This window comes from Cryptomeria japonica, chromosome 5, assembly GCF_030272615.1.
Source record: "Cryptomeria japonica chromosome 5, Sugi_1.0, whole genome shotgun sequence".
NCBI classification, from domain to species: Eukaryota; Viridiplantae; Streptophyta; class Pinopsida; order Cupressales; family Cupressaceae; genus Cryptomeria; species Cryptomeria japonica.
The window spans coordinates 566,214,612-566,286,700 of record NC_081409.1 but is presented as its reverse complement, the minus strand read 5'-3'; the positions used below and the strand labels follow the sequence as shown (position 1 = coordinate 566,286,700).

Genomic DNA, 72,089 nt, shown 5'->3' with positions numbered 1-72,089 from the left:
GGAGAGACATGTGTGAGAGTTACAAAGCTCATTTGTAACAAGGGTATTACTTTTATATTGTTATATGACATTGTAATCAATGAGTTGGAGCTCGGTGCATGGGTTGGTGCTCCTTGGGTTGGTGCCCTAAATCAGGGGTTGGTGCCCTAAATCAGGGGTTGGTGCTCCTTGGGTTGGTGCCCTAAAGCAGGGGTGGTTCTCCTTGGGTTGTAGCCCTAAATGTTGTAACCATTATATTCCTGTGAAGTTGGATTGGAGCAATAGACTCCAGCAGCATTTCTCACCGAGGTTTTTCCCATGATGAGTTTTCCTCGGGCATCTGGTGTTATGTGATGTTCCTTTTGTGTGTGGTTGCATTTATGTCATCCTCCTATCTCATCGGTTTGTTTACTTTGTTTTAGATCTATTGATCGGTATACACACACTTAGGATTAAAAGGTTAAAGTTTGGAAACCACTTATTCACCCCCCCCCCCACTCTTAGTGACATCTTGTTTTTAACATTCATATGAGCATTAAATGGTGTGAAATTATCCCCAAAGCTTCTGGTTGGCTAGATAATCATTTCGGTAAAGTTTCGTCGCAAGATCATAGCTAGTTTTGAAGATATGAAAGTTTCCATTTAGAAGGGGTGCGATGAAAGGTTTAAATTTAATTTTGAGGACTTTAGAGGATCCAAAACACCCTAAAGTGGGTGTAAATGGTGTAGCATTTTACAAGGTGATAGAGTACTTCGCGAGCTTTTCGGCGCTCCAAACGGTTCTTCAATCAGACACATGGTTCAAAAGTTATGGCCTTCGAAAGTTTATACTCCTGAAATAGGAAATATAAAATGTATCGAACACATAAATGAGTTGTAAAAGGGAGGGACACGTGTTGATGTGTGTTTTGACACATCATAGGGAATCTAGATAGGAGATAAGGTTGGCTCCACTTTATTGGCTGGTTTTAGCCCATGGTTTTGTAATATCATTTGACAATTTCTTGTTTTGTATCTCCTATATATATGAGGTGCATTAGATAGAGGTTGTGTGAAAGAGTCTTATGGCTATTGAGTTACCTTTGAATCTTTGGTTAGTGGTACTCATGTAAAGAGATTTCTCTGCAAGTGGGAAAAAGCATGGAGTTGTGTCGCACTTTGGGTCAACTAAGGGTTGTTCAGTCGGACCCAAGTCCGGCCAGACTCAATCTGGTTAAACTATCCTCGGGTTGCATGGCGCCACGTGTTGCCTACATGGCACCGAAATGGCACCGAAAGTCTGACCGAACTGAGTTCAGTCGAACTCAGTTCAGCCAGACTCCCTTATTCAAATGATTCCATTAAAAAAAAATCATTTTTTTATTATTATTAAGACAAAGGTTAGTCCAGCCGAACTGAGTTCGGTCGGACTCAGTCCGACCGGACTAGCCTATGTGTCATGTGATGTGACACAAAAAAGGTGAAAAACTCTGTATTTCTGAAACTTTTCACTTTTGCTCAATTTTTCTTCAAGCAAAATATTTTTTTACAAAAATCAAAAAATACCCTTTTGTAGAGCTCGAAGTCACGAATCTAGACATTTTTTTTTTATGTAATTTGATTCATTTTAATATTTTTTATTAATTAAACATTGCGACTAGCTTTTTAAAGTTGAAAAAGAGGCTGATTAGAAATTAAAAAATATACATTATATGATATTAAAAAAAAAATTAAAAATATTTTTCACTAGACGAGATAATCTTCTTGATTTTTTTTGGTTAATGATAAATTTAGTAGTCAAAAGGTGACGTCGAATGAAAACTGTCAAATTTAGTTATCTTGGACTTCAAAATATTATAACGAGAAAAATATACATCAAAATTAATTTATTTATTTTTAACACTGCATATATATGTTCTCTATTTGGAAAAAAAATTAAATCCGTTTTCTTTTTTTTTGGTGACACCGACTAGAACCTCTGATTTTCAACATTTTTCCGCAATGAAAAATCTGTCTTTGAATTTATGAAAAAAAATATTAATTTTTTTTCAAAAAAAAAATAAAAAATAACAGACCTAAATTTCATTAATATTTCTACATTTGATCAAATTACATCATTTCAAAATTCAATTTAGAAATGCCACTTTTATGCAGACGAAGTTAAATAGTTTTAGTTGTGTTGGTTGGTTCCTTTATAAAAGTGTGACACAGATTTGTGCTTTTACCCAAGTATATATTGGGTGACTTTTGGAGTGTGGGGTTTTTCTCCCAAAAGGGTTTTCCCCACGTAAATCACTGTGTTGTGGTATGCATGTTGTATCTATTTATGTTAACTTTTTGTAACTGTTGTAACAATCTATAAACTTTTTTGCATTACCCTCCTCTCAAGGGTAGTGTAGGAAGTTGTTCGGCTACTTAACTTCCTTACACCTAGCCCCCATTGAGAGCCACTCCCCCTAAGTTGCATCTAGACACCACTAACCTAGAGTTTCATATCAAGGAATGATAGGCATCAACGTTATATATCTTTCAAATAAATAATACATTAAACATAGTTTTCAAACTAAATCAAATTCACACATTATGCCATCCTATTCTTTTCCAATCAGATACACCAATGAAGGTACTTCGAATGCAGTGAAAATTGAACATACGTGCAATCAAGCATAGGGGAAACATATACAAACATAAATGAACTCAAAACATGCCTTACAGACCCCCAAACACAGATGCAACAAAAAACAACCTCATAACATGCCTTTGGAAACCTCCCAAACAATCGAATTGAGAAACCAAAACAAAACAAACCCCAAACCTAACACCTATGCAATTGGCCTACCAAATGCACAGTTGGCACCTCAATTTTCATATTTTGGGCCTCAATCCACATAGTTGAGGGCTTCTATTGCATAGTTGAGCCCTGTAACTATGCAATTAAGCCCATCCCTGTGCAATTGCAAAGGGTCCAGTTGGGGAGCCAAATTGGGCAATCTACAGGCCCTGAAAATGAAAACAGGTGAAGACTCATTTGAGAAGGGTATGTTTGTATTCTATAAAGTCAATAAATTGGTCCTAAAAGGGGTTAAAAGGCTCGAAAATCAAAAAATAAGCCCTTAAAAAGTTTATTTGGAGAGGGCTTTTCAACTCGGAACATAAATAACCAAAACCATAAATCTAATATCCATTCATTCATCATAGAAATAAATTGAATACACCATTTATCCCAAAATGAGATTAAAAAAACAAGGTTCTTTCATAATGACTTTAAAACCCTTAAACAATCCAAGCCATCTCTACACATACTTGCCCAGCAAACAAAACAATTTCAAATAACAATCAAATGTACTAAAACATATCATTTTTCCTTTTTCAAAACAAAGACATAACATTCAACAAACAATGGGATTTCAAACCCTACCTCATGTCTTGCAGAGACAACAAAGATGAAGAAAAATGGAGATGAAAGATGTATGAATGCAATCCACAAGTAACCAGAAGAATCCAACCAAAAAGCAATCCAATAACAGCAACCAAAACTCCAACCAATTCTCTGAGTAACAAAGCAAACATTCTCCAAGATATCCCTCTCAAAATTGTTGAAAGAAGAATGGAAGATCCTCTCCCAAAAACCTCACAAATCCACTCCAAATTCCAAAACCAAAATCTCAAAAAAAATTCTGCACAAAAACTCTAGCAATAACCATCAATGAACATCCTTTCTTCTCCAAGAATAACACCTGAAATAATGAAAATTACCTCACAAAAAAATGTACGGGAAAACTCAACCAACTCCCAAAAATAATCTTGTAACATAATTCATAAACCAAGATTAATTCATGAAAAATACAAAACCAACTCTCACCAATCCAATATAACATAAAATTATCAAAATCAAAGTATAAAATCATCCCACTCAAAACAAATATACACAATTAAAATTTAATATTAATTATTATTTCCCATAAAATAGAGTTCAAATAATAATAGTCTCATAAATTACATGGTGGGAACAGATATTTAATGTTAATATAAGTAATCAATATGATATAATTAAATAATAATAATACTAATAATTATAAATACTTATAGTTAAATTTAAAAATCCAACTCAAAATATAATTAAAGATACCTCACATGAATACTTATGATGTAGCCAAAATAGAAACAACATTCACCACATGACCAAAGTGATTGACTCAAGGATAAAAACATTGTCTTTAGGGAAATTCGAATAGGTAACCACAAGACTAAAAATGGTTGTCCTAATATGGGACAATGGTTAGGGCTAAGTCAACTTGGGTCTTTATGTTATCTCCTTTACCACCATCAGGGATTGTTAGGCATACTCAAACCTATGAAGCCAAGTGGAGTCGATGTATGGTTTTCGCAACAAAACAAAACACAAAACACAAAACACCTACACACATACGCATCCATATATATACATCTACCAAATAGGATTAGTAAGCATGGTAAATCCCCAATAAAAATATCCATACATATGTTAAATATGTCATAAACATACATCATCTAACAAATAGCCATCATGAGATCATAAATAAAACCCTAATATCCTCAAGAGAATAAAGCACCATAAAAATCAAACCCAAATAAAATCAGTATAATATCATAAGCATAAACTATCATGATCAACAACACGTCTTGAAACATAGAATGTCATGAGAAATCCAACAACATAAATTAAATAGATATGTCCACAGACTGATCCGAAAATAACCACAGACACATTATATACACCAAGAGTCCAACAAAAGCAAGATAAATGACAAATATGGAAGGGGTATTACAAGCTTGGATCTATGTGTTGGAATAGAAGGAATCCAAGAACACTAAGAGGGGGGGTGAATCAGTGTTCTGTCGGTGATATAAGATTTTACCTTATTATAACATACACATATAAATCAATAAATGAAGAAACATATAACATGAAGTAAATAAACCATCCACATGAATGAGCACCATAACACACTGAATTTTATACGTGGAAAACCTCAAAGAGGAAAAACCACGGTTTTATTTTTGACCTACAATATCAATTCACTGGCCATATGAAAGATATTACATAGCATGGGGGCCTGCACATGTAGGAAGGCACACTGCTCAACACAAAAGAGTCTCACTGACTACAGGATTCTTTTGAGATAAAACAATAATGGTGAACTCACAAAATGCATCTGCAATGCCAAAAAGAGTTCCAGTTATAGCTTTGTTCTATACTAGTTCATAAACCCTAAACCCTTTTACCGGTAACTCCCTTACTCTAAGAAAGCTTTACCAACTGTTTACTAACCATTGCATGATATTAATTTCGCATACAAATGATCTACATACATATCCTTCGCATCACTTTTCTTCTCCACATTCGTTGTATTCATTGTCCAATATCAAAATGACCTAATAAACTGACTTATATACCCTTTACAAACAATATGCCTTATGTCAGCTTACAACATGTTACAAAAGATATTCAATGTCGGCTCTATACAATAATTACAAAATAATTTTACAAATAAAATCTTTTCTTGGATCCCAGACTGATGTTGGCTTCACTGAAGTGTTGAAGGTCGGTGTCGGTGCCGGTATCGGTATCTGTCGGTATCTATCGGTGTATGCTTTCTACAGAATCATGTTGCCATCAATGACAACATACGAATCCAATGAGTGTCAATTGCCAACAATCTCCCCCTTTGGCATTGATGGCAACACTCATGTGAAAAATGGATTCCCTATCGATTCAACTGAGCTGAAACATGCCCCCCCTGAGCTGATTGACCACTTTGATTCATATACTCTCTGTCTGATATCCTCCCCCTAGGATTATATATATACTTTCCTTTTCATTTCATTTTTCACATACATATACTCCCCCTTTGGCATAAATGCCAAAGACCGGTGAAAGAATTGAAAGAATTGTTAGGAATTTGTGCAAAAGAATGAATAATTACATATTACTTACTAGAGCTTGACCAATTTCAAGATTTTCGGATAAGATTTCTCTAGTAACTGTATATAAGTATCCCAGTCGGTTTTGAATGTTTCGGATATTGATACAAGTCCACTTAGTAAATGTGCAAGTGATTCTTTCTCAGTGACTTATGTCGGTGTGGGCTTCCAAAGCATATCCATGCATTCCCTCTTATGTACACCAAGTGAGTCCAATCTTGGACTCACCAAACCTCTAAGACTTCTGGCTCTCTGAATGATCTCATCTCTTTCCTTTTCAAAAGCAAAAATTTGGTTCTCCAAAGTCAAAATTTGTCCATCAATAGATGGTGTAAGTGAAGTTAGTCCATCAAAAGGATTAGCAATATTAGCAATCTTTTCTTGTAACTCCTTTATCCTCTTATCTACATTTTTTGTAAGAATCTCTATATTACAACAGACCCTGAAAATGTTAGTACATTGTTTCAAAGAATTTTCAATAAGTATAAGCTTCTCTTCAATCTTCCTCTTTTTTGTCTCAATGATTTGATCAAAAGCGGCTTTCTTAGCCAAAGTAAATCTTTCAAGTGCTTGTCGCTCGGAAATCTATTGTAATGATTGAAAGTTTTAGAGATGTGATTTGTCAATGCCTTAAGCTTGCCAAAAGGGCTCACTTCATTTTCAATCATATATTCTGGAATCAATTTGTGCAAAACTATTATTGACTGATCTATTATCCCCTTGTCTGCAGATCTCTCCTTCATTAGTTTTTGATGGATTTCTTCTCAACTTGAGAAGTGTCAATTACCAAAAGTTTTGATGAGGAATCATCTGTCGGTTTGGTACTGGATGTTTGTGCAGTTTTACTCTTATCAGTCTCCTTTTCCTTTTCTTCCTTTCCCTTATCCTCTCCCGGTGTATCCCTTTTCTCATCCTCTTTTGCACCGGTGGCTTTGCCACTTGGTGCAGCATCTGTCACTGCAGGTGGATTATTATCCACAATATTATCTGTATCTTGTACATTATCCATTTTACCTTGCTCAAACTGTACATATGTTGTCTTTGTCGGTTTAGCCTATACACTCTTATTAATTTTTAGGTTGATCTGCCAGTGGAGCCTGTACACTCTTATCTGATTGAGAATTATCTACCAGTTCATTCAAAATTTGATTTGAGTTCCCCAAAATTTATTTTCCTTTTGATCTATCTGGAATAGTGGGAGTTGTTGCCTTAGCAAATTCTTCTTGGGAAGTAAGGAAATCGGGATTCTTTTGGAAAAATTTAGCCCATCCTTCTCTGGTCTCATTTATTATTTCATTGACTCTACCCATCATTAAGCTTATTTGTTGGGGTTTGCTGCTAAAGATTGTTCTATTTGCAACTTCTATACATCTTTTCAATTCTTCATTATTTATAGAACCACAAATGCCTAAAAGTTCAACTTCTTTAATCTCTATGTCCCTCTTGATTGCATCTAATCTCCTTGCATCCAACTTATTATACAAAGATAAAGGAATTTCCCTCAAAATCTCTACCAAAGCCTTCTTATATATGTCTAAATATAACAAAATTGCTTCTTCCATTACATTTTGCTCATTGTCATCTAAATGCTCATATAATTTGACACATTCTTCAAAATTCCATCTTTAGTTACCTCATCAATTAATTCTGAACAAGTCATATTACCGGATTCAATTGCTTCATCTATCTCACTCTTTTTCTTCTTCTTGTCGGGGGTTGTAGGAGTGGATGGAGTTGGCTTCCTCTTCTGGATAGGTTCCCTTACTGGAGGTGTGGATGATGTTGCCACCTTTCTTACTAGCTTCCTCCTAGGTTCCAACTTCTTCTCTTCTATTGGAGGCTTGTCAACTTTCTTCCTTTGTACCCTTCTGAACGCAAGAGGTTGATTATCCTTTGTATCAGAGTCAATAGATATGAAGGTTATTGGCCTCTTTATCTCTAGAGCACTTTTCACTTCAGTCATTGCCGATTGATCTATCGGTTTAGATCCAAAACCTAGTTCTGTATCTATCCTATGAATTACATTATGAACGAAAGCAGGCATTTTGTCTATTTTCTTTTCCCTCCTTTTCTTATTGAAACCAATTTTAACTTCAAGTGCCTTCTCCTCTGCAGTACCAAAGTGTTCAGTCTTATCATCCAAAGGAACATCAAGTAGCATTTTTGCATACAGTTCCAAAATGTTGTCATCAACTTCATATCCCAATTCAGTGACCCATATTGTTCTAGGTTCCACCACTTCCATGAGAGTCCCATTTGTTTTCACCATGAAGTAGATTTCAGTGAAGTATTTCTCGACATTGTGTTTGGAGATTCTCTCCCTCAGTCTCATGTTCTTTTTAATTATTTTGCCATATCTGGTGTCATTCCTTGATCTACATTGGTTAGCCAAATGTCCAAACTTTCCACATGCATGACACTTAAACATTCCTTCTGCAATCTTCTAACTTATGGCCATATTTCTTGCAATTTGTGCATTGACCGGGAATTGAATTTTAGTTTTGATTTTCTCTATTTCTACATTGTTTATCCATATGCCCAAATTTATTACAAACAAAGCATCTACCATTGAATTTGTAAGCATTAGATTGCCTTACCGGTTTCCTCTGGTCTGATGAGTTCTGCATACCGGTTGTCTGATCTTTATTTGCAGTACCAGAGCTTTCACCTTGTTCAAATCCAGGTCCTCTAGAATCTTCATTCTGCCTTTGTCTTTTCAATAGATCATCCAGTTGTGCAGTACTAATCCTAAATTTTTCTTTATACTCACTTGCAGTAGTCAGACCATTTCTTAGAGTTGTTATTTGTGCTCTTGTTCATTATTTTGGGATTGTACCAAATCAATTCGCAACATATCATTCTCATGGGCCAATCTACCACATTCTTCAAATTTGTTCTTCAGAGATGCAACAAGATTTTCTTCCTTCTTCTTTTTGTCCTCAATTTCTTTTGACATCCTCATAGCCAGGTCTTTCATTTCATTCTTCATGAGCATGTTTTGTTGACTCAGCTTCTGACATTATTCCTTAAGTGCATTTTTCTCTGCATCATCCTAGTTTTGCAAAAGTTCCTTCCTCCTAGCTTGAGCAGATGATAACCTTTCTTGCAGAACAAGAATGAATTCATTAGCAGAATTCAATTCATCTTGCAGCTTTAAGTTCTTCAACCTTTCAGCATCATAATCCTCAAGTGCCATCTCAAGTTGCTTCTCCATAGCCATATTCAATGATTCTGGTTTCAGGATCTTCCTCAAGTTGTTAAACTTCCTCTGAGGCACTAGGCTCTGATACCAATTGTTGGAATAGAAGGAATCCAAGAACACTGAGAGGGGGGGTGAATCAGTGTTCTGTCAGTGATATAAGATTTTACCTTATTATAACATACACATATAAATCGGTAAATGAAGAAACATATAACATGAAGTAAATAAACCAGCCGCATGAATGAACACCATAACAAACTGAATTTTATACGTTGAAAACCTCAAAGAGGAAAAACCACAGTGGGATTTGTGACCCACAATATCAATTCACTGGCCATATGAAAGATATTACATAGCATGGGGGCCTGCACATGCAGGAAGGTACACTGCCTAGAGCACACTGCTCAACACAAAAGAGTCTCACTGACTACAGGCTTCTGTTGAGATAAAACAATAATGGTGAACTCACAAAATGCATCTGCAATGCCAAAAAGAGTTCCGGTTATAGCTCTGTTCTGTACCGGTTCATAAACCCTAAACCCCTTTACTGGTAACTCCCTTACTCTAAGAAAGCTTTACCAGTTGTTTACTGACCATTGCATGATATTACTTTCGCATACAAATGATCTACATACATATCCTTCGCATCAGTTTTCTTCTCTACATTCGTTGTATTCATTGTCCTATATCAAAATGACCTAATAAACTGACTTATATACCCTTTACAAACAATATGCCTTATGTCGGCTTACAAAACATTACAAAAGATATTCAATGTCGGCTCTATACAATAATTACAAAAAAAAACTACAAATAAAATTTTCCCGGATCCCAGACTGATGTCGGCTTCACTGAAGTGTTGAACGTCGATGTCAGTGCCGGTATCGGTATCTGTCGGTATCTGCTGGTGTATGCTTTCTACAGAATCCTATTGCCATCAATGACAACATATGAATCCAATGAGTGTCAATTGCCAACACTATGAACAATGTTTACGAAAGGACATATCCTTGGTGTCGAAGGTGTGTATCCTTGTTTATATTTGTCTTAAGACATCAACATAGGACTATATTGACGTCTTAAGGGGGGCATGCATATCGCCCTCTTTGTACTATATTTGGCATGTCTTATACAAGGTGTTCATTCTCGAAACCAGACAAGCAAGTCTTATATGAGGATTTTCATGCCCTAAACCAGACACAACCTTTTTATATGTCTTATACGGGGTATACATGCTCAAAACTAGACCAATAAGTATTATACAAGATGTTCCCAAAACTAGACATATTTGATATTCTTTCATTTCTTATACAGGTTGTTGCATGCTCGCAACCAGATCAACTAGTCTTATATGAGATGCTTAACTCCTGAAACCAGACTGCAACATATGCAACAAGATGAGTGGAACTAGCATAACACAAGTTGCTAGACTATTCTGACTCCTCCTTCCTACATGGATCACCTCGCATAACACAGCTTGTTAGCCTATGGAATCCATGTTCCTTCTTTCTCTCCCATCAACCCATAGCATAACACACTTTGCTAGTGTTAAATCATGGTTTATTGTGCTTTCAATTTGTGTATGTCTTAGTTCTTTCTATAAGTCCACTTGTGCTCTTGCAAGAACATGTCAAGAATGATCTTAGTGGTTGAGATATTTTAATTATCGAGGTCTCTTCAACTAGTTGACTTGGAACTTTATGTTTTAGTACTAACATTGTATGTTTTTATGTATATTTGAAGGTTACTTGCATGGATTGATAGGATCATATGCTTGGGGGCTTGATTATCCCTCAACATTATCCTATCCCTAGTTTGTCTTTCTCGTGTATGCTTTATCTCTTCAATTTTTCCTTATCGAGAGTACGATCGTAAGATCATACTCAGCTAAAGAGGTGGCTAAATGTAGCGTCGTAAATTTTACACCTTTATTAGTGTGTCCAATTTCACACTCTCCTAGCATCTATTTTAGTATTTCCCTTTCCTCTATGCAGTATAGGGCTTTTATTGTAATTAATTAATATTTAATTCAATATTATGGGTCTTATTCCACTTTATTACATCATCACACTCTTATTTGGGCCCTTAATTCTAAGTGTACCCTTTATTATTTTATCCTGATTTATCCTTAATCTTACCCCGATTTCAACTCTCAAAGCATATTTTGCATACTTGTACATTATGTTTTGATCCATCGATTTGGATTCCGCATTAGATTCTTGTTATCTCACATCCCTATAAATTTGGAAAAAAGTTGATAAGACTAGGTCGATGGGCTACGTAGTCCTGCACTTTTTTCCCCAAATTTTGGGTGGATAATTTGGCTATCTTATCTAATTCAAATCCCACTCCGTGTGAAAATATATTATAGGAGTTGAGGAAAAATCAACTCTACAACTCCCAAGGATCACCTGCATGCAAACCTATCACAGAAGGAGAGAAGCAAAAAAGCTATGGAGACCAGAATTCAAAGATCCAGAAAAGAGGAGTCATATAGATTGTGCAACAAGAATGCAATTCAATAATTATAATAGTTATGAAATTACAAAGAGAGAATCCTTATAAAAGGATACTCGAAACCCTAAACGTGAAAACCCTAAAGAATTAAAATATTCCTAGGTTTAGCTTAAGTGCAGAGTATAATAGACTAATAATTAAATAACTAATTATTAGCTAATAAAAGATAACTCTAGCACCCCCCCTTAAGATGAACTTAGGGAGTAGCTAAAAAAAAACTAAGGACTAAAAATGCATGAAAGTAACAATGAGTCTTGGCAACTAGGCCTAATGAGGTACCCAAGTACAAAAGAGTCTCTATAAGGCGGACAAATAGAGAAAACCACATGGGAAAAAAACTCTACTCCAAAAAGAGATGAAGACTAGTGAAAGATCTGAAGAAGCCTCCAAACAAGAGAATGTCCTAGAAAACAAGAACAAAGGATGATCATGAAGAACACAACTGAAGCATGAAGAAGTTGCAAACACTATCGAAGAGTAACTGTTGATCTGAACAACCTCCACTGAAATAGAAAATGACCAGGTAGAGAAGATTGTAATCTGCATGAGTGCCCTCAAATGACACTACTCGAATCAGATGGCAAACAAAGGCAAACAACTAAACTCGAAGATACAGATGGCATAAAACACCAAAGCCTGAAGAGTTGATCAATCGAACCAAGGAAGCATTAGAACAACGGGACAAACCCCCCCATAATGCTGACAAGGGAGAGATGACAGGTACACTAAAACCGAATGCCAACAAGAACTGCATGACGAAGAACCAAGAACATCGAAGGTGCAAAGAAAGTACATAGTGTCGTGGAAGGAACACTCACTTGACACAATCATGAGGTGAATGTCGTGGAAGGAACACTCACGTGACAAAGGTAGATAGAAAACAAAGGCAAACATCAACCCCCCCCCCAATGGCACTTTATAAGTAGTGCATGTACAATAAGGCACAAGATGTGCAAGATCCCAAGTATACAATGCATAGTGGCACTTTATCTTAGTGTGTTTGCATAAAGAAAAAGCTTACAAAAAAAGTCTACAATGATCAAAAGAGACATAAGGCTAGAAATATAGAAAGAACAGCCAAAGACAAGACATCGTACTCAAAGAAAGAGATCCCAGGACCTAAAACATTCAAGATATTTACCAGAGTGATGAAAAGCAAAAAAATGAATAAAATGTACCTGGAGAAGAATCTGGAAATAAAACTCATATGACTGGAAAGTGCACAGAACAAGCTTTCCAACGATATAAAGTTTTCGAAAAATTGGAGTTTGGATGCTCAAGTTATGTCTCCCGGAGTGAAAAAACGAAACTCTGGCTTTGACAGCAAAAAAAAAACATCAAAAAAGAAAAATCAAAAATTCAATCCTCCAGATCTGGATAGATCTCAGAAAGATCTTTCTGACGATATAAGGTTTGTATAAAAACGCCTCCATGTACCCAAGATATGGTTGTCACAGGTAAAAAAATAGTATGCCTATAAAAACTCGTCGGAAAAAGAAATGGTGCCTGCAAAAAAAATATGATCGCCGGAAAAGACAAGGGAGGGTCGGAAAACAAGTCGGCAGCTCCTAGGCGGCACGGGAGGGTTACAGGGGCAATGGAGGCGGAGGGCGGAGCAACGGTCAGACAGCGAGCGATTTCTGGGTGGCGACTTGGCGACGGACAAGCGTCAGCCTGGCGGCTGGCGATCAAGCGGTGTGTTGACTGCCTACGGTGGGAGCCAACGATTTAAAAACCGTCGGGCAGTGATCACCTGGGAGACTAGCGGTAACCGCCAAAGCGACCCCGACGGTTAAGTGACCGTCGGTGGTCTGCGTTAACCCCATCGGCCTGGGAAAGCCATTAAACTGCCCAAAAATATTATTTTTTAAAAAATATCGCCCTACGTCCATACATAGGGTCATACGACCCAAAAACCAAAATAAATTTGCCTTTGAGTACACCTTCACCAAAAGATATCAAATTTTATATCAAAATTCGTGGAATTGGCCTCCTGAATCCAATCGTGGGGTCCTTTTGAACCAAAAAGGTACCAAAAAAATAGCTACCCCCAGAAATGGAAAAAAGCAATTGCATAGACCCCCAAATACACAGATCTGAAGAACAAGGCCAAAAATCTCTCATAAAGAGAACAGGGGCATGCAGATTTGGAGCTCTGATACCATATAGGAGTTGAGTCAAAATCAACTCTACAGCTCCCAAGGATCACCTGCATGCAAACCTATCACAGAAGGAGAGAAGCAAAAAAGCTATGGAGGCCAGAATTCAAAGATCCAGAAAAGAGGAGTCATATTGATTGTGCAACAAAAATGCAATTCAATAATTACAATTGTTATTAAATTACAAAGAGAGAATCCTTATAAAAGGATACTCGAAACCCTAAAGGTGAAAACCCTAAAGAATTAAAAGATTCCTAAGTTTAGCTTAAGTATAGAGTATAATAGACGAATAATTAAATAAATAATTATTAGCTAATAAAAGATAACTCTAACATATATCAATTCTAAGTTGGCCTAATGGTGATTTTAATAATGAAATCACTATATAAGGCATCCCTCTCAATTAATTTTCATTATTACATCTTATGTTGACTTTATCATCAATTCAATCTAGCAATTTTGCTTCTTCAAGAGCAAATCTAATTCAAGGAGCAGCAAAATAAATCAATGCATCTTAAATTTATTTTTCAATTATGATTTCATGATGGATTTTATGTGATTTATCATGTTATTGCATCAACACATGGAGGACTTATCCTAAGAGCATTACATCACTTATTGAAGGTGTAATCATCTACATTCAAGCATTTTAGCCTTGCCCTCGAAAGGAAATATTTTCCAATTCAATTCAAGTTCAATTTCCATTTCAATTAGGGTTAATTCTAGACTCGGGGTTTGGCCTAAGGCAAACCCCTATCCCCCTATCCACAACACAATTTTCCTTATTTTGGTGTGCAAGTGAGATTCGAGAGTTGTGAAGGCAAAAAAGGACAAAGAAGACAAAAATAGCTTTTGCGGAAGTTCTAAAGACCTCTCAGGACCAGGGCAAATTTCACCCTAGTCCCAAGAATTTTCCTAGATATTTCACCAATGGACTCAGTGGGTCTTGCCATTCTCAGAAAGACCCAGCTTGCCTATGTTTAAAATTTAAGGACCAAGGCGCCCCACTACTCAGTCCTGACAATTTTCCCTGAATTTTCAAGTACAAATTCTGATCCTCTTCTACTTTCTAGATCTGTGACTGGCTCTATCTGATATCTTTAGCATCCTGTTTCCATCAATTTACTTCAAAATTTGCCTTAGATTCAAGTACTATACAATTTCAATTCCATTTTCAACACAAACAAAAGGAGAATGGAACACCAATCAACATTCAACTGTCTTCCTAATATGATTGAGGTTGGATTTATTGAATTCACCCTCCCTTTTAATGCGATGCATGTGAAAGTTAGGTCATTTCCTAGTTTACATAGCTAAGCTTGTGAAACCCTAATTTTTCATCGATTAAAAAAGTTCACAAAAATAACTATACTTATTTTGTTAGATTTTTCCTGTCATATTTTATGCAAGGCAACGCCTTTGTATTGAGATTCAACCTCTATGGAATGGAACTCAATAGCATTAGACACCAAATGCTTGTTAGATTATCTATATAGATTTTTTCTTCCAAACCTAACCTAGAAAATATATTAGACTAAGTCATACTTGTACTACAAAAGAAGCACCAATTGAAACTTTTTGATGAATCCATTTTCTATGCATACTCATGACTTCTTCAAATATGAACATCTGTTAATTTTCTTCCACAAGCTATATAGATGCAAATAAAACATAAAATTAGTTGTTATAACTCATACAAAACCCTAAGCCTACACCTAATGCTTTCAACAACACTTGTACCCTTTTTAAAAAAGAAAATCTCCCCATAAGGTGTATATGCTTTTTTAGAGGCTTTAAGGTTATTTAGAGATCTTGTGACAAGTTTAATTATTGACAAAGGAAATAACTTATTATTATTCCCTTGTAGTAGAATAGACCCTTTTGAAATTTTGATAGCTTCCTTCCCATACACGTGGCCTTTTTTTCAGAAATTCTAAAATAATTAGAAAGCTTAGAACCATAGAGTTAATCATTCATAAGAGAATATTACACATCTTTAATTCTTTGAAGGTTAAAGACTCAAATAATATGACTAAAATATTTCAAGGTGATCAAACATTCTGAAAGAATTCTACAAAAATTTATTTCCATGAAGTAAAATTAATGTGAAACTCGTGAATAAAGGAAGTTGATCATTGAATCTTCGTATTGAAACCCAATGTAAATCAATGATGGTCAAAAATTGCACATGTAAGTCTACCATGACAATAAAGTCAATGTTGATTATTTGTTATCATTAATTATTGATGACAATAGGTGAGGATTATGTTTGATTTTCACAAAAGGAGAAATCATTCTTTTATTTTTTGTGATCTTGAAATTGTCATTGATTAATTTAATGCATTTGTCAAATATGTTTGAGTCGTCCATGAGTGTACTAGGATGATTCATTTATATACAAAATCCTTGGATGCATATTTTTAACTTTTTGGTGTTAGCAATGGGTTACAATCAAATCATAATAATATTAGTTTTAGAAAGCAAAATTTAAAATTTGGAGACAAGGGGACACAGTTACACTCATGACTCTATTCCCTATTAGCTAATTTAAGATGTACAAACAAATAAAAACTATTTAAGTTTTGAAAAATGATCTACATATGAAAGTACTAGGTTCAATATGGGATCATTAAGAATATCATAAAAAATTCAATTATGTACTAAAACCTTGCATCAAAGATATCAACTCTAAATAGCATATCATAAGAGGGAAAAGTGTAGGATATGCACTCTCTTCTCTACAATAGGATAATATTGTCTAGAAGATGAATAATGCATTGGTATTACCATGGTTGGCCTCTTTTTCATTTTACTTTGTATGTTGAAATATTAATCTCCTTGCAAAAACTCATATTGACTTTTAAAAGCAACTAATTGTTCAACAATTTTGTGAGAATTATGAGCTTGTCATTTATGTTGACAAAATAAAGGTAGGTATAATTAAAATCTAGAAGTGGGTTATCCTTCCAAATTTAAATGATACCAGTATTATAGAAGAGTTGCAATCTTACAAATGCTTAAGAATTGACTACAATTGTCATTTAAATTGGAACCACATTGCTTAAAAGTGATTCACTAATGGTTTGAAATTATTTTGTGGTTTTGATAATATTTGTAGAAATGACTAAGTTTGAATTTGACATTTAAATCATTTTACTTACCCTACATAAATCTGAAATCTAAATTTGCAACATTTCCTATAAGATTTGGAATAACATTGCTTAAAAGTGATTCACTAATGGTTTGAAATTCTTTTGTGGTTTTGATAATATTTGTAGAAATGACTAAGTTTGAATTTGACACTTAAATCATTTTACTTACCCTACATAAATCTGAAATCTAAATTTGCAACATTTCCTATTAGATTTGGAATAGAAATGAACAAATCTGGAAATGTCCTATTACATGTTATTTTAACATAATACATCTTACTTTATGCCACATTATTTTCATTTATGTTTAGGAATCTAAAGCAATAATTAAATATCTAGAATATATTTACACAAGCCACTTAGATTAACTACATACTCATTGTTGTTGATTTTAATTAATTTAACAACCACCATAGACAAATAGACATATAAAAAAATAAAAAATAAAAAAAGACTAAAGATAGTGCAACTTAGATCAAATCATTAAATATTGAATATGATAACCTTATCAATAATATGCACATCATCAAATCTTGTCCTTGTAAAATTATTAAAAATTAAAACAATGAAATTGTTAAAGTAGTAGAAATTGAAATACTACAATGATTATATAAACCCTATGTTTAAGCGATTAAAAAAGATCTCTCAAAATTATATGTTTTAAAAAAAGAAAAGAGAACATTGCAAAAAAACCAAAAAAAAATATCTAATCCTCACAAATTCGATTGTAAAATTGACCATTAGAATGGCCTATCAAAATATATATCACATATAATATTCTATGGCCTAAAACAAGTTTGTATTAAGACAATCATATGGAAAGGAAAAATTATTGCAATACCTTGGCATTGTAGACTAGTGGATGGTATGGCAAAATTTTCATGGGCACAACCTTTGTCATTGAAAGATGTTTATTGTTGCTGTTTGTGGATTCGATTGAAACAATAAGAAAAATCTAAAAATCTTTATGGATTGTGGAAAACTGATGAACTTAATTGAAAGATGACATTTACACAGCCTCGATGAAAGAAACGGCTTTTTGACATACTATTCAAACATTCCTTACTCTCAAATCTCCAGAGTGGCAGAGGGATCAACCAGTACATATGGGGAGACTAGACCCATCGAACTTTGTGCAAATATTTTGATACCATTTTGTTGATTTAAATTTGGATCTAATGTAGAAATAAAAACACTTCTAATTGTTTGTATTTTTCCTCATTTTAATTATGAGCATATTATATTTACAATGCAAGCAAATTATTGCACTTATTCCCTAGAGTAAATAGAGTTTGAAGGCACGGAGTTTAGATTATAAAGGCAGAATAAAGTATAAATCTAACCCAATCTTCTTAATCTTTATGAAGGATCAACAAAAGTATATGCTTAAAGATCTCCATTTTTATTATTGGGAAACTAGGGCATTCTATCCCTCATATACACCTAAAGTTTATAGTCTAAATTATTGTAATTAATGTTCATGCAATTTCTTATATGGAGCATGACAAATCATAATCTTATTATGTTAGAATGGGGTGTCAAAACTCCCTCTGGTCATTGCACAATGAGGCTAAGCTTGTCAATAAGTGTTTGGCATTAGCCGTTCTCTAAGTTAAGGGGCCAACGAGATTATAGTTTATAAGCCCTTTATAAGGGATTGTAAATCCCAATTATTTCATGAAAATAAATCTCATGGTTTTATATATTTTAGGCGGAATCTAAGATCTAGTTACTGTACTCTCATATTTTATGCATGTTTAAGGAGGTTTAGATTTCAAATCAGAAAAGCATTCTTGTCAACAAAGACATGGACATATTCTTCCATTAGAAAAAAAAAATATATATATATAGCAAAGATAATAATTATGACCATTTAATGTTCTCATCCGCACATCAACTTTTCTAGGATCCATGCGCACACAATTACAGTCTACAAAACACAAAACACAAAACCAAAACTCTAAAAATGAATACAATTAATTTGCAAACCTGTAAATGTTCAATGAAAGATCAAATAACATTACAAAATATCAAATGAAATACAACAGAATCGCCCTTGCATAACTCGCACTCAATTGCTCAAGTGTTTACCGAAAATTAATAAATCAAATTTTACACTTGAAAAGGTTATAACTTACGACTCCTACTTGAACTGTGTAGCTCCGATTGAGGCAAGGCTGAAAAACCTTTGAAAAAAGGAGAAGGTAACGTGAATGGAGGAAGAACAGGAAATGGAATCTGTGGAAAACTGTTCTGTTCCTGTTCCAGAGACCTTGAAAGTGGAAGGGCAACAGCAACCTGTCGTTTGTTAAATTCCTCGAGGATAAAAGAAAAAGCACCAAAAGTGACACAACCCTGCAGAAGGGTTTGTGGTGTCCCTGCACGATAACAAAACCAATTTCATGATAATTTATACATTGCAGCCCATATAGACTATTAGAGAAATAAATTATCCGATGCTGATTTACTACAACCAACAGGTTTTGAGGCTCACCTGGTACACTGAGAGCAAGACCTGTGACACAACCTGCAATACCTGCATTTATGGCTACATACCCAACCAATCTCTTAGTTTAGAAGACAAACCTGCACCATAGAAACTTTCAAGGGAGCAAGTGGCATGATTCATGAAAAAGAAAAATAGAGTGAAACAAAGAGAAATGATGCAAAGAAACCAATAATCAGTAGAAATAAATTTGGAGGGGGAGCACTTAAAACGATTTTATCAGAAGTCAATGCCTAGTACTGTGCTTTCACATAGTGATGTTAAATATTTCACATCAAAGAAAAACCAGAACACAATGGAGAAACGAGAGAATAAATGATGACCATACCATCATCTTTGCCACGTAATTTCTTCAGGAAGCACGAAACAAAACTGTGAACTCCAGATAGAATGGCAAAGCTCTACACTCACAAAAGCTCATTCAAAGTTTCATGAAAGAAATACGTATACATGAACAAATGAATGACAATGTGCAAATCTACGAAAGATCTACATTCTATTTGATGAAAATATATATGAAACCATTTATCAACTCAAATTCTTGATAGCAAATATGTAGAGACAGCTAGAGCAGTCAACAAGTGTAACCAGTTCATGATAACAGAAGTTCATATAAAGAAGAAGAATGCCTAGATTGATCAAACCTAAGATCTCACCTTTGCAGATGATCCTGCCTCTCCAAGCGATTCTTTGAAACCTTTCCTTTTGACAAGCCCTGAACCTGGATTAACGAAAGGTTGAAAATAAGATTATTTAATTGAGAGCCCATACAGTACATAGAGACAGATTTTCTGTATCAACCATAGAGTATTATCAAATCTCTCCTCAAAAGAATATTACCACAAGCAATATATTCAGTGCAAGTGATGTATAACAGCACAAATAATACATAAAACATACTAAATAATGCATTCACATTCAACAGTCTCATAGTATTGGCCCTAAAATATCATGGAATAAACTCCCAAAACAATGGGACAAGTGTAAGAGTGAGATCATACATCAAAAATGGACCGAAGGGTTTGGAAACCAGCTAAATGACTAGGTGCTGAAAACCAGGGGAATGACTAGGCCTTTAGGTGTATTCAATGTTAACATATGTAAAACCTTATGAACCCCATTTTTTTATCCAACATTAGCATCCTCATCCAACATTACCCGACTCCTTGATCCATTTCAGTCCATCTCTACATTTTCAGTCAGGGATCTTTTATCTCTCCCAAATCTTTCTTAGACATTGATTTCACAGGACTATCATGCTTGATTAATTTCTCTACTAAAACAAAAATTGCAGTTTCCAGGCCTTTATTTGGAGGAATTGTCTATTTAAAGGCTAATCATTCATTGTACATTCAATAATGGGCACAAGTTAGTCACATACAACTCAGTCAACAAAGCAGCCCAGATCCTTCTTGGTGTGTACATGTATAAAACAGCTCTAATAGGGATGGGCAAACGACTTGTTCATCAAGTCTCTCTAGGTAAAAACAGCATGGATAATGTGCAGCATATATGGATTATGACAAAGTTATATTAAGAACTGATGCATTTCACAAGCATTTATAAATAAGAAATTTTTATTTTTATTTTTTGGTATACACGTGTGATGACCTCCAAAGATTATATTAATAACATCTTCCTTATTTATGTGGATAGTAATTACAAGGCACAAGAATCCATTAGTACACAAGCACCTCTATACATTTGTAAATGAAAGCAGACACAACAAATGTAATCCACTGCGAGAAAGTGAAAAAGATTAAAAAAAGGTGGACTACATTTCCTGTTATTGCCCCATTCTAACAAATAATTAGAAGTGCTTGTATGATAAGTGTGTCCCCTTGCCTTGTAATTACTACTAACCATAGAAGCAATAGTCTGCAAAAATCGCGATTATACCTAATTAATCCTAAATCCTGGAGCCAGCCGACTTATTCCTTGAAAAAAACATTGACCAATTGTCAATGATTTTTTGCATTTAAATAACATTAAAATCATGTTAAAAATCAAAAAAAAAAATGGCAAAAAAACAGAAAAAAATCATTGTAACAACTCGCAAATCCCTAGAAAAACTTGTGAAATTACTGAATTGCTCAGAAATAGGGTTGATCCAAGACAGAATCAAAATCAATGTGGAATCAACGTTGAAAATGTTTGTTATTTTGTCCCTTAGTTTTCTTTCCGACCTCTAAAAATCCCTAAATAAAGGAGTGGGAGGAGCAATGGTGGTCATCAACAGAATCTGAAAGGGCCTCAATCATCGAGGGGGGCATATGATAGTATCAAAGCAGCTGGCAAATCTGCTCTACATTGCGGCTTTGCTATGACTCAAGCTCTCTAGATACCCTACCCCATGGATTCTGATGCAAACAAGTATATAATTAATATTGTACACTAGCTTTAAAATTTATACTATTATGCACTATTATAGATGGCATTTTGACAGGGAAGGACGAACCCCTATATTATAGAGTATGAATATATATTAATAGTTATATAGTAAAATATAAATTAAAAATAATATAAAATTTATAATGTACATATTTAATTTCTTATATAATATATAATATGTATATTTTTTTGCAGGAAATTTGGGTTTTTAGCTTGGTTTGATCCCAGGGAGACCACTTACAGAGGATCTCTTCCCACGAGGCCATTTCCAGAAGGTCATCATTCCCCACACTTTACTTGTTCAAACCCACGAGCTCAACAGCCCAGCAAAGGCAGAAGGCCTACCAACTCAATGGGCCCAGCAGGGGTTTGAACCTTGGTGGCTGCCTCACCAACGGAGTGTTTCTATCACAACACTCAACATCTGAAGACACATATAATATATATAGATATAGATAAATGATTTTTAATTTATAATTAATAAAGTTAATTTTTGCTCAAAGAAAGGCATACAATTCATCATGTGAGCAATATATCCAAAGTGCTCCACGAAATAAATCTGAACGACAACAAACAAGCTTACATGTAATAAAACAGCCTCCAGCACAATCATTAAATTTTGTCTACCTAAAATAATAGTTGCAAGCTAGGTATTGCCAAAACCAGTGTCTTGCTAGTGTTTTACTTCAGCTAAACAAATGCCTTTTGTTGAATTCTACCCCATATAAAAGGCTTACCAATTGCCATCAGGAATATAAAGCATTGCAACTGTGGAATATGATTTGATAAGCTTTCTCAAATATTGAACTACCCCTAGAAAACTCCTTGCCTCAATCACCAAAATGGCTTCCACTTTTACTAAATTCCTAACAATAGCTGGATCGCTGTCTGATAAATTTTGATCTCAACTACTTCATAGACTTAAACAGCTATTTGGTGTATTTAGTGACTGCCCTTTTAAAAAGTTAACTAAATATTTGCTTATGTAATCAGCAATATGAATATAAACAACAAAAATCTATTTTCTACAATTCATTAGTTAAACTCTATTTTATTTACTCTCTATATCTCTAAGCTATGGAAATGCCCTTAAATTTAAAAAAAAAGGTAGTTTGTGTCTTTTTTTTACAATTTTTTAAAATCCAATTTTTTACCCATTTTTTCAAAAAATCTTATACTTTTGGTTTGCCAATTTTTTCCTCGAACAATTTTTGCTGCTATGATATGAAACATTGCAATTGTGGAATACGATTTGATAAGCTTTCTAAAATATTGAATTAACCCTACAAAACTCCTTGCCTCAATCACAATGGAATTCTTGGATCACTTCAAAATGGCTTCCACTTTCACTAAATTCCTTATAGTAGTTTTGATCTCGGTTACTTCATAGACTTGGCTAATATTTGATCTCAGACAGAGACAACTATTTGGTGCATAGATGCATTGCTCGTAGAAAACTTGGCGAGTTTTTAAATTCTCATGAATTTTTCTTTGCGGCAAAAAAATTACACCATTCACTCGCCGGCCGCCCAGGGCTATAAGCAGAAAATGTAAAAAAAGAGCCCATTTCCTCATTTTGTGTTTTTCTATTTTGCTGTTAAGGGGAAAACGCCCTCCCAAGCATTTTGCAAACTGATTTCCATCAATTGTTGTCAATTATAAGTGGATTTAAAGCAGATTTGAGGTGGTTTTTGAAGCAAAATCAGATTCCCAAGTAGGTTTTCTGATTTTTTTTCCCTATGTTTTTTTAAAACATTTTATTTATTTTTGGTTGCATCTAGATGAATAGAAAATCATTCCTAAGTAATCAAAAATGATTTAGAGTCATTGGAACAAGATTTAACACCATTTTTGACAATTTTTGTTGATTTTTTCACTGTTTTTTTAAGAATCTCTAGTTTTTCAAAAAAAATCAAACCCTAACAGTTTTTTTATTTTTTTTTTAACTTTCAATGATGTCTAATATTATTTAAACTAATTTAGATAGTTTGTTAAATGTTTTAACTAAAATATTTGTTAATTTTAATGATCAGATTAGGAGAAGGCAGATAGAAGATAATTCAAACAAATTTGCAGAGCATATACCCTGGGAAAACCCTCCAACATGAGGGAGAAAAACCCAGAGATAAACTTTCTTATATATATTGAAGTAATTGAATACAATATGACCAACACACAGCCAGTAATAGGACCACTAATATGGCCGATCTGCAACAATAGAAATAGTGCCAATTTATACTATGTATCGACTGCCTTGATGATGGTATAGAACTCCCTAAGTCTGAATCAGATTTGTGTCTATTCAATGTGCTGAAGATGTATGTTCGATCTGCTATAGATATTTGATCTGCTGAAGATATTCGATCTGCTTGTGGTGTGTAATTCGAATGCTAAGGAGAAGTCAATCTATCTTCCTTTATACACGTATAAGGTGACTCTCTATGAAGAGTCGGCTCCCTTAGTTTGAATCAAAACAAAGCAATGTATCCTTTCATTAAGGGTGGCGGACTTTCCCAAAAGTCGGCCCCCTTAATAAATGTATTTATTATATTTATTTTGCACATAGTTAAGAAATCGCACATCTTAGGTGATTATCGGGCAACATGAAATATTGTTTATATTTAATAAATTGATTCACATAAATGTCTAAGGCCGATAGGCCACTTAGAGATTTATGTCAGCTATGTCAACCTGAAGGAATCCGACCATAGCTACCTAACATTAATACTCCCTCTTAGCTAGGGAGGAATCCTTCTCGATGTCTGAGTCATGTAGTGATATCCACCATGGCTACTCCCAGAGTGTGGGTCCATCATGGCTACTCCCATGAATGGAAATGCAAATGAACACAAGTGTTCATCACGGAATCACTCAACGTGATGTCGTCATCTCATCATGATGTTCACCATGGCTACTCCCAAAGGGTGAATAAACACAAGTGCTAAGTCATGGAGTCTCTCAACATGACATCCACCATGGCTACTCCCAGAGGATGGAACAAGGGCTTTCACCTCAAACTTCTCTCTCACAGAGAAGAATGCATCAAAAAGGGCTTGCACCTCAAACTTCTCTCAATGCATTATAGTACATCTCAAGAAATCACTGATGCTAAGACTCCCTTCCCTCTCAACAAGTGCTTCATTCTCCACAACTCCAAGCTTGTCTCGAAAATGCACAAACTTCACTTTGGCAAGTGGTTTGGTGAGAATGTCAGTCATTTGTTCATAAGTGCTAATGTACCTTAACTGAATAGCATTTCTTTGCACCATATCTCTAATATGGCGATATTGGATCTCTACATGCTTTGTTTTGTCATGAAACACAAGATTGACAGAAAATTTCACACAGCTTTGGTTATCACAATGAATGATTGTAGGCTCCAATGATTGTCCAAACAAACCTGCAAGGAGCTTCTAAAGCCACACTGCTTTGCGAGCTGCCACACATGCTACAATGTATTCTGCCTTTGCGGTGCTCAGTGCCACTGAAGACTGCTTCCTGCTACACCAAGAAATCATAACAGATCCCAAACTGAAGCAACAACCAAAAGTGCTCTTTCGTTCAATAACACTCCCTACCCAATCAAAATCAAAATAGCCTTGCAGATTCAGGTCCACACTGGAAGAGTATCTCAAGCCATATCCAACTGTGCCACACAAGTATCTCAAGATATGCTTGGCTACAACTAGATGTATCTGTCTTGGTTCACACATGAACTAACTAAGTGCACTCACTGCATAGAAAATATTTGGTCTAGTGTTAACTAGATACATCAAGGATCCAATTAGCTGTCTGTACATAGTAGGATCCACAAGATATGAACTAGATACAAATTCACTCAACTTCTTCAAGTTAGTTTCCATCGATGTAGACATAGACTTGCAATCTAGAATCCCAAATCTCTTCAAGATGTCAATGGTGTATTTTCCTTGACTCAAGATGATCTCATTTGGCCTCTAACATACTTCCAAACCTAGAAAGAAATGAATTGAGTCCTAGGTCCTTCATCTCAAATTCTTAAGTCAACTCCTCCTTGCATCTAAAGATGAGATGTTCTTCCCCAGTAAGAAATAAGTCATCAACATATAGAACCAAGATTAAGGCTTCACCATTGATTACCTTGAAGTAAAGATTTGGATCAGCATCATTCTTGCAGAAACCCAAACTCACCAAGTATTTGTAAATCCTTTCACACCATGCACGGGAGCCTGCTTAAGACCATATAATGCTTTCTTCAATTTGCATACATGAGACTCTTTCCCATGAATTACGAAACCTTCAGGTTGCTCAATGTAGACCTCTTCTTCAATTACACCATTGAGAAAAGTTGTCTTCACATCCATCTGATGTAGCTTCCATCCCTTAGCTGATGCAATGGCAATGATGGTCCTGATGGAAGTATAGCGAGCAACTGGAGCGAATGTTTCTTCATAGTCTATTCCTTCTTTCTGAGAGAAACCAAGTGCCACAAATCTAGCCTTGTATTTATCAATGCTTCCATCAGCTGCATGCTTAATCTTGTATAGCCACTTGGAAGATACAACTGACTTTCCTTCAAGTCTAGGTACAATATCCCAAACATCATTCTTAATAATGGATTGATATTTTTCATCCATAGCATCTTTCCATACTTGCTGATTTGGGGCTTCCTCAACACTGGAAGGTTCAGTCTTAATAAGATTACACATCAATGCAACATAGCTAGAGAATCTTTGTGGTCTTCTACTTTCTCTGAATGTGCCTCTAGGCGCTGTGAACTTCTTTGCCTCCTGCATAGTGTTTCTTGCCCACAAAGGTCTTTTTCGATTCACGATAACATCTCTAGGCCCATCAGTAGGATCCAAAGGCTCAATTGGATCATTATTCACTTCAGGTTCTGTAGACTCCCTCTGAATCTCAGAAGTATGATCAATGTCCATGTCTTGAGAAGTCTCTTGAATTTCATCATCGATTTACATGCATGAACCTTTAGATTTTCTAAATGCAACATCTTCCTCAAATGTAACATCTCTGCTCACTTCTATCTGTTTCTGACCGGGAATGTAAATCTGGTAGGCTTTAGAGGTTTCACTGTAGCCCACAAATATTCCTCTCTTGCCAGAAGGTTCCAACTTGGTTCTTTTGTCTTTGGGTACATGGACATATACTGGACAACCAAAGATCCTCAAGTGACTGATGTCAGGCTTAATCCCTGAAAAGGCTTCTTCTAGAGTAAATATTCTGCAATATCCGATGAGGACATCTATTCTGAACATACATTGTTGTTCTAGAGGCCTCTGCCCAAAGAAAGGTTTGAAGGTCTTGATCATGGATTATGGCTTTTGCAGCTTCAACAATGGATCTGTTCTTTCTTTTTGCAACCCCATTTTGTTGTGGGTTGTAAGGGACACAAAACTCCCTCTTGATCCCGGCCTCAATATAGAAATCACGAAAGCTACCAAAGGTGTATTCACCTCCATTATTAGACCTTAAAACTTTAATTCTCTTTCTAGATAAGTTTTCTACTTGGGCCTTAAACTCTTTAAATCTACATAGGACTTCATCACACTCTTTAGACCTTAAAAAATAAACCCAACTCTTCCTAGAGTAGTCATCTATGAAAGTTACATAATACAAAAATCCACTTAGGAATGCCATTGACATTGGACCACATAAATCAAAATGTACAAGATCTAAAAAAAAATTGACCTACTTTCACTGCTATGAAATGGACTCTTAGTATTTTTACCCATAGCACAACCTTTAGAAGTACCATCGTGTACATGACTAAGTCTTCTATGCCATAGTTCGTTGGAATTGGAAGAGTCATGTAGAAGAGCTTGAACTGGATGAGTGGAAAGCTTGTACAAACTCTCATGACGATTCCTAATCACACATGCAGTCTTGATGTTAGAGTTCTTTGGCCATGCAAGAACTTTCCCTTCTGAAAATGCTACTTGATAACCTTTGTCCTCCAAGGCTGAAATAGACACAAGATTCCTCTTGATTCCTGGCATGAATAAGACATCACTTAGATGAAGAGAAGTTCCAGATTCTAGGTTGATTGATGTAGCACCAAATCCTTTTACTGAATAGCGTGCATCATCTCCAATGATCACTTGAAGATTAGACTCCCTTTCCACCAAATCTGAAAGATGTTCTCGATAGCCTGTGATGTGTCGAGAAGCTCCACTATCAATTAGCCAAGTGTCACTATTCGTGGGAACATTACTTGATAAGGCAGATATGGTGAGGAATCCATTAAAGTTGTCTTTTGCTTCCTTTTGAGTTGAGACTTCATTAATGTTTGTCTCTTGTTGCTTAGGCCTTGTCAAACAATCTCTTGAATAGTGACCAAACTTGTCACATCTAAAGCATTGAATGTGGGAGAGATAATTCTTCTTCTTCTTTGAATCAGGTGTAAGGTCTGATCTTTGATCTCTATTCCTCTTGAAATTGCCTTTTCTCCAATTTCTTCCTTTCTTCTTAGTAGATTGAGTGGTAAGGACATGAGAGTCTTCATTTTGAGAACCTTTGACAATTCCCCTTGCAGCCAATCTAGGAATTCTTGGATGCAATCAGCACGAAGACGATCAAACTTAGGCAATTTGGATCTCCCACTTATACTTTGAATAAATGGCTCCCAAGAATGAGGAAGGCCATTCAATGCCAACATGACAAGATCTTTATCTACCACTAGATCTCCAATAGCGCTTAGTTGATCCCTCAGTTCTGAGATCTTCATAAGAATGACATGACTGATTCTCCTTTCGCCATCTTGACTTGATGAAGTTGTTGCCTCAATGCAAGAGCCCTACTTGTGTTGTTGATCTCATTTAGACCTTCCAAGGTTTTGAACATGTCTTTTGCAGTTGTCATTTTGGAAATGAAAGGCACTAAGTGATCCTTGACGGAGTCAATCAAGATCTTCACTTTTATGGCATTCTTCTTGAATTGAAGTTTCTCCTCTTGATCTTCTGGCTCAGGTAAATCTTCTTTTTCCATAAACTGAAGAAGGTCATTTTCTTCAAGTGCAATAAGAACTCTAAACTTCCATGAAGTGAAGTTTGATGCGCCTTCAAGCCTATCCTCAATTTTAAGTCCATTCACCATTTTCGCTTGCTAAGAACTCCTCCTTAGAATAAGAATAAATCATTGCTTATCGAGAAATTTGATCACGATCTACTTCACAGTGGCTCTAATACCATGTTAATTTTAATGATCAGATTAGGAGAAGGCAGATAGAAGATAATTCAATCAAATTTGCACACGGCATACACCCTGGGAAAACCCTCCAACATGAGGGAGATAAACCCAGCTATAAAGTTTCTTATATATATTGAAGTAATTGAATACAATATGGCCAACACACAGCTAGTAATAGGACCACTAATATGGCCGATCTGCAACAATAGAAATAGTGTCGATTTATACTATGTATTGACTGCATTGATGAAGGTATAGAACTCGCCTAAGTCTGAATCAGATTTTTGTGTATTCAATGTGCTGAAGATGTTCAATCTGCTGTAGATATTCGATCTGCTTGCGGTGTGTAATTCGAATGCTAAGGAGAAGTCAATCTCTCTTCCTTTATACCCGTGCAAGGTGACTCTCTATGAAGAGTCGGCTCCCTTAGTTTGAATCCAAACAAAGCAATGTATCCTTTCATTAAGGGTGGCGGACTTTCCCAAAAGTCGGCCCCCTTAATAAATGTGTTTATTATATTTATTTTGCACATAGTTAAGAAATCACACATCTTAGGTGATTATCGGGCAACATGAAATATTGTTTATATTTAATAAATTGATTCACATAAATGTCTAAGGCCGATAGGCCACTTAGAGATTTATGTCAACTATGTCAGCCTGAAGGAATCCGACCATAGCTACCTAACATTAACAATATTAACTTTGTCTTTTCACTTTGTATGTGTAGGTTAACAGTTAACCATTAATTTATAATGGCAAATATAGGTGGTTGAGGTTAAACTTCAGCTTTAGCTTCAGGGTCTAACTGGCCAGTAGATGGATGCCCATCTAGATATGTAGGCACCTATCCTAAAGGTGCTAGAGATAGGGCTTGGAAGTATGTCTTTGAAGGACCGGAACTTAGGTCGGAGATATGCATTAAATGTGAAAGAATATTTCATGGATGCATAAACCGCCTCAAATACCACCTTGCAAGCATCAAGAAGCATGATGCTAAGGTATGCCTGGGGCCATAGAAGAAATAAAACGAGACATTAATGCCATACTTGCAACTGGGGAAGAGAAAAAGTTGCAAAGGGAGAGAGCAAAACTAGCCATGAGAGCAGCCATAGCTGAGTCTCAAGGTGCTTCAATTGACCTTGAAAAGGAAGAAAAAGCACTCCAGGGCATAGTGGGCTCTCGTCGTGGCCCATGTATCCGTAAACCTAGCACCACCTCGGCTACCACTTCTGCTTCTTCTAGTAGAGCACCTGCTGCATCACCATTAGTGGCACAATCTATAAGTAATTATTTTGTGCCCGGGAACACACCTAGAGCACAACCATCATTAGAGGCAACTGAATGGAATAGGGAGGTGCATGAGAAAACAAACATTGCATGAGAAAACAGACATTTCATGTGCCAATTTTTGGTACTTAAACAACATCCCATTCAATGTGGCCGACAATCCTTATTGGCTTAATTTGGTTACTACATTGACATTTTTATGAAAAGGATACAACACCCCTTCTTGCAGTGACTTGGGTGGGAGGTTAGTAAATAGTCCACTTGATTTCATTTTTAAATGTTTTTCATGTTTATTAAATCAAAATTGTGTACTAAGACCTAATTTCACATTGTTCTTGTAGGCTGCTCACAAATGTAGTTGATACGGCAAAAGAAGTGGTGGAGGACCAAAGAAAAAAATGGAGAAAATATAGCTGCACTATTTTTTTCGATAGGTGGACAGATGGCGAAAACTGCACCATAATTAATTTTTTGGTTGTTTGCAAGAACAATGTGGTGTTCTTGAAATCGGTAGATGCCTCCAACAAGGTGAAAAATGCTGAAACTTTGGCTCTAATGTTGGAGCAAATTGTCATGGAGGTGGCAGTTGAGAATATGGTGCAAATAATCACGGATAATGCAGCAGCATATGTGGCAGCAGATAAAATCCTCCAAGATAGGTACCCCACTCCTTTTTGGACACCTTGTGCAGCACATGTCCTTGACCTTCTTCTGGAGGACATAGGAAAACTTGATTGGGTGACTCCAGTTGTGGAAGATGCAAGGAGGATCACAAAATATATTTACAATCAACCTTGGGTTCTTCACTTGATGAGAGAACACACCCAAGGGAGAGATTTGATAAGAGCAGGGGTCACAAGGTTTGCAACGATTTTCTTGACATTGCAAAGCATTCTTGGTGCATTAACTTCTTTGAAACAAATATTTGTGAGTCAAACATGGCTAGAATCACCTTATTCAAAGAAGCCTAAAGGAGAGGGTGTTGCATGCACAGTCTTCGACCACCTATTTGCACAAAAGGCTGCAGAGATTGTTAAGGTAACTTCAAAACTTGAATATTTAATTATTCTTGATTCAAGTCTCTCATTATTAATTTGTAACTTCAATAATTATCTTTTTGTAATTTGTAATTTGTAATTTTCAATTGTAGGTGTCGAAGCCCTTGGTTAAAGTTCTTCGCTTGGTAGATGGGGATCAAACCCCAATGGGGTATGTTTATGAGGCCATGGATAAGGCCAAGGAGTCTATCAAAAATTACTACAAGGGGGATAGACTCAAATTTGATCCCATCTGGGAAATTATTGATGAAAGGTGGAACAATCAGCTCCACCAACCCATTCATGCAGCACGGTACTAGCTCAACCCTCGTCTTAAGTTAGAGGATTCTTACTCAGATCCTAATGGAGAGGTCATGGAGGGCCTCACTACATGCATTCAAAGGATGGTACCTGAGGTTGAGGCGAGAGACCTCGTTGTGGCCGAACTCCAAAATTATGAGGAGAGGAAGAACCATTCAAACCCCAGGTATAACATTTGCCATTTGGATTTTGGGGTCTAAAGTAATTGATAAATTGATAAAATATGTTTTCAATTTTCACTTTGCTTTCTAGCTTTTCAATATTTTATTTTGTAGAAGCTTGGTGGCAAAGTTGGGACAAAAATACCCCAAATCTCAAAAAATTTGCGCGCGGAATCTAATGTCAGCCTTGTAGTTCATCTAGTTGTAAGCGCAATTGGAGCTTGTTTGAGGACATCCACACAAAGAAGAGGAGCAAGTAAGCTCAAAAACTACTCAATGACCTTGTCTTTGTGCAATATAATCTTCGGTTGCGCATAAAGAAAGTAGAAGAAGCACCAACTGGTCAAATTGATTTGGATGATATGGATCCTTATAGTGATTGGACATCGCAAGAGCAGCCTCCATTGTTTAATGAGGATGACATCTATGATTTGGAGAGGCAAGCTATGGAGGAGGAGGGGGGTGGATTTGGTTTCACACTGGGTGACATTGAGGAGAATGAGGAGGATGAGGAGTCATTGCTAGGAGCAGCACGAGGCAGAGCTACATCCAAGATGGAGGTCAAGCCACAGCCTGAGTCAGTCATACCGAGCAAAGAGGGATAGCCACAATAGACTTCTAGGACTAGACCCTCTAGTTATACCTCTCCCCTAGTTTTTACTAGAGCTGGGAAGAGGAAGATGTAATTGTATTGATGTATTTACTTTCAGTTTTACAAAAACTATTTACTATTTTGCTTCCAACCATCAACATTCCTCGTGAGGATGCGATTTTGTACCCACTTTGCATTTAAACCAATTAAATATATCTAGACTTAACTTGTTTCTTTTGAGTTCTCATTTACTGACTCATTGGATGCATCTCCTCATTTAATTTTGCAAAAAAAATGCATTTCTAATTAAATTTAAGCAATTTTTTAAGTTCCCGAGTTTTTTGCCGAGTTTTTCCTGAGCTTTTTTTTCAAGCCTTGGCGAGTTTTTGGTTTTGGCAAGTAGTTCAACTATGATTTGGCGTATTTGGTGACTGCCCTCTTAAAAAGTTAACTGAATATTTGCCTATGTAATCAGCAATATGAATATAAACATCAAAAAAATATTTTCTACTATTCATGGGTTAAACTCTTTTATTTGCTCTCTATATCTCTACGCTATGGAAATGCCCTTAAGTTTGTTTTTTAAAATACTTTGTGTCTCTTTTTCTACAATTTTTTATTTATTTTTTTTAAATCCGATTTTTACCTATTTTTTCTCGATTTTTTCAAAAAATCTTATACTTTTGGTTGCCAATTTTTTCCTCAAACGATTTTTGATGCTATGATACTAACATATATTGAGAAAAAATGTACTTAATGCAAATGACTGCTCATGTAGCTTATCTTAAGATGACTTAAACACATAAGTCCCACAAAAGTAAAGCCCTAACAATACCGTTACACATAAGATAGCTTATCTTAGGATGACTTAAACACATAATTTAGGTCCCAAAATTTAAAGCTCTAAAGCTATTATAAGATTAAAGAAAAAACTATCACACAATCTAATCCAAAAGCAGTTTGACCAAACAATACCCTTCCACTCATTTTTCCTATCTGGAATATTTCCACACCATTAGCATGGGAAATATTTCCAGGTCCACTAAGTAGCATGGGCAAGAGAAGCAACATGACTAATTGACCATACGGCAAAAGAGGTGAAAACTCCCCCAAGGTGCTACTTAGGTTTTTGCTATCTTCTCAATGTTCTTGAACCCAATATACTCATGGAAAAGAAAGTAGGTTTGGAAAAATTTAATATGACATGACAGCCAAAAGCATTGATGTAGTGTCGTAAATTGTATGCCTTGTCAATTTCATACTCTATTTGGTACCTATTTTAGTGTAGTTTCCCCTAGATCATTTTGAGCCCATTTATGCTCTATGCTACCCTATAATTTTATTATTAACCTTGCAACTTAATCATTGTCAAACACAAAATATGAGACTATGTCCTATGTTTTGGACCCCGACACATTATCTCCTCTTTTGTTGGCTCCCTTTTAAGTGGACCAAGGCACCCAGCACCCTAGTGTTGGCCCAGTTTGCCGTTGCGTCAAAAGACCGATCTATCAACGCCCGATACAAACTGTAGAGATATGGGTCGCATGGGAGGCGATTAGTCACTTGCCACGAATCCCGAGGGGAGTGCTGACCATTTTGCCAACAATCTCCCCCTCAACGTTACTCGAGAGGATTCGAACCCGTGACCCAACGCTCTGTACCGTTTGTTGGCCCAATTTGTCATTGCGTCAAAAGACCGATCTATCAACACCCGATACAAACTATAGAGATAATGGATCGCACGGGAGGCGGTTAGTCCATTGTATCCCAAGGGGAGCACTGACCATTTTGCCAACACCTAGTCCCTCCAAAAGGGGCCCAAATTTGAACAAAGTGTTGACCTCTGTCATTTGTGACCCGGTCTTGATCTTTGCATTTGATTGTTAATTGTTGGCCTACATTCGAAAATAACCTTGTCATCCCTATATAAAAAAGCATCTTCTATCACTCATAAGCCTAAAGCACTAATAGATTCTCAAGCAAGCGATAGAGTTATAAGCATATCGAGCAGCTGAAAAGGAGGGGAAAAGGGATTCACTAGTCTAAACATGCAAACTAGGAATCATCCCCAATCCCATCATTCATCGGAGAACAACCAATTAGGCCCACATTCAATCCCTTAGGAGAGTTCGTCATTGTGATTGATTGTTCTCTTTTTGAATTGATATGATTGGAAATGAAATCATGCATAAATTAGGTAAAATGATAGGAAGTTGACAATATTTAGCATAAATAAAAAAGTTATAGAATTGAAATTTAACACAAAAGGGCAAATCTGGAAATAAGACACAAAAAGGAACCTATTACTGAAATTTGGGCCTGAAAGTGGTAGACCAATGTGCTAGGCACCCTAGTCCTGACAAGTATCCTGCAACCTGAAACTTTAGATCCCGGATAAGGATGCTTTTCAGATCACACTCTCCAAGATTTAGTAGAAAACTATTGGACATGTGAGCGAATTGACATAGTCCAAGGGTTTTTGCCCGTTCAAAATCTAAAACAATAGGTCTTAGTCTTCTCTCTGCAACTTTTAGCAATCAATCTATTACCTGCACACAAAAAGGGGGGAAAAGTGTTGGATTGTATAAGGACTTGCCTAAGTCAAACCCAAGGTAGGAAATTAACCTCCACTAAGAATGATGATTAGAAAAGAGAGCTTACCCTAGGTAGGGCAGAGGCTATAAACCTTAAGGAAATGCAGAATTGACAAATCATACCTTTGCTATGAATCTTCTTGCCTTGAAGCCTCATGAAAGGTTGATGTTGCTAGGAGTTAACGCATGACTTCATTCATGGAGGAACACATAAACTTGATCGTGGATGTTAACTTGAATGCTTGACCTCAGGTCTATCCTTCACTATCTTGAAGATGCTTGATTGAAAGGGCTCAATTGGAATTTCCTTGATGTGAAGAGATGTTCAAATGAGGGGGTGGGAGTTGTATTTATACAACTTCACAAGTTTCGTGATTAAATTTCAAGTAAGGCCAAGATTGAGGAGCACTTTCTTGTTCTCCATTTTCCCAACCATTGGAGGTCCAAATTTGGGCCCATTTTGACTACCATGGCACTAGGTGTCATAGTCCAGGTGGACTAGGGCACTGAGCGCCATAGTCCTGGCATTTTGGGTCAAACTTGAGGTCAATGAGCTTGAGATTGTGCTAGGCATCCAGATGTGACCATAGGATGAGCACAATTAGTTAGAAATCAAGAGCATGAAGGAAAAACCACCAAAGTGATCCCAAAAATGAGTGTGAATTGTATGAGGACACAATTTACGACACTAATTTTATGAGGGCACAATTTTCAATTTGAATCCAATTTTCATGATGACATGTCCACTACTCAATGTAAGACTACGATAGAAATTGTAAAATTGCATAAGGAATTGCAAGCATCATATGCATTTCCTCCTCAAATTTCAAAGAAAATCATTACAAGAGAGGAAATAAATTGCAAGAAATTTGAAAAATTTGTGCAAGACAACTTTACATTTTGCACTTTTGTGCATGCATAAGTGAACATCCCGCTTCAAAATGCATGAGTCAAGGTAAAGTTTCGCTTTGAAAACCCTTGCAAGAGTTGAAATTTGGCCAAGAATTCCATGATCACCTTCAATTCTCACTTGAAATTGCAAGATCAATTTGAATTTTGCCAAAGAGTTAATGCATATCCTCGCCATGCATAAGGTGTTTTGAATCCGTGCATACTTGAAATCCCTGAAAAAAATTATGCATGACTACTTGAAATCCCTGAAATTTTTAGGGAATTTGGATGAAAAAAAAAATCCAAGGCAAAGGGCACAAATTTGTTGGAAAATCCACACCTAGGGCAGAGATTCGAAGGAGGAAATCCACGTGCAAGAGACAAATCCGCTTGGAAAATGAGTGCTCAACCTTGTATTTATATACCCTTTCAAATAGAGGGCAAATTAGAAATGAAGAGAGCTGACTTGGATAGTGAAAACCCTCAAAACGTGTAAAAAGCAATGAAAAATCAAACGACAAAGTAAAGGATGGCCGACTTGGCATAAAAGTAGTTTGAGGTCTTGAAAACGAGGAAAATACATAATTAGGCCGACCTCTTTATCAATAGAAGTGGTTATGTGAGCCCCTATAAATACAAGGAGAAAAGCAATCATTTTCACATTAATCAAAGTCAATTCCAAGCGAACTTGAAGGCTGAGCGAATTCAAGGAAGAGGATAATCAGATTTCAAGCAAAACATTGAGGAAAGATCAGAGAGGGTTAGTTTCACATCAATTCACAATCCAAGCAAATTTCATAGCAGAGCAGAAGTACATCACAACAGCAGGTGCGAATTCAGTACAATAAAATCAAGTTTCAAAGCCTAGCATTGAAGAAGCTGATTTGAAGGGAAGACAATTTGTGCAATCTGGAAAATCTTAGCCGACTCCTATCAAAAGAAAAGGAATTGTTGCATGAGCCCTTATAAAACAGAAATCAAGAAGATCAAAGGAACCACACTTCATTCAATTCAAATCGGAACATTCAAAAGCAGCAGACAATGATTTATGCAAGGATATCAATCTCAAAGTTGAGTGTTAAGAATAATAAGGCGAATTTTGTCAAAGAAACAAATTAGAGGTAGAAAGGAGGCGAGTTGTGAAGGAAAAACTAGTTAATCACATGCAGATTTGAATAATTTCCTCGTCACTTTGAACATTTCCAGATTTGAAAGCATCATTTCCATAAGGATTCCAAGTTTTGAAAATATCATTTCCAAGCTATTAGGAGGGTTTGTGAAACATTTTTTATGAATTGTTGATGTTATTTTAGAATTCAATTTGTTTCACAATTGTTTGAGCAAAAAATATCATGAATGTTAGCCTGGACGGGTAGCAGAGTTGGCTTGGACCGTGGGATTGTTCCCCATTGGTCTTGGGTTTGACTTTGAGGCCTAGAATCAACCGATGGACTTGGCTTACGGGCGGCTTGGTACATCTCCAGGGACTAGTCTCGCCTCAGCTTGCCCCATAATGGGACCTGTGTCGCTGGGCTGAGTCGCAGGGATACCCTGGACTAACAAAACAAAATTATCATGAATGTTCTTTCAAAGTTTTTTAATATGAATCAAGAACATAGGATTTGAACTCTCATTATCTTATCACAATCTTCTTGCATTGCACTTACATAGGGTTCCATCCACAATTATAATTCAAGGTATTTTCTCTCTTTTCAGGTAATGCATGGAGTGATTGCAAGGAAACGGATGGAGTAGAATGAAAAAGACAACAATGCGAGCAAAGACAAGATCCACATGTGCAAGAAGATAACAAGGAAGAGCATTACAAAATGGAGAATACAACTACAACAAGAAGATCAAGGTCAAAGATATCCAAGAGGAAGATGGTGAAGGATTTCAAAGATGAAGATGAAATGTGAAAGGAAAGATCAAAGATGGCATTTTGAAGTTTCAGAAGAGTTAATCAAAGTTAAAAACTCATCCGGTGGAGATATATGTTGAGTATCAAGAGATATTGCTGGAGATGCAGAGACTTCTTTATGATGATATAGAAGTGGAGTTGAAACAACGAGCGAGAAGGAGAAAGTTTACAAGATGTGCAAGCTGAGGTGGCACCTACTCATCTCAACCAATCAAATTATTCAAGGTCAACATGTCCAAATTAATTGGACATGACTCCTACAAAGAGGGGAATTGGCATGTGGAATGACATTAAATATAATGTTACAACTCATTTTTCATTGGTCCTTTCCCTAAAAGGACGCACATTCAAAGTTGTGCAATTTCCTCATTGGATGTCATTAAATGTAAGTGGTGGTTGTTATAACTAACTCCACTTAGGTTTTTATTGAATTATCTTGGCCGTTGATTTAGAATCAATTTGGGCCCTTCATTTTGTAACTCAAAGTCTATAAAAAAGCTTGGCCTTTTAATTTGTAAAGGTTAATAGTTAATGGAGGAAAAGAAGTTAGTAATAGTAGTAGGAGGAGGAGACCAGAGATTGTTGCCACAACTATGTTGGAATATACATATAATTTTCATTGAAAATATGGTGGATCTTTGTGTGTTGTTTCAACATTTTGCATGGTTTCTACTTCTCAAGTTTTAGTTAAAGTTCATTGATTTTAATAGTAAAATGCAAAGATATTCGATTAAATTCTGGTTCATACCATTTGTGGTTTGCTGATTGCAAATTGCAGTGTATGGTTAGTCTGAACTTATTATGATCTTAGTTCGATTGTGGATGTCCATTTGGATTGCACCAAAATTGGGTATTTGGATGGATGTTTATAATATGAAAATATTTCACTTCCTTTGGAGATCACATCAGTTTTGTGTGGTTGTTTCCTCGTGGCAAAGCAAAGCTTGATTTAAGGAATTTGTCTATCTAAGCACTATCCATTATCATCATTGACCTTAGGATTTAGCTTAGTTTCTTTAACCCTCATCCTTTTGATCTTTGTTTGAAGAGTTTGAGTTAATTTAGGAAGAAAGCATCACCTAAATTGCTATTTCAGATGTTTGTTCCAATTGATTTGTAGAAGAATACAGCGTAAGTCCCTTTGTGTAAACAGAAAAATCATATCATTTCACCTAGTCTATCCATTGCATCATTAAGACCTGACAGTAGGAAACTTGGGGTTACCTTAATTGATCACATTGTTTAGCATTTGAGGTTTCCTTATACAAGAAAGGATAAAATACTCTAGTATTTTATTCTGTGTTTGAGAGTGTCACAAAACACACATCAACACCTCCCATGACATTATTCGTATTCAAAAGCTTCCAATAAAGATAAGTGCATGTTGCGGCACCCAAACAAAAACATATCCTTATCATATAATGCAAGCCTATTGCAAAATCAAGGAAACAATCAAAATGAAAATATTGATATTCCAATCAAACAATGACTTCAAGCCAAATGTCCAACTAGATGGATTTTTAATTTGGCAATTTCAAGAAATCTTAAGACTTTGAAAAATTGGAATTCAATATGCTCGTGTTCATTCCAAAGAAGAGAGGTGAAGACCGAGAAGGCTACCAAGATAAATGTTTAACATAAGAAACACCAATGCAAGCTTTCCCTCACCACAAAAAGGGAAAAGATGAATATCGAATTCTTCTTTCTTCCCTAATATATAAGGTATCCAACTTAAGATTTGGAGCACATAAAACTACATTCACAACTTTTATATACATTACAGCAAAACTACTGCATAGCGTGAATATTCTATTTACTATTAAATTGCATTCACGTTGCAGTATATTTGTTTGTATTGTTATGGTAGAACTGGAACCTAAGGACAAGAAGATGTACAAAAAAAACTTTTTTAATAAGTAAAATGAGATTAGCCTTCCAATAACAATTAGAAATATAAGCAAAAATTAACTAATGTAACATCCAAAAATAAGGAACCACTCAAACATAGTCACAGAACATTTTGGAAAATCATTACAACATACAAAGACTCAGCTTGACCATTTGCAACAAAATAGTGCAAGAAGCATTTTTTCAAATCAAGATGCAAGCAAACTGTGAAAAATTCAAGACAACGGGACTTGAATCAACTAGAATTAACAAAATGTCAATGAAACTCAATATATTAGAAGTACATATACAATTCATGTTTTGAATAAAATTCATATTTTTACATCAATATTTTAGATCACGCTCTATATGATCCATCATTAGAATGAATTTAGGCAAAATATTTTGGAACAACTAGATTCATCTTATGATGGTTCCCAATCATACAATGTGGTTCAAAATGTTTAAAATATAAAATGCTCTGCAGTTTTCTTCAAAAAGCTTCAAGTATCCACTTAAATGGACTGTGAAAAACCTAATGCTGCTAAAAACCAATATTCCAACTTTTAACCCTGCCCCTACTATTCTACAGGGCCATGAATTATAGCTATAGTGCTGTATAGCCCTGCCACCAAGATAGATGTAGGCCAATATCTCCTAGGATGGATGGGAGTAAGTAGAGGGTGGGACTAGAAGGAGATAGTTGGGCGGCCCATGATTTGGATGGGGAAGAGAAAGTTTTTGAATGGTAAACTTTTTTCAATCAATGGCAGCTTGAATTGATCTAACTTTACTCTCATAAACTAACTTACTCTCCAATTACCAATGTCCAGATTGTAAGACTTTGGACTTCAATCTCAACATTTCAAAGATGCTAAATGTCCTAAGCATGATGTTTCCATGTCATTCACTTTAATAATAGAATACAATCATTGTATGGAAGTGACACCATGACCTCTTATTTATGACATCCAACCACCCAACTATGAAGCTAAACCTAGTTAATCAAGTGACTTAACTAGAAAAATAAAATCACAAACATACTGCCCCACAACTTGAACATGGATTTATAGCATAAGGAGATTAACTGGTGCACACACCAATACCCTTCAACATCATAAACATATATATCATAGTCTCACTTGTTACAGATGTAAGAATTTCCTAAATTAACATAAGCACTTACCAAATTGCTTTTGCATGTATTCTTCCTTTGACCTTACTAAGAAAACAATGATGGCATATTAAATTTGTCAAATCAATGTCAAATATTATAAATTCTAACATGTGACATTTTGTTGGGTTTTTGGTTAGTGCTGAAAAGTTTTTGTCAGTTTGAACTAAGTTTTGTTGAGCCATGCAAGTTGATTCAAATGATTCTTAAACATTGCCTTGCCAAGCCCAATTCATAAAACTGTGATCTAAAACTCTCCAAAGAGTTTGAGAATGTGAAGCTTTCTATTTATATGCATATCCATCTCTAGTGACAAGCTATCTTTATAAGAAAGATAGACATCCTTAATGTAATGTCCCCTTTAGGGAATTACTCTAGATTTTGCCCTAGGATCACAAATTCAATAAAAACAAAACACCTAATATAGTTAGAGATATAACCTTTACCCAAAGAATACAAAGCAAGATAGATCCTGGTTGTAACCCTGCAATCATGTTAGACAATCAATGAAAAATACAATACACAATATCAATCATTACTACTAGAGTTAGAGCACAAATATTAACAACCATCTTAATCATATAATATCTATAATTTATTCGTTGGGTTCAACCATAACAGCACGGATGGGGAACATGATAGGGCGCCTGAAGCAGCTCTCTACCCTAGGCCCAAGGGCGGATATACCATCCCTCTTGGCCTCATGTGGCCTTCGCCATCCATCCTTCATGAGGTGGTGTACCTAGAGAAGAAGCTTGTACCTGCTCTCCCTACTCATGCCACCTTATTCATCCGTCTATGATTGAGAACCCTTTTGAATCCATTCCGATCATCAACCATTGTTGAGGTTGGTGGGGAAGTCACAATAGGGTGTCCGGAGCATTCTCCCCCTTTAAGCCCAAGGGCGGGATACACCTTACCCCCCTTGGCCTCATGTGGCATGTAATGTCCCCTTTTCCAATGCCCTAGTTTGTGCCCTAAAATTACAATTCCAAACAAGAAATAGAATAGAGTTAGTGATATATTTTACCAATTTTGGAACAAGATAGATCCTAGTTGGAACGCTGCAATTATGTTAGGTAATCATTGAAGCACAATCCATTAAATAGATCTTTCCTACTAGAACATTAACTCAATCAAAAGCGTAAGTCTTTCCTACTAGGGTTAGGAACATTAACTCAATAAAATGATATAACTGATTTCATTAACGGAGCTCCTTGGAAAATCATATAAGGCACCTCGAGCCGATCCATCAACCCTAGGAGCACGGAATGGCACTCGCCATTTGACCTCCCAACCCCACTTGGGGTGTCTCTACCTGAATGGAACTTAGGTGCTACTTGCATCCCTCATATGAGTTCCAATAATACTTTCCCTAACGACCTATCCACATTATGGAGCCCCTTGGGAGATCACGCAAGGCGCCTCAAGCCTATCCATCAAGCCCAAGAGCACAGAATGACACCCACCATTCGGCCACCCAGACCCACTCGGGGTTGCTCTACTCGAATGGAACCTTGTGCTACTTGCATCCCTCATATGTACATTCTCCCCTCCATAATGGGATCGTTTGTTGCTTTAAGTAATAAAGAATATTACATATATACTCTATTATGCATAGACATCATCGTGGCAAGAATAGCAACATATAAATATATATCAATAGCAATATGTTATCTGCATAACATTCCCACTTCCTATCAAGTAGAAGACCGGATAACAAGTCAGCAAGAACCGAGTTCTATGCATTATGCATCATACCCAATCACTTATATAATGCACAGGGACTGTATGCTGAATATTATTCATTTATTCAAATTCCTACTTCATTGATCTCTCTTTGTTTAGATCTACATATACTTTTTCAACATGATTTGCTATAATAAATCTTGCTCAAGTTCTGCCCTAGATCTGCCTTAATTCTGTATGATGTTTTCTTCACACCACCTGTCATGTCCCTGTCAATAAATGAAACTACAACCAATTATATAGGGTCGCAGCCATAAAACCAAGGTGAGAAGAGCCAACCAAAAGATAATAAAATCAAAATAAAATATAATTCCTGGCCAACCTGGATTAATTCAAAAGGGCCAACCAAAAGATAATTAAATAGAAATAAAATGTAATTGCAAGCCGATGTGGATTAATTAAAATATGGGCCGACCTCTCTCCCTCTCATATTGGTGGCTGACTCCATAGATATCATCATATAGAAGACATGCTGGGAAGCAATTACCATATAAGGGGCAGCCATCAACATTAGTGAAAGGCAGAAATTAATATGATAACAAAAGCAGGATTAATTCTGTGAAGACATATTAGAAAAGGTAGTGATCATTAAATGAGAGGAAGTGATTATAATTTCAAAAGCAGTGATTAGCATAAAGTAGTAATTATGTTATATGCAGCAATTTCCTACAGCAAGAGATAATTAAAGTGAACTTAAGTTTTAAGCCAGCAATTAAGAGGAAGAGCTGTGACTCTTCAAAGGGGTAGAAATATTGAAGTGGCATGACTTCTCCCTTATATTGGAGGGTATAAAAGTTAGAAGTCTGATCTGAAATATGGGTGAAGAGGATTGGCAGAAAGGGAACAATAATAAAAAATCTGATCATCAAATCATCAAACTTGGTATTTCATAAGATATTAAACACTCAGACAGTTCGACTGAATATTAATGTTTGGTATGAATCTCCTATGCATAACATAGTAAATGATGTATGAATATATATGTATCTCTGCATAATAATGATTACAATGCATTTCTATTAAGACTGATTATATATTACATCTGATTAATGATTTTTTTGCAGTTTATTCATTATATGTAGAATGTCTGAATAATACTGGATCCTTCATATGTTCTGAATGTTCTCAGCCACGGTAGAAGAAATGAGGATTGCAAGAAGGGTACAGTGATGGGGCACTCTCCTAGGTACGCCACCTCAAGGTGGGGACCAGATAGTCCAATGAGGCCAAGGGGGTACAGAGGGTACTGCCTTTGGGCTTTAGGAGAGATGGGCTTCTGGGGCACCCTGTTGTAACCTCATCCCTCTATCATGGTTAATCACCACAAGAAGTCCAATCATAGGGAGAGGGAAATGGTTGGCAAGATGAGGGGGAACGGAAAGTGGACAGCTCACTGGGTAGACGACCTCATATGGGTGGCATGGGCCACATGAGGCCAAGAGGGATGGTATATCCGCTCTTGGGCCTAGGGTAGAGGATCCGAGACACCCCATTGAAGTCACTTTCTCCCATGCTCTCCTATGGTTAAGCCTTCCAAATATATTTAAAAGCTTTATGATTGAATTGATAATTCTGCCATGAATTTAATAATGCTTAATTATAATAATCTATTTATTAAAATTATAAATTCATGGCAGAATTATCACTGATCTTTAAATGCTTTATGATCTTTAATCACTGAGTTCATTGGTGGATGCTTCTGCTTAAGGATCTTTAATCACTGAGCTCATTGGTGGATGCTTATGAGATTTGATAGAATTTCTTAATTGCTGAGTTTATTATTTACTGCTTGTGTGATTGCTAGTGTTGACCCTTGATCGCTGCCTTCTAAGAATTTAAAATTTGTGATGTCTTATAAATAAGACAACTTTTCTGTTGATTAGGTGGGGGCATGACACTTAAATAAAGTTTAATAATGTTAAATTTCTATATTATGGTTGAATTATTTGTATCGTGAAAAGGCCAATTCAAATTTGTAGGCCACAAGAAAAGACCAATCATACATCATGATAATCTCATTGGAGCTACAAATAATCTTGCCATTGAGAACATATTGAAGGAGTTACAGAGAGTGATAAGCATTTCGGTTTACGTGAATGATTGTGCAAGTACTAAATAAGTTATAAATGATCTTTAGCATCTGGGGGGTTATAAATAGTCTTCTAATTAAGATTTTCTTTGAAAAACTATAATATCATATGCTGTTCAAACCCGCAGTTTTAAAATCTTGCTACTCTTTTCTAAAGATAATGTATCCAAAGTCAAAATCATCATTGAAATTTATTTTATGAGTGTGACAAATTACTTGGATGGATTAGTTCAATCTTTAACGGTTCAGGGTATGGCAACTTTTGTTTAATGTTTTTTAATCCTTTTAATCAAGAATAGTCCACCCAGGTATCAAGAAGGATTGTTCAACCTCTAATATATTATATTTTTTTTGTTTTGGAATTTCCATCCTTTCAAGAAAGAAAAGTACACTGAAGCATCATGGCCCCTCCTGCCCAAGACATCTCGTGCAACAGGTGGACCACTCTTGCAGATCACCCTGACTCCTAGGTGCTTTCTGTAGCCAATGTTTATACTAACCTAGGGGGCAAGATTTCGGCATTTCCAACCATGTTAATATTCCGAACCCTGACTCTGATAGACAGAATCTTCTTAAACATTTTTTTGCTTCACAAAACTTTTCCAGGCGGCAGACAATACTTCCAATGCTCAGGGAGCCACTAGGAAGATAGTCAAGCAAGCTCCATGGCGCACAAGTCCCGGTTAATGTGTTTACCATAATCTTTCTACTATACTTATTACTAACATCACCAGTGCTAGGTAATGCATCATGACTAACTCCTCTAGCTTTCAATTATTATCTATTGATGTTTGTAATCTGAAAAGCACTAAGTCTCTTGTTCTTTCCATGAAATTCTTATGCACAAATTAATCTTTTGCTTATCTGATGCCCAAAATCTCTAGAATACAAATTATTTATCACAGCGGGATGCTATGTCCAAATGATGGGATTTCTTCTATTTTAATACACAGCTATCTCATTAGACCCTCAAGTCGGACGCAATTAAAAAAGTGCATTTTAAAATTGCTCGTCCAACTAAAAAATTGCTTGCTAAATACTTCGTCAATGCTAAGCTCCAAATAACAAAAGAATCCAGATTTTTCATATAAGAGTTCTGGAATCAAAATAAATAAATCAAAATAAATACGCACTAAAATATTAACATTAAAATTTATATTTTCCTTGGACATATTTTTATTACAATTGAGCTAAACGATCGACCCACTCAATATTCTTGGAACAATTCATTCTTCAAAATTTTCGAAAAAAAAAAATGACAAGGTATTGAAATTGCGCAAGCACTGTATTCAACTCACTGCATGACATGCAAACAAAGCATGGAAAAACGAGACCATGTAAAAATTAGAAGGACTAGCTACAAAATCAAAAGTTTCAGAAGAAAAGAAAGTTATCAAATAAAAAATCCTTGAAAGTACAAAAACTGTGGCTTCACAGAACTGTCTAAGAGAAAGGAACGAAAAGAAGAGATGAGATTACAGACAGGCATTAATAGAAAGCAGAAGAAAACTGACCAAAGCCAAAAATGGAGCCCATAAAAGCGCCACCAGCCGCATCCACTGCAAGCTTCTGGAAACACACATTGTATCCTCCCACCTCTTCTCCTCCTCCTCCTTCTCCTTGCTGTGAGGGTTCTTCGGGGGTTTCGGTGGGTTTAGTCTCAGGGTTTGAAGCCACCATCGCCATTTTCGCCGCCAAGCTTTCACCGCCTAATGCATAGATGTTTAGGCAGATTTATTTTATTTTATCTGGCAAGACATGTTATCACTGCTCTTGTTTACAAGAGGTTGAAAGGGCGCAGAAGGCCCAAGAATGTGGTATTTGCCCTTGTGGATGTTAAAAACCTTAAATTTTATATGATCTTTTCTTCTTTTCTACCTATATCTTATATTATATTATTAATAGATTTATCAAAACACTAAATCGTTGTGTGGTTTTCGAAGGACATGATATACTCGCTGTCACATTGAAGGGGCCTAACAAATCAAAACAGGTGTGTGTGAATTTTGTGGTACAGCTTTTTGCCTATCTTTAAACATATGCCTCCCACATTGGTGAGAACAATGCTTAAGGAAAATTGGAAAGATATTAGGGTAAATAAATAATTAAATATTAATTAGTTTTATTTTAAGTTTTATAAATTAGTTAATGGGTTTATGGTCTATTGGTGAAGTTTTAAGGTTCTTATTGAACCCACTAGGGATCAAGTCTTGTTGAGTGCAAGGTCCCAACATCAAAAGGGGTGAATTTGGCGAAATGGATACCCCTCAATCCTTGGCTCTTGGTCGAAGAGGTTCAACTTAAGGCTCGTGCTCCCGAATTGGATAGCTAAAAAATATAACTTTGTGGATGAAAAATCCTCGATCAAAAATTATTATAAATTAAAAATATGTAAATATATTTTGTTTAATTATAAATATGGATTAAGATTATTTAGTTTTATATGTGGTTTGAATGTGTTGGAATGTAAATCGTCATTTTGTGATATAAAATAAGATTTTGACATTAAATTTAATCATGATGCTTAAATAAAGAATAGATTATGTAGTTACAAAGAAGTTATTTCTTGGCTTGAAAAATTAATTTGGAATTCAAGCTTTAATGATTCGACTCAATATTCTTATTAAGGAAAACCTAATGAGCACCATCATTGAAATTGATTTAATTCAAATATGATGCAATTGATATGGAATTCACTAGGTTAGTTTGACTACTTTAAATGTTCTCTAGTTTTGGGAGGTGGATTTGTTAGCCAATTTGGCTATTGAAAGGGACCTTGATTACTTGGAAAATTCAAATGTTGCAATGTGGAATGATGTGACTCTTTCTTCCCATTATTTAAAGGATCAAGGTGATGTGGACCTTGCTCTTAACTGTTGGCAATTGGAGGAATTGATTATGTGTTGCATTGATTTTTTGTCATTGATGGCAACACCGGTTGTTTTGGTTGTTTATCGGTTTTTGGTAGGTTTTGATAGAGTGATTGGATTATGATATTGATCCAATATGCTTCGATTTGTGGAATTGGTTTGGATCTGTCATTCATGCTATTCAAATGTGTATCACAATCAGTTGGTTTGGGATTTGATGACTCGGGAGCTATCATTTGTTCTACTAAGCTTTTTGGTCACCGATAGGGGTTTTACCGGTAGAGCTTTGTTGAAGATCTTTTGATACACTTGATAAGTGGTGTTGGTGCGGCTTCAAGATGGCTTTCAAGATGATGTTGGTTATCTTGTTCGTGTTCCTGTCGATCGATGGTGTTGAATTTAGGACTGAACCTAATGCTATCTTATTTTGCTAGGTTGTGGACCGGTTTATGTAACGCGTTGGTGGATGATCACGATGCGTTACCGATTGGATCTATTGATTGGATTATGTTTTTTCGGTCTTAGGCCGACTTGGTTGATCATTGGATTGTGGGGTTATGTTATGAATTTATTGTATTATGTTTTAGGTGGCTGACCTAATTGTTTAGGTCCTGGTTTGGTATTGTAAACGTATAAAAATGACCATATTCCTAAATGAATATATAATGTTCATTGTATTCTCATTCCTCTATTTAGTTAAATCTAATTTAATTAAATCATCCACATTCTTCTATTTAATTTATTTATTTAAATTCACTTAAGTCCTTTATGTCATTTAATTGAATAGATCATTTTATTTAATTAAATCCCTTCTCTCTACTTTTTAATTAAATTTACATTTAATTAAATAGTTCGCCCCAATTAAATAAATCTAATTTATTTAAATTCCCAACTTGCAACCAAATTGAAATAAAGCAATTTATTTTAATTAATCCTATTATCCCTCGTCCACTTGCATTTTCCTACATCTCCCACTTGCATCCTAATCCTCTTCCTAAATTCATCTAGAACCCATATAATCCTAATCGATTAGCCTAAACCCATCCATTATCCCCTTTCCCTAAATTTGAGGAGGTCACTTCTCAAATTTGAAGTAAAGTCTTCAAAAGGCATTAAAGTCTTTATGCCTTCAACAAGCTAACTTGTTGAATACCCCCAAATTTGGAAGGACTCTTACAAATTTGTCCCCAAAGTCTTCAAACCATTAATGGTTAACTAACCCTTAATGGCATAGTTAGAGACATTTTGCCTAACTTAACCTTCTTCTAACCCAAGGGTCTCATCAAGCATTCATTGCTTTGACCATGGTTATCCCTTTAACCTTTGCACAAGAGTTTACCCCTTGGGTAAAAGCTTTATCCATTGGATAACCCTAACCTAACCTTAACCCTAACCTTCCAAGGTAACCATGAGGTCTTCTCAAGCATTTAATGCTCCTTACCTCTTCTCTCAAGTAGTCTTATGTTGACAATTGTCACCATTTCATTGGGGGAAATTGTAAACATGGATTGATAACTTTAAATCTTGACCCTTGATTAACTCCTCCAATCTTGACCATCCATTGTCCTATTTTCCCTATAAATAGAGCCCTCATTTCTCCATTTTAAGGGATCCAAGATTTTAGTGTCTCATTTATGCTCAATTTTATCAATACATCTAGCCTCTCTTTATAATAGGAATTAATCTAATAAGCATTTTAGAGTATTTCTATTATCATTAGCTTAAATCATTGACTAGTATATCATGTTAGGATAGCATTGTTACTAACCTTGTCATCTTATCATCTAGTTTAACTCATTTATAGAATCATGCATAAATAGGATACATTCATGTTAAAACCAATCTAAAGCATCCCTCGTTCTTGCATTTGTCATCCCTAAGTCACTTTGCTCAATGATCTGAGAGCAAAGGCATTGGCTTGAGGGACCTTGTGAGATAGAGAACCATGGAACCTACCTTGGGAAGTTGAGTCATTCTTCATGACTTCATAACTTGCACCAAGAAGTCCTTGTGGGTGTGTGGACAAGCCATTTGAACATCATTTTTCACATTTTGAGTTTTATCGACCCGCTTTTCCTGCATACATTTTTGGTGCCCACCGTGGGGCTCATCCCCATAAATCAAAATGGTTTTTGAATCTAACCACTTTTGCAAGTACGCGGGAAGCAGGAATCAGTGCGTGGGGAACATCCCTTAGCACATCGGGTTAACATTCTAGTGCATTCAGTACAGTGTTTGGCACGTGAGACTCATTTCCTAGCGCGTGAAAACCATCCCTTAGGGCATAGAGTTTTTAACATTTTCCAGTAGGTCTTGGCGCGGGAACTTAACAGAGCAGTGCATTCGGAAAACATTACAGCGCTTCCGGTCTGTCTAATAGCGCATCCCGGTTATCTTGTAGCGCGTACAGTCTTTTCTGTAGCGCATCATAGATAGAAGGCAAAAAAATTAAATTGTAACCGAGATTAAATTTAGACTTATAGAAGTCCTCAAAAGCCAAGGTTTTTCTAACTGTTTTGATTGATATTTTGCAGGATTTCTGACAGTTTCTTGCAGGTTGGAGCTTAGTTTTATTTTAAGAGTTACAATAGTTTAAATTTTTTTACTAACTTAAGCTAAGTTAGTTAAAATTTAAAGTCTTTTAATTCTTGTGGGATAAAATTGAACTCACCTTATTCTAGGCAAATAAAAAGAACAACAAAAACATCTTTCTTTCTTTTTTTAGGAGAAAGTTTTTATTTTGGCTCTAAAAAGAATAAGACAATATTTTATTTTATTTTGGAAACAAAGAGCTTTAAAAAGAACCTCACCATCCTTTGGTGCATAAAAGGATCAACTTTTAAATTTTGTAAGGAAAAAAGAAACCACACTTGTTTAATTTTTTGCTTCAAGTTAAAGGGGGGGCCAATTTTATTTTGTTGATGCCAAATCGAAGTTTTGCTTTATTGACCAGGTTCCTTTACTAGATCAAAAAATCATTGCTTTGAAGGGATAAAATAAACACCATGTTTTTGTGGAGCAACATCTTCATATAGATTTTACCAAATCATTGCAATAAAAGTTAAAAAGAACACTTGTTTGCTTTGCTGCGAAAGTGGAAGGAATATGCTCTCCCCTTAACTGGGTGATAAAAAAGCCAGACCACTCTTATGCTTTTAGTGTTTATTGCATTAAATCCTTTAGTAGGCCTGCCTTCCCGAGGGGTTGAAAAACTCTTAAAGTCATTCTTTGGCCGGTGTGAAGGGAACGACCTAAGTGGGAAACGACTTTGACACCAAGTGTTCCAACCCACTATAATCAAAAGTGGAAAGTGACGAAAGTCCTTTTCAACAGTTGCGCACAACAATTAGCCTTCCCCCAATATCCTTGAGATACGTAAAACCTTTATTCTAAAGGTTGGGAAGCCTCCTGAGGGAGTTTATCACTAATGACCGAATGGGAAGCCTGATTACGAACTTTAGCATAGAAACTTTGAGCCGAGTCAGTATCCAGACATTTGTAATATCATAGTGCAAGGGTGGGGAAGAATCTGCCCCCAAGATCGCTCGCCATATGTCTCCCAAGATAACTACTCAATTGTGAAGCAATTCACTTTGGGTTAATTTCTGGCAAAAGGCAAAAAAATGGGCGCCCCCTAGGGGGTGACAAGGTTGTTTGAGTTGACGGAGTATCGAGACTAGTGGGCTATGATATTACTTATGACCCTTGAATAAAGAGTTTGACTGAATTGTATGTTGTTGTATTTAAACCTGTTAAAACATTGGGGATTTGAACACATCCTCGCAGAACATACACTCATTGTTTAGACTAAGCAAAATGGTTGTTTCGTTTGTGTCGTGCTTTCATTTATTACTTCAGTAAATCATCCATCATCATTGAAAACAAAATCCAAAAATTGCAAAAAAACAACCAAGTCAAAATATCAAGGTAGTCTAGCGCGTAAGAGCAACTTCTTAGCGCATAGAAACCATCCTTTAGCGCACACGAACTTCACTTTAGCGCATTCATTCTGAACTTTAGCGCTTCATCAAAATCCAACACTAGCAATTTAAACTTAGCACTTTCTGGAAACATTCTGGTGCGTTAAAGCAACAGCTTAGCGCATGGGGATCAAGAATTAGCACGTAGAGACCAGCCCATATTAGCGCATTGGCAGCCCATATTAGTGCATAACCTTTTAGACCAAAACAAATTCAAAGCAACCAGTTAGCGTGTCACAGAGGGAAGCTTAGCGCATGGAGTCTGTTCTCTAGCGCATTGAGGAAATTCAGTAGCGCATTGCGTTTCTGTCTTAGCGCGTAGTAAAAACTGAGAAACAGGGGGCAAAACAGAGGCTATTTTTGAAAAATTTGAAAACAATTTAGGAATCTTTCTTTCCTCAGCTTGAACTTCATCAAACAGAGAATCAAAACAGAGTATCGAAAACTGTTCCCAAAGCAAGTTCTTCGTAAAACAAAGTTGTCAAAATCTGAAAACTAGTCGCAAGATAAAACGCATCTCTCCTATCAAAATCAGGAAACATCATCACAAGTATCAACAACTCCTTCAATCAAACGGATTTCTATCCAAAAACACACTTGTTTTAAACTCCAAGTTGTCAAATCAAGTTTCCATATCGGGAAAGCTCGTATTCCATATCATTTGACACACTTTGTCATGAGGGGGCATCTAAACCTTCATTTGATGAAGTAAAACTTAAGTTTCCAAACAAGATAACTAAATCCAAAACAAATCAAAGGAAACCATTGATTGCTTGTGCATGACTAATCCTCATATTCCGAGAAGAAAGTATATTTATCATAACACTAAGTTGAGGAAACAACAACCCAGTTCTCTGAAACTTGCCAAATGGAATAATTTTTTATACATCAATCGCCAACTTTTTAAATCTCATCGAACATTCATTCATCATATGTGCTTGTATCTTCAAGACAAAACCAACGAATTTGACAAGGAACCATTAAGGAGTAGAGCATTCTGTCAAAAATCAGCATTCAGTCAACGCCTAAATCAAGGAGGAAAGATCAATATGGCCTTATTCCCCGAAGTGTGCATCACTTACAATATACCACAGTTTGAACCACCAACCCCTGAACAACACATCGAAGAGGAGTTCATTCCCTTTGTCACAGAAAGTTTCTACTAGATGCCTGTTGTTACTCGCTCTCAACGAAACAAACAAAGCGAAATGCAACCAGAGTCCAACATGGATCGAAGATTATCAAATCCTTTCGAGTGTCCAAATCTAGAAGACACCAAAATTTCTGAGGAACTCCTCCAAGAGTGTCAAGAAAGTGCTTCATTTCAAAAACTTATGGAAAGACTCATGGAGAATGACAAAGAAAAATATCTACTCATACTCGCAAGCAAAGGAGTTAAACTCCCTGAAGACTTTGACACTGACATATTTAGAACAAGATCTCGATATTATGATTATTAAGAACGACAAAGAGAGGAGGAAGCATGTGATCCTGAACAAAACATACGTAAGCAAAATCTACCAGAACAGAATTTGCCCGAGCAAAACATACCCCACCACACGCCATTTCATCTTAGAAATAATGCAAGGGAAGAACTCTTCCCTCGGCAAGCAAATGCACCTTTGATTGCTCTCACTCAGCAAATGCAAATGTTGCAGAGACAAAGGCAAGACATGCAACAAGGGACAACAGTACGGTACTCCTTGACTAAAATTTGTCCTTATCCTTTTGACAGACGGTTAAATATGGTACCTTTTCTCCCAAACTCAAATATTCCCAAATTTGACAAATAGGATGGGAAAAGCGATCCTCATGATCATGTTCGGGAATTTTGTACCATGAGTCTTGAATTTGCCCATGATGACACCTATTTGATGAGGTTATTCCCAAGAAGCTTGGGAGGACAAACAATGGAATGGTTATCCAAAATCACACCTCTTGTTAGATCATTTGATGAATTAGTCAACAAATTCATAACTCAATATTCCTACTGTAGACACCTAAAATTGTCATGTCTAATTAAATAAATAAAATATTTATTTACTTATCTAAGCTTAATTCTTCTATTAATTAAATAAATCTTTATTTATTTAATTAATTCATTTATCCTCTTCTAGCCTTATTTCTCGTTTAAATAAATACATTTATTTATTTAAATTATCCTTTTCCTAAATTGAATAAATATCTTATTTATTTAATTGATCCCACTTCTTCTATTAATTAAATAAATCTTTATTTATTTAATTAATTCATTAACCTTTTCTACCTATGACACATGTCATTCATCTCTTAATTCATACACTACCTACCCCTTTCATTATTTTATTATTTTCTTTACCTACCCTCTAATCATAGTCGACCTCCTTTTACACCTCTCAATCTTATCCCTCCATTTCATATTGTGTCTTCTATATAAGGAGATGCTTCCTTCATTATCAAACCCTAATCAATCATTCTAATCAATCTATGCATTCAGCCCCGTTGACTACTTGACTACACTACGCTTTTGAACATAGGTGATCCTACTTACAACCACATTCTATTCTTTGTTGAGCTCTTGTGCACATAAAATTTGAGAGCAAATCCATCAATTAAGATCAATGGAGATCCAAAACCCTATTGGACATGTGATGGTATAATCTTTCTGATTTCATTTGATTTGCATTGTCTTAGGTAATCTTCATATGTTATGGTGGATCTTTGTTGTTGTTAGGCTAGGGTTTTTGTGGTTGAATTCATTTAGCCTTTCAATATCGTTATTATTGTTATCCATTTTCACCATATACATTTTGGCACGCCCTGTTGGACATGGATTTTTGTTAGATTTGTGTTTTTTTTTGCAGATTTTTCTAACCCTATATTGTTGTTTTATAAAACAATTTGGAGAATAATCTTGTGCAACTAGGGTTTTGGACACAAAATCAAGATCTTGGAGAGATTCGATCATATCTCACAAATGACTAGGAAATTTTGCACCAAATTGTTTTTGCAGGTTGAAGAAAGTATCAGGAGCTCTCAATACAAAATTCAAAATTTTTGGAGCACATTTTCATTTTCTATGAATTTTTTATGATTTTTCATAAAAAATTAATTTTGAGAGCAAATGAGAGAATTTTTCGGATTTTCTTACATTTTTGGAAATCACTCAGAATTATACACAGGATCTATTCTTTGTGATTTTAATTTTGATGCAAAATATTTCCCTAAAAATCAGAGCTTTAAAAATTAGGGTTTTTCCTTATTTTGATCAGATCTCACAAATGACTTCGAATTTTTACATAAATTTTTTTGTGCAGGTCAAAAAAAGTATTAGAAGGATTCAGTAAAAATTTCAGATTTTTTGGATCATTTTGTCAATTTATATGATTTTTTTATGATTTTTCATAAAAAATTAATTTTGAGAGCAAATTAGCGAATTTTTCAGATTTTCTTACATTTTTAGAAATATCTCAGAATTATAAAAAGGTTCTATTCTTTGTGATTTTAAATTTGATGCAAAATCATTCCTCAAAAATCAGATCTTTGAAAATTAGGGTTTTGCATTACTTTACTCATATCTCAAAAACTGCTTGGATTTGTTGCAGAAATTTTTTTATGCAGGTTTGGAAGACCATCAGGACTATCAAGTAAAAATTTCAGATTTTTTGGATCGATTTTGCATTTTATATGAATTTTTTATGATTTTTCATAAAAAATTAATTTTTGGAGCAAATTAGCAAATTTTTTGGATTTTCTTACATTTCTGGAAATCTCTTGAAATTTTACAAGTGGTCTTTTTTTATGATGAATCAGATCTTTGAATTGGTCAACAAAATGCATTGTTGAAGGCCCCTATTTCACAAAGTCTTTTGGATCTAAAATTTACCTAACTTGTGTGCTTGCAGGAAGGGGTGATTATTTCAAACAATCCAAACTACTAATAAATCTTTGTTGCAGGTCCTTGGCAAGGGTTTTTGGATTTTTATTGTATGCCTTGTTTTCATAGACTAGCAAACACTTCAATTGGTGCACTAAAATTGAATCATTGTCTTTTGTGTCTTGAGCAATAGGCTCTTTTTGTTTAATCTTTAGAGGGCCTGTCTTCTCGTGTGGTCATTAGGACTACTAGTGAGAAGAGAACGACCCAAGTGGTAGCGAGGAAAACCCACCTCTTCCGAACCACTATAAACAACTGTATTCATGGTGAAAACTATGAATAACGTGTGTTGATTAGTTCATACCGACACTATGTCTCCCCATAAACCCATTTGATCAAATTTATTTGATCAGTTGTAGGGCGTAACCCCTACCGGCTGAGAGCCTTTTGTATTTACAGAGCTAAAAATGCCGCATGTATGGCCACACGAGCGGATGCCCTTACTAGCACCTTTTTGTTTTAGAAGCCCAAATCCTTCTAGTTGTTGGGGCAGGAGGTCGGACCTCTGGTAGCGGCCCACACACATACGGTTCTTGGTAGAGATACAAAGTTCGCCACGGGGAGTTTTCGTGGGGACTTATGCTTGGCTGACCCGAGAAGTGAGTGCCGAGGGTGGAGCCAGTGAGGTCAAGCATCTAAGTATCCGCTTTGAATAGCGTAGCCTTGGGGGTAAAACCTCATGTGGGATCAACAACTATTGTCTTGGCCATCCATAAGAATTGTGCTTGACTTATTTTAAACATTCAAAACATTCAAGACCAAATAGCAAAACATTGTGTCTTTTGTGTCTTCAAGTGTATGCAAAACATTTTTACATCAAACAACACAATTTTCTTGGAGTCATTTTGAGTCTAAACACTTGCAAACATTGAGTCCTCATCAACATTGTGTCCTCTTGTCACAAAAAACAGTCAAACATTCAGATTTTGTCACAACCAACAACTTCACAAATTGGAAAAAATTTACAGTGCAGCAAACAAGAGCAATCAGTTTCGGAATTCTTGAGCTTCCTAGGTTGTTTCTCCAAGTTTTCATTTAGCATTCAACTTGCCTTTGGGTCTCACAAAGTCCATCATTGCTTTACACCTTACATTACATTCACATTTGTCTAAACTTGAGTCAAAAGGTCACTTGCTTGTCCTCATCATACTTTGTCAACACACTACATACAACAACATTTTGCTATGTGGTCCCTCATCAAGGTCTCTCACCTTTGGGTCTCATTTGGTCTTACTTAGAGTCAAGGTCAACTTACCTCATCAAGAGAAACTATCCTCTCTTTGGAAGTCACACCTACTCTACTACATACATACTTGGTCTTACACTTTGGACATTGCAAGTACACTTCAGATTCATTTACATTCCATCCAACCCTTGGTCTTCCATACTTTTTCCATTTTTCATCTAGTCTCACACATCTCAATCAATACCTAGTTCATGGTTGAAACCCGTCTTCAAAAATCTAGGAGAGAAACTAAAGAGGCTCAAGAGTCCGCAAACATGAGTTCTTATGAGTATGACAATGATATCTTTTTCAATTCTGATCATACTACATTACCTGACATGGATGCCTATAGAAACATTCCAAATGTTGAGAGTATGGACACTACAAATAACAATGATACACACAATGATGATATGGACAACTTTCCCGTACATTCAACAGATGTGGAAGAATCCATTATGGACCCCCGCTTCAATCGACTAATTGAGGAAATAATGAGGAGAGATAGACAATACTTCTTACAAATGATGGCACAAAGTGCAGCCAAGATCCCTCATGATTTCGACATGTCTCAAATAATGGAAAATCGACCTTTGCAACAAACTCACTCCAACATGGATCAAAGGAGACCTAATAGTGGAGGCAATAGAGGACCACATATGGTACCTGAATCACCATCATCTTTGTTTCAAAAACCAGAGGTCCCACATACACATGGTCAAGCATATGATACTCACCTTCGCAGACCATTATGGAAGTCTTATGCAGAGAAATATGCTCAATCACATATCAATGCTAAGGATCAATCACCAAAGCAATTGGATATTCAAAGGCATGCTCAAAATTTGGACACAAGGAAACCCTGTGTCAAATTTGGGGGCAACACATTAGAACATGACATGCCTGTAGAGTATGGTATACATGGACAAAATAGATATTTCGTTCCTCAACATGAATCTATACCAAGTGGTCCATATATGCAGCATCATTATAGACCTCCTCCATATGAACATGTGTATGATCAATATCATCCATATATGCAACATGCTTCTCCTCCAATTGGTGCCTCAAGAATGGGGTATGGTCCAAGAAGTCGATCTCCACCTAAGAATAATTTGGAACAACAAATCAAGGACTTACAAAAGAAAATGGAGGACATAAATACACCGAAGCCAACTTACACAATGAGAGACATATGTCCCTATCCATTTGACAAGAGCATTCCAATGCCTCCTTTTCCTACACACTTTGTGACGCCTAAATTTGATAAGTATAGAGGAAAAGGGGATCCTAAGGCACACATAAGACAGTTTTTCACAGCTTGCATCGAGGTAGCTTCAGAAGAGACATATTTGATGATATTATTCCCACAAAGCCTAGGTGATCAAGCTATGGAATGGTTCTCCCAACTTCCACTTGGTATTAAGTCATGGGGTGACTTAGCAGAGGCATTTATTCAACATTTCTCCTACAACATAGAGACAGACATATCAGTCACTACTTTGTGCAACACAAAGCAAAAAGATGGAGAGTCTTTTTCATCATTTTTACAAAGATGGAGGAATCTAGCTAGCAGATGCTCTTGTGAAATTCCACAAAAACAAATGGTAGAGATGCTCACCCAAAATGTTAACAAAGACATTGGCTATGATCTAAGGAAAGCTTGTTTGTCCACCTTCAAGGACGTCATTGAAAAAGGCTTAGAAATAGAGAAAGTCCTAATTGAATAAGGAGTCATTAAGCTATTCAAAGAAAACAAAGATGACTTTAAAGGAAAAGATAAGCCAAGATTTTGGAACAAAAACAAGAACACAGTCAATGATGGTGTTGTGGATGCCAATACAGTACGACCAAAAATCATTTTTTCTGGATCAAGCTCTACAAACAATCAAGTGAATACTCAAACAACTTCTAAATCACAAAGGAAGTACACTCCATTGGGAGAACCACTTGAGTCAGTTTTCAAAAAGCTAGTGGCAAACAAGGTAATCACTATTCCAAATTTTCCTCCATATGAACCAAAGGTTAAACCAAATTGGTGGAATGATGATGAATATTGTGAATTTCATAAGAGCAAAGGACATAAAATAGGAAATTGCCATCGACTGAAGAACATCATGCAAGATCTCATTGATAGAGGTGACATTGAGATTGAAGGACACTCATCCAATCAAGAACATGAGATGTTTAAGGAACCATTCCCAAAACATGACAAGGGAAAAGCTAACGCCACAGATGACCAAAGCAACTATACCAGAGCATCTTATAACTATGATTCAACTGTTAATCACATTTCAATGGACAATTACGTCTCTACCATTATCATCAAGGACAAAAACCTCGAGAATTCTACCGAGAGACCCAAGATTGTCTTAAAAGGCATTGGATCTTCTTCCGAACCTACCTCTGAATGTCATGTTACAACCCATCGAGGTAAATTCACTTTGCAAGGTGCTCCAACTAAAAACACCACTTCCTCATCAACCAAGCCTGAGTATGACCTTGTAGAACAGTTAGGGAAGACACCCACACTTATCTCAATCCTTGAGCTCTTACGCATATCCCCCGCACATAAAGCCATTCTTGACAAAATCTTGAGAGACACTTCTGTCCCTACTGATCTGAACGTGGACCAGTTTCAAGCTATGGTGGGATACCTTTCCATTCCACACTCCCTTACATTCATAGAAGTCGATTATGCCTCCGTAAGTCAGCCACATAATGCACCTTTACACATCGAAGCCTTCCTACACAAACATCGAATAAAACGAGTCCTGGTAGATGGAGGAGCAGGTCTAAACATTTGTACATTGAGCACTATTAAACAATTGGGATATTCTGATAAAGTTATGAATGCTACAAACAAAATTACCATCAAGGCATATGATGATGAAGAACGTTCATCCAAAGGCACAATCACCTTACCTCTCAGAGTTGGGCTAGTTACAAAGGATGTGGTTTTTCAAGTCCCAGACCTAGAGCTCACATACAACATATTGCTGGGACACCCATGGATTCATGAGATGAGCGCAGTCCCATCTACATATCATCGATGTATCAAGTTCCCACACAATGGAGTTGAAGTGACCATCAATGCTGACCCAAATCCATTCATATATTGCAACAATTTGCACCATAGATCGGAAATAACAATCCCAGTAAATCAAGAAGTTGTTCCATCTTTAGCATATGTGGATCCAGAATCCTTTAAAGCTTCTACATCCAAACAAACAGAGATCAAAGAAAAGTTCAAGTTTAAAGACATGGGATGTGGTGAGTATATCTTCCATGTTGACCAACCCCAACTATCTCCTAAGATATTCAGTCGATAGGAACAATCTACAAACAATTTGCAATGCCAAGGAATTGGGTGTGAACCACCTAGTGTTGTGGCTACTAAGTCTGAATGCAAATCTCCTCTATTGGTGCAAGCATCTCTTGATATCAATAGTCCTAAGAGTGGTTCCAACAAAGAATCTATTGAGTGTATCACCATCCCTCTTGATAACTCACATAGCTTTTCCATTTCATCCACTCATTCCATTTCCGCTCCTCTCCTAGACTTGGATCAACAAGAATTACAAAAGCCCTTACTCATTGGAGGTCAAAAATCAAGCTATGAACAAAAAAATTTAAAAGTCAAAAATAAAGAAAAGTCCTTTAGTCTAGATCAAAATCAAAAGCTACTGGACTCTGCAAAAATCAAAGTCAAGGATAAAACTCCTATGAAGAAAAAAGAGCAAGAGTTGATCTCCCCTAATATCAAAATAATTGGGGGCAAAAGTTCTAAAATTTTAAATCAAAAAGCATACTTGTTGATCCTAAGTCTCCATCATGCTATCCTACTTTCACTTCTTTTCACAATCATAAGCCTTCATCACTCATCCACTTGTTTCACACATCCATTCCCTTCTAGTGATACATCATGGACCTTTAATGGAGCTTTCTCGAAGGACTTTGCTATCAGTGATGCCCGAACTTCTTCAGGTGACACGCATACGGGCCTGTGTAGTCCACACACTAGTAATTCTATCTCAATTCCTTTATCAAGGAAGACAGTCACTCAAGCTACACATCATTCAGTCAAGAAACAATGCAGCTACAATCACAAAGTCAAACCTCGCACATTTGAGGTAGGGGACTTAGTTCTCAGAGAAAACCCCAAAAATCAGCAAGAGAGAGAGAAGAAGGGCAAGTTCGAACCAAATTGGCTTGGTTCTTACATCATCACAGCAACATATAGATCTGGGGCATATCAGCTCTCAACTACAAAAGGTGAACCGTTGGAGGATCCTATCAACAACATGCACCTTCGCAGGTTTTACACATAGCTCTTCAGAGTATCCTAATTCAAAAAATACAAAAAAATTCAAAAATTTCAAAAATACAAAAAAAAATCAAAAAATTCAAAAATACAAAAAAAATTATAAAACAAAAAAAAATCGTTACTTGGTGAAAACCTGGCAAACAGGCACCTTGTGACACAAAAAAATCAAAAAATCAAAAAAGTAAAGAGAAACATTTTTCGTCCAATGGTGAAAACCACTTCGGTGGCGCCCTGGGCAAGTACCATGGTGAAAACTGGGTCACTAGCGCCATGCGTAGAGACATTGCTCCTCCCTCCTTCAAGATTCCATCGCATCCTTTCACTTGGCACACACTCACAACTTATTCATTCACAATAAACTTACCCATTCCCGTCATGGCTTGTTATTGATCTACCCAAGATTGGTTAGCCATTCATAATAAACGTCCCTTTTCACCTCCCTTTCCATCCATAATAAATCAGCTCCTATCTGTGGCTAAGGCAAATCCTACGTCTAGTGATGGGTGTGGAACTGAGAACATCACATGTTCTGAGGAGTATAGTTTCTTCCAGTTTTCTTCAGTCTATCCACACACAATTCGCAATAAAGCAGCATCTGCATCGCCAATCCGCAATAAAGTTCCGTCTTCTTCGCAATAAAGTATCAATTACATGGATTCAGTCAGTTTCAGATGAGACAGCAACAACAATGGGCTTCAACAAAATCAAATCTTTCAACAGACTCAGACAACATTATGGTTCAGTGCTATCTATCCATTTTGTGAAAGTAAACATTATGACCACAATCAAATAAGACTTATACAAGTGACAAGAGACACTAAACTTGAGGACTACAGTGGATGTTGGTGTCGAGTCTTGGTTTTCTTTTGATTTTATCTTTTGGTGACATGTCTTTTAGCTTTTTCAGGATGTCTCTGACTAGAGATTCTATCTTCAGGATGTCTTTGACTAGAAAGGCGAGGATGGGGTATCGTCACCTATTTGTATTTGCTGTCTGTGGATTGTCTCTTAGTAATGCTATGACTTGTCCAAGGATATGAGGACACTGTGAGTCTAGTGTGAACTGGGGCATTCCTTGTTTGTGACTGTCTTATCTCCATGCAAACAGGTACAATGACTTTCTAGGTCGAACATATGCCTCGATTGTCATAACCCACTTGCCATAATAAAGCTCAATGATGATAACGCACAAGAAGCTCCTTTCACTTTCATATCTTCTATCTTCCATCCCCCTTTCTTGATCGACTTCCGTCATCCTTCTCGAGTCCGCGTAGCCTGCTATCACATGACTAAGTATAATGACACACCAAAAACATTTGCATTTCATGTAGTTGCACCTGCATTACCACATATAAGCATTTCATACATACATATAGCTATCACAACTGCATCACATCCTGCACACAACACCTGTTAGCACATTTTACATTCTCATCATGTAAATAGTCATTTGCATTATCATATTCATCTGCATTCCATACATTCACAATTGCATTTGCATAACATATAAAACATAAAAGAAAAAATATATTGCATTTCATCATGTACATATTTGCATCCATATCATAAGCATCACATTAGAACATCTCATCACATAGGTACACATGCATATAGCTACCGCAAAGATGAATCATCTCATATATATATAAAGTGTCATGATACAATGATGTCAAAATCATATGGCTACAATCACCCGTAGGTGTCTACATCATCATACAAGAATGGTACAATACTGATACATAGGGAGCCCTCTATGGCTATGATGAATTCCCTCCCTTAGAGCCGGCTGGCCTCAACGGAGTCTGAGCCTTAGAAGGACCTGCCCCAAGATCATCTCTCCTGGCCCCTGTGTCCTTTGTAGCCACCCCTCGTGTCGCCCTATCCGGACAAAGGAACCCACTGATAACTCCTGCCAACACTATTGGTAGTGCTAATCTTGTCCATGTCATGGTATCCCATGCCACATGTCCCACCCTCATCTCCAGTCCCGGATCCTAGAACACTCATCTCAATGCCTCCCTGTCTCCATCTCGATCGTAGGGTACTAACTCCCCATCAATCAGTATCCGCAGAATCCTGTATACATCCTCCAGGGTGACTGTCATCTCTCCCATCGACAAATGAAAAGTGCAAGTCTTGGAGTGTCACCTCTCCGCCAGTGCAGTCAGCAATCCCATGTTCACCCGAAACTCAAGCACATACAGAATATGTCTCAATCCCATAGCCTCAATCGCAGCTCGGTCCTCGACTGTCAAGTCAGGTTGCAACCTCTGAGTCGATGGGAATCTCTCCTATGACTCCAGCATAGGCAAATACTCCTGTAGTCACACAAATCAATCATGTCAGTCATAGTGGCATTCACTGTTCATCACAAAATGCTACTTTTTATCTAAGTGCATATGGTACTCTATCCTAGTGACACTCACTATTCATCTCAAAGTGTTGCTTCTATTCTAGTGACACTAACTGTTCATCACAAAGTGTTGTTGATTATCCTAGTGGTACTCACTGTTCATCACAAAGTACTACGTGTTTGTCACTCCTTGTTCATCACAAAGTGCTGCTCACATTTGCACTCACTGTTCATCACAAAGTGCTGCTCATATTTTAGTACTCTCTGTTCATCACAAAGTACTATATCTTGGTACTCACTGTTCATCACAAAGTGCCTTGATCTATCTTATCCTAGGGCCTATGCTTGAGTGAATCCTCTTGAGAAGTTTCCTAATTGGCAACGTATGTTCTATCATAGAATTGCCAATCCTAGCCCTATTTGTTATCCTAGTCTTCCCTAGAGGACCTGCTTGAGTGTATCCTCTTAGCAGCTTATCCAATCGACAGCATATGTTCATCACAGAACTGTCGATTTGACCTAGAAGACAAAAATTCACATTTTTGGACACAAACGCGCTTTCCTAACATAAACACGCATTTATTACATTACCTAGTATGCATTAATGACAACAATAAATGCATCAAAGTACAAGGAGGTTTTGTTGTACTTACTGGCTCTCCTGCCTCTGCTGGCCTCTAGAATTGGCGAATGCGATCGAATCTGTGAACCAAAGCCATCGTTGCTGACTGTTGCTGCTCTTTTCTCTCTCTGCACTCTAATCTCTTGGAGGTGTAGATGACAATGAGGATGTATTTCCCTCATGGTCTATCTTATAGACTGCCCTAGCCCTCGTTTCCCAAGTCAGTCTTCATTATTCCGTGACTCTGTCACTTTATTCGGTCAGTCCATTCTATTCCGTCTTTCTTATCGAGAGATTGTCTGCGATCTTTTCAGACATTTTCATCCAATCTCTCGAGGGGGCATATCATTCCCATCTTGGGGCAACTCTGTATCAGTTCATCTTATCTTCTTTGAAACAACGCAACAAGCCGCATTGTCTCAAAGAGGGGCAAAATGTAGACACCTAAAATTGTCATGTCTAATTAAATAAATATTTTATTTATTTAATTATCTAAGCTTAATTCTTCTATTAATTAAATAAATCTTTATTTATTTAATTAATTCATTTATCCTCTTCTAGCCTTATTTCTCATTTAAATAAATACATTTATTTATTTAAATTATCCTTTTCCTAAATTGAATAAATATCTTATTTATTTAATTGATCCCACTTCTTCTATTAATTAAATAAATCTTTATTTATTTAATTAATTCATTAACCTTTTCTACCTATGACACATGTCATTCATCTCTTAATTCATACACTACCTACCCCTTTCATTATTTTATTATTTTCTTTACCTACCCTCTAATCATAGTCGACCTCCTTTTACACCTCTCAATCTTATCCCTCCATTTCATATTGTGTCTTCTATATAAGGAGATGCTTCCTTCATTATCAAACCCTAATCAATCATTCTAATCAATCTATGCATTCAGCCCCGTTGACTACTTGACTACACTACGCTTTTGAACATAGGTGATCCTACTTACAACCACATTCTATTCTTTGTTGAGCTCTTGTGCACATAAAATTTGAGAGCAAATCCATCAATTAAGATCAATGGAGATCCAAAACCCTATTGGACATGTGATGGTATAATCTTTCTGATTTCATTTGATTTGCATTGTCTTAGGTAATCTTCATATGTTATGGTGGATCTTTGTTGTTGTTAGGCTAGGGTTTTTGTGGTTGAATTCATTTAGCCTTTCAATATCGTTATTATTGTTATCCATTTTCACCATATACACCTACAACATTCAACATGTTATCACTATGCTAGATGTCTGTAACACCAAGCAGAAAAACAATGAAACATTCATGGTATTCCTTCAATGTTGGCGATGCATGGTTTTGAGATATCCTCGAGATGTGCCCGAAAAGGAAAAGATGGAAATTTTCATCGACAACTTGAATAGTGAAATGAGTTACATCCTCAAACTTCAATGCATACCATCTTTTGCCAAATTGATTGAAAATGGCATCCAAGTAGGGGAGGCATGTGTCAAGAAATGAACATTGAAATTCTTCAAAGAAGGAACAAATTCATCTAACTACAACAACCCAAACAACAACAACTTAGACAAATCTAGATTTTGGACCAGAAACAAAAACACTGTAAATGAAGGAGGAAACGAATCAAATGATACAAAATCCAAGCAACCAGTGCTAGCGTTATTAGGTAATCCTCAAGCTACAAAGAATCCAAAAGGTGCTAACCAAGGCACTAACACTTATGCACCAAATACCAATCAAGATCACCTCAGTGTAAACAACACCAACAATACCCAAAGCAATAACACCAATCAAGGACCTAATACAAACTCATGAGATAACACCAACAATTTTCCAAAACGCATTTACACACCACTAGGGCAATCATTGAAGTTTGCATTCAGAGAACTTTTGGAAAACAAAATTATCTCCTTACCAGCGATCAACAACGTTGAACCACAAATCAAACCACCCTGGTGGAATGACTCACACTTTTGTGATTTTCATCGCAACAAAGGTCTTCAAACAAATGATTGAATGAGACTAAAAAATATTGTTCAAGACATGATTGATAGAGGCGATTTAACAGTCGATGGTCTCAAGACAAATGGTGACCATGGAGCCTTTAAGAATCCTCTTCCAAACTACAAGAAGGATGGAGCTTCAACCTTAAATGATACACGTGGAGCTCGTATCAATCATTTATACAATAACACCATCAATCATATATCAGTTGAGGACAATCAAGTAAACGTCATCACAATCAAAGACAAGTGTGAACATGATTCCGTCAATGTAACAACCAGAGCTCAAAAATATGTCTTGAAGGGGCATACGTCAACAACAAACACCATACCAAAAATATATGATCTAGTCAATCAACTGCACAAAACTCCTGCTCAAATATCTATACTGGAGTTGCTAAAACTTTCACCAAAACACAAAGACGTCTTAGAACAAACACTATTGGAAACAAATGTACCTCAAGATCTGGATGCTGACAAATTCCAAGCCATGGTGGCTCATATGACAGGGCCTCGTAACCTTACCTTTTTTGAGAATGATAATATCTCATTGAGCCATCCACACAATACTCCACTCCACATTGAAGTCTTGGTCTACAAGTATCGAGTCAAAAGAGTATTAATAGATGGAGGAGCTAGACTCAATATCTGTACCTTGAAACTTATCCGTGCATTAGGCTTCTCTGAGAAATCTATTGATCCACGCAAAAAGATCACTATCAAAGCATATGATGATGAAGAGAGATCATCTAAAGGAATAGTAATGTTACCAATTCAAGTAGGACCAATACAAAAGGACACTATGTGCCAAGTCTTAGACATAGATCTCACATATAATATCTTATTGGGTCGACCTTGGATACATGAAATGCAAGCAGTACCTTCTACTTATCATCAGTGTGTTAAATTCCCCTACAATGGACAGGAGATTTCTATATCAGCAGACCATAACCCATTTCAACATTGTAATGCTATGGGGGCAGCCCAAGACAGCTTGGTTCCACATAATAGAGAAAAACAAAGTTCCTTAGCACCAACTATTCAGCAAGAAAAGTCTAAATCGCTATCTATGGATTTCAAGCAGACAATGAAAATCAAAGAGCAACACATGGGAGAATACTCTTTAGAACCTTTGTGTTTAGCCAACTTACTAGCATCGCCTAAATCTCATGGATTACCTACAGCATCAACACATCAAGCAACACAACCCATCACCAAGTTTGATGGCAAATTTATCCAACTAGGCACTCTAGCACATGAATCAGAGGAAAAAGACATCCTTAGTTGGCTATACAAGGATGAGGAAGAAGAAAAAGCGGCTACTATGGAGGTAGCTATACCAACACACCTGTATGGAAAAGGCTACTTAATCATGCAACAAATGGGATACAATGGCAAAGGACCTATCGGCAAGCATCAGGAAGGCATCATAGAACCATTAGATCCTCCTTCATAATTCAGTAAAGACAAAACAGGATTGGGCTATGAACACACTCTACCACCCAGGAAGACACCAAGCAAAAACCAAAAACCTCAGTGGAAGGCAAAGAAGAAACACAAGGAGGACTCATGGCAGGAAGCACTATTTGAATCAGCAGAGACAATACGTAAAGAATGAGAATATCAAGAAAGAAAGCAACATCACGGGAAACCCATCAATCAAAAGAAGGAAGCATCTATTGCTGAAGTACATCATGTTCAAGAACCAGTGTTTAAAAAAGAGGAATCACCTCCTGATAACATCATTCCTCCCCAAGGAGGGACAATATATGAACAAATGCAAAGAGTGGAAGCAGGATCTGACACAGAATTAGAGAAAACTATCAGACTTGTATCAATCATCAAAGACCTGTTTTTACCCTAGAACATACCCGTCCATAGCACTGCCAGAATCTGGGATAATACCTTTGAGACTGATTCAAATGACTATGAATGGGGCAGCTATTCTAATGTTGCTAAAGATATTGCTCCAAATGGTAGTCATACACCTATCTCTCAAGAAGGACACGACACATAACCTAGACTACTTGAATTTGGTCCACATAATATCTATGACGCCAAAGAAAATGAGCAGCGACATTACGAGCAAGTCTACATAGAAGATGATACCATCGAAGACCTCGACAAAATCCTTAACTTATTTAATATCTCGACCAACCATGATAATACCTCCATCCTCACACTTACAATAGCTGAACTTGATCCACCTAATGACTCTTTACCACTTATCTTTCCTGATCTCATAGACTGGGACAAACCTGAAAATCATGACATACCAATTTTCCCGAATGATGAATCCATTATCCATTACTTATATACCGTTAACCCAGAAACAGACTCTACCAATGAACAAAGTGACAACATCTGCAATCAAGGGAGTTCCAAGTCTGTCAGTCGCAAAAATGAACAAAATAAAGGATCTATTGCTGAAAACCAGTCAATGGCAGCAATAGATCACAAAAAAGTAAAAATATAGGACGCATCTGAGGGTGAAAACCTTTTTAAGGCACCTAAAGATGGGAGACTTGACACTCTTCCTAAACATTATCAGGAGCGATCACCCATATTGATTGAGCCCTCTCAATCAATCAACATCGGTACAACAGAAGTAACCAAAAACATACACCTTGCAGAATCTTTGACAGAGGAAGAAAAATCAGAGTTTATCCAATTTTTCAAAGAAAAGCAAATCAACTTTTCTTGGTCATATGCAGATATGCCCGGGATTGATCCATAGTTAATCATGCATCACTTATCCATTACTCCAGGAGCTAAACCAGTCAAGCAAAAATTAAGAAAGATGAATCCACATGTAGTACTCATGGTCAAAGTTGAGCTGAAGAAACTATTAGACGTCGGATTTATTCGACCTATCAACTATGCTGAATGGATTTCCAACATCGTACCAGTATCTAGACCAGATGGCAGCATCAGGATTTGCACCGATTTTAGAGATGTCAACAAAGCCTGTCCAAAGGATGACTTTCCTTTGCCCAGTATCGACATAATTGTAGACCTCACAACAGGCCATGCAATTCTATCATAATGGACAGTTTTTCGAGCTATAATCAAATCAAGATAGCCCGAGAGGATCAAGATAGAATAGATATAGTAGTCCACCATAATTAACTCAACAAAATTGAGTATTCTTTTTTTTGTGTGTGTTTAATTTAATCATTATGTTTTATTCAATTGCATACTCTGGGCATCCATCCATTTGGATTAGGCATTCATCCATCTGGGATGAGCATCTAACCATACGGGTTAGGCATTTGTCCATACAGGACATAAGATTTCATCTATCCAATACGGGATAGGCATCTACCCATATGGGGTAGGCATCTATCCAATCGGGATAGGAGGTGCTCTGGCCGGAGACTTAGACTCATCGGGACCATTCAGGTCTTGAGCCTCTCACTAAGTACTACACTCTTCTAACAGAAGTGCACCGAGGTCGCTGTCCTTAGGAGTAATTAAATAACATAATACAAGCTTGAATTCCGCCTCAGAATTTGGCTTAAAGCCTCGGGAAGTCAAGCGAATCCATACGGGATTCCTTCCGATTATGCATTGAATTACTTTTTCCAATTTAATTATCTTTATCATTCAAAAATAGGGTTCTTACTCAATCCTTCCTTTACCAAGCCTAGACCCCACCCACGAACGCCTGAGTACGAGGGACAACTCCATCCCAAGACTGCCTACATACCCACTTCGGCACGAGATCAAGGCGTAAAGTATGTAGTTCTATTTTCTACTCTATGGTTTGATGTAAACTGATTAGTGGGTACGCAACCCTTTCTAGGGTCAATGTCCCAGACAGTTTCTCTGCGGTTGCTACCCACGATGGTAGCGCTTAAGCAAAGGCTCTTGATGGCCTATTGCTTGTGGCCTAAAACAACTAGATCCTAATTCTTGTCATAAGCGTCACCCTTGACCAATTGCCAATCGCCAATAATTCTTCGAGATTAAATCAGTTTTATAAAAGCATTTCACTCATCATCCCTATAGGGGTTTACTATGGTTTATCTCCATGGATGTAAAATCATTTAAAAAATTCTCTTATTAGATTATCGATCCAAGAGGGATTACCTGCCCCTTGGATTTTAACTTCCAAGTGTCCCTTATTACTCCTCGATGATTTATAGGGACGATGCCACAGACGTCGTTGATGCAGCTTTATTAGGCGTTTAAGTGCAGTAGTTCAACACGACGGCATTACCCGTAAGCGTGACCCAAAGGCACTGTATATACCTAACGCTGCTAGGTTTTGGTTTTCCAACTTCCTTTATTTAATTTTTCTAACTGAAAACATCATGCTTGGAAAATAATTATGAATTGAATGCGAATATTTAGACATTGCAAAGCTCAATTAATTGAAATAACTACTTGATGAATGACATGGAATAGAAACCATAACTAACATTATTTATTATTTGAACTTGAAGTGTAACTTTGCATAATAATAACAATTAGGAAACTAGCATAACAATAATTAAATGTGAAACTTGCATGGAGATGGAAACGCCAATAAATGTAATCAATGTGAAACAATTTGCATGAGGCGGAGGCAATGTAAGTTACATACGAGAATATCGCTTATAAAGCCACTAATCCCAAAATAAAATTTAGCTTCAAATCATTTAATGGGGAATAATTGCTAAGTGGATCAAAAAGATCTAATTACAAAATTTGACATAATTTAATTACAATTTATAAATTGCTAAAACTAAAATCTAAATAAAAATTTATCTAAGTTCAAAATTTTAATAAACTAAAATTATACATATAAAAAAAGAATTTAATTAATTAAAACTTTATACATAAAAAAAATCTAATGAAACCATTAGCCAAAGTTTAAAATTGCATTGGCATTAATAAAGGGATCAAGTGGGAGGGGGACCCCACGGGTCCCCTCCACTACCCTGCGGCCACTGCCGCAGTAGTGACCGCAAGCTAGTGGAGGGTACCGTTATGGTACCACTCCCCCTGCGGAGTAATAACTCCGCTTGCGAGCCCGATACCCCATACGTTGAATCCCGATACCCCATACGCTGAATACCGTGCACCCAAAATTATTCATAGCGAATCTATCCCTCCATTTCAATTAATTTTTACAGAGAAAATATATATAACCAGATAAAGGGATCAAATGAGAATATCACAGAGGATTATTCACAGTGAAAACTATTCCTTTCATTTCAACTAATTTTCACAGAGAAAGTATATAACCAGATAATGGAATCAAATGAGAATATCACAGAGGATTATTCACAGCGAAAACTATTCCTTTCATTTCAACTAATTTTCACAGAGAAATTTAATTTAAGAACGAGATTCAGATTTCCAGAGAAATGAATTAGAGGGAAGAAATAAAGATTAAGATTCAATCACACAAAGAAGAGTTTTATTTTCAAAAAAAGAGATTTAAAAAAGAATAAAGGAAATATGATTTCTTTTTTTGCATAAATCTAAAACCTTTGGAAAAACAAAAGGCAAGATTATGAGCATATTTCTTAAGGAAAATAAAATAAATAATAGAACTATCTTTTACTTGCATTATGTGGAAGAAACTTGTCAATAATTATTCCTAAATAGAAGAAAAAGACTTACACTCTAATAAAACTTTTGAAAGAAGATCTATAAGCTATTTTTTGATAATATAAATTTCTCATTTGACAAAAGGAGAGAACCTAGTTTGTTGAAGCTTGATGTTGAATCCTCTAGCTATCCTTGATCCTTCCTTGCAACTAGAGAGAGATCTTCCAACAACAACTTAAAAAAAATACTGCAATAAAATGAGACTACCAAAGAAAAACTTGGGAAAATCTCCTCCAGAAACATAATCAACTCCCTTCTTTGAAACTTGCATATAATTTTATAAGAAAATTCCCTCCATTCCACTATCTTGAAAATTAAATTAAAAAAAGAGATTCTTTCCCAATTTTGGACTTCATGCAAATTGATTAGACTTAGTGGAGGAGTTACATGCAAGGTGGTGGAGAATCCTCTAGAAGCTTCTTATTCTTCCTTCAACATGTGCCATAATTGGAT

The 72,089-nt window shown here is 36.3% G+C and overlaps 1 protein-coding gene across 1 annotated transcript; it reads right to left on the bottom strand.

Moving 5' to 3' along the window:
- Positions 1 to 18,901: 18,901 nt before the first annotated feature.
- On the bottom strand, positions 18,902 to 46,657 carry LOC131074931 (mitochondrial import inner membrane translocase subunit TIM22-3). Its single transcript, XM_058011670.2, has 5 exons — positions 46,257 to 46,657; positions 20,115 to 20,179; positions 19,787 to 19,859; positions 19,447 to 19,500; positions 18,902 to 19,330 (listed from the first exon to the last, which is right to left on the bottom strand). The coding sequence occupies exons 1-5, from the start codon at positions 46,426 to 46,428 to the stop codon at positions 19,080 to 19,082; spliced, it is 615 nt and encodes a 204-aa protein (XP_057867653.2). The 5' UTR covers positions 46,429 to 46,657; the 3' UTR covers positions 18,902 to 19,079.
- Between the last annotated feature and the right edge of the window lie 25,432 nt (positions 46,658 to 72,089).

Bases quoted from the DNA above. Each gene is read 5' to 3' on its own strand.
- LOC131074931 (XM_058011670.2), bottom strand. From the start codon at position 46,428: ATGGCGATGGTGGCTTCAAACCCTGAGACTAAACCCACCGAAACCCCC. The intron at 19,860-20,114 runs GTGAGATCTTAG...TTGTGAGTGTAG, and splicing joins AGGCAGGATCATCTGCAAAG to AGCTTTGCCATTCTATCTGG. The intron at 19,501-19,786 runs GTATGGTCATCA...TTGGGTATGTAG, and splicing joins ATTACGTGGCAAAGATGATG to CCATAAATGCAGGTATTGCA.